The following is a 68872-nucleotide window of genomic DNA, read 5'->3' as shown; positions in this document are numbered from 1 at the left end:
TGATGCCAAAGTAAAGTTGGTCTGAAGTACCTCCCTACAATGATGACAGACAACTAACTGATCAGATATAGACTAATGATACAACTGCCTGCTGAGCTGTGCTTTGTTACTGCTTCCCTCCCTCCAGAAGCCAGGGCAGGATGAGTGGGGCAATGGTCTGGAGGCAATGCAGAGAGCTCTGCAGATGGAGAAGGATGTGAACCAGAGTCTGCTGGATCTGCACAAACTGGCCTCTGGCCACACGGACCCTCATGTGAGTTTTTTCACTTCTAAATGAAGGAAAAGCTCTGGTGTACTCACCTGGACATCCAGTTACCTTCTCCCAGCCCCCTGCAGGCTGTTAAAACAGCCCTTCAAAGGCATTACCCTGAGTGCACCTCCACATGGTGGTGATGGTCACATCTGTTGTGGGAGATCACTTTCAGACATCTCTTTTTGATCCTTTTGGATACTTTTGTCTTCCAGCTGTGTGACTTCCTGGAGAGGCACTACTTGGATGAGCAAGTGAAGATGATCAAGAAGCTGGGAGATCACATCACCAACCTGAAGAGACTGGGAGCCCCTGACAATGGCATGGGAGAGTACCTGTTTGACACTCTCTCACTAGGGGAGAGCGACTGAACTGACTGCAGGGAATGGGTACTTATGGTGTTATTCAGTCAAATGGCTCATGTCTCTCATGGTGGTGACCTTGGCTTTATTGTGAAAAGGGCTTTTTGAACTGAATAAAATGCTCACTACCTGTAGTCTGTATGCTTTCTCGGAATAGTACCATCAATGGGATGGAGAAACTGAGTTGGTGGCTGGAAGGGGAGGAGGTGGGGATGGGTGGAAACTAGAATGTGAAATTGGGGAAGTCCATGTTCTGAATCCTCCATGCAGTAGCGTGCCCAGACAGAAGATAAGGTTGTTCTTCAAATGTGCAACAGAGGAGGCCAAGTCTGGATTGGAGTTTAAATGGGCAGTGACTGGGAGGTTAGGCTGGTTGTTACAGACCAGGTGAAGATCCTCAATGAAACAAAAGGCCAATCTTTGCTCTGTATTACCAGCTTAAACTGGTGTTTTTCACCTCAATTAGGAATTATCACTTCAGTGGAGGTTTGTGTGCTATTAATTTAGTACCACTTCAGATTTATGAAAATCAAGGTTAGCCTATTAACCAGCAATCCAGCACTTATAACATAGTCTAACCTAACTTTAATAGACATGAGTGCCTCACCCAAACTTGTCAACTGTCCCAAAGGACTACCCCCTAAACTCAGGAAACTAGTTTCTCTCCCACCCTGCAGCCGAGGAAAGCACTGACTTCCAACATGTGATGCTGTACACTTTGGAGATGAATAGTTTTCTTCTTTAAAGTTCAAGAAAAACAATTCTGTTCAAAGAAACTGTCTGATTTCTTGCCTAATTCCTGTGCTTGGCCTGTGTCACAATTTTAGCTGTGCATCTCCTTTCCTCCCTACCCACCCCTGATCTGTTACAGCCAGTTCCTTGGCAAATGTCCCTTAGCTGTCAATATTCCAGGCAGGATATTGTTAGCTGGTTACAACCCTAGATGAGAAGTGATTTAATGGGAGCCAGTTTCAGTTCACCTGTCAGTGGAACAGCATTATCCATTGATACCTTTCCTTGATCAAATACTTTTGAAGTGTGAAAGGAGCCATTAATCAGGCTTTCAACTGGAAAGGAAAGTGTCAGAGTTGCAGGTAAGGCAGGGGGCTTCCTTCCCTAAAGCACATCAATTACCTAATGGATTTCTAAGGACAATCGCTAGTGGTTTCACAGTCGTCAGTAGATTTGTAATTCCAGGTTTTTTTTTTGTATTGCATTCAAATCCCACCATCTGCTGTGTTGGGATTTGAACCAACCTGCTCCAATCACCAAATAGCCAATGCTTCATCCAAAGGCTGTGCTATACAGCAGAAAGAGTGTAATTCCATGTTCACTCATAGATTAACCCTTTCATGTACGTTATCTTTTGCAACAATATCAAGTAGGAATCTTCCATTTCCAAATCCTTCTGGATTTCCATTGGCCTCCATCACACCACTAACGATTTAAAGTTTAAATGGTGACAGTTTAAATTTGCCCATTTTAACTCGAGAGGATTCTGAAGGGATGGGGGATCCAGATTGAACAGCGGTTCCAAAAAGTGTTTTGGGGATATAACAAAAAGAAACAAGTGCAGGTACAGAGATAGTAGGAGCTGCAGATGCTGGAGAATCTGAGATAACAGGGTATAGACCTGGAGGAACACAGCTGTCCAAGCAGCATCAGAGGAGCAGGAAGGCTTCGGCTTCGGCTTCGGCTTCGGGCCGAGACCCTCCTTTCTGAAGAAGGGTCTAGGCCCAAAACGTCAGCCTTCCTGCTCCTTTGATGCTGCTTGGGCTGCTGTGTTCATCCAGGTCTACATCTTGTTATCTCAAGTGCAGGTACAGTTACAACATTTTCAAAGACATTTGAACTGCTACATGAATAGGAAAGATTTGCAGGAATATGGGTCAAATGTAAGTAAATGGGTCTAGATTAGTTTTGGAAATCTGGCCAGCATGGACAAGTTGGGCAGAAGGGTCTGATTCTGTGCTGGATGACACCATGACTCAAATGGTAGGGCCATTGGGAAAGAATCTGTGAATTGGGACAAATTGGCCAGTTCTTTTTAAAAAAAACAGTAACAGGTAGGGTAGGCTGAATAGCCTCTTTCTGTGACAATGAATACATGAAAAGCTGCCTACAGTTTTGGTCTCATTGGTCATTCAGTGGCACGGAGGGGGTGCAGAGGAGGTTCACTAGGTTGATTCCAAAATTGAGCGGATTACTTTATGAGGAGTTTTTGAGTAGACTGGGACCATACATATTGGAATTTAGAAGAATGACGCAGGGACTTGTAGAAACACGTGAAATTGTGAAAGGAACACATAAGACAGAAGCATGGAAGCTGGTTACACTGGCTGGTGAAACTAGATCTGTGGGGCGTAGCCTGAAATTAAAGGTGAGCAGATTTAGGACTGAGCTGAGGAGGGACTTCTTCACCCAAAGGGTTGTGAGTCTGTGGAATTCCCTGCCCAGTGAAGCAGTTGAAGCTACCTTGTTTAATGTTTTTAAGGCAAAGATAGACAGGTTTTTGAACAGGAAAGGAACTAAGGGTGATGATAATTGGGTGGGTAAGTGGAGCTGAGTCCATGAAATTATTGGCCATGAATGGCTTAATGGGCTAGATGGCCTAATCCTGCTTCTCTTTCTTATACTCTTCTGATGAGCCAAAGTGTTGAAGTAGCTCTAAATTGATTTCAGTCAGATTCAAATTTTCCTTGGCCACATTTCCAGTCGACCAAAAAAGGTCCCATCGAACAAGCAACATCAACAGGCACGAAGAGACCAGCTGTTCCCAAACTCACTGCAACCACCGGGAGACGAGTCGGTGAGTGACACTGAATTTATTCATGTTCACTCCCTCTCATTCCCACATTCCCATTTCTCCGTCCAATGGCTGCTTTGCAGATTCCCTTAAGGCAGCTCAGATTGTTCAGAGCAGTGTATCTGTTTGGCACCATGAACTTCTTCCTCAGCAAATATGAGGAATTGTCATTAAATCCAAAGTTAAGGTTCCAGAGTGTTATCAGGTGAGGCTACTTCAGACTTGCAAAGCATCATTGAACCTGAAAGCAGTGTGATCAACGAGATGAATTTCCCAAACAGCCTTGTAACCCAGATCTCTGATTGGCTCTGAATCTCAGCTCCTCCTCCACATCCCCATCTCCTTTGTTCATTGGTGCCTGGGTGGATGGGCTATCCCTGATTGGCTGCCAGTATAATTGGTGACACCATTCCCTGGTCGAATGCAAGATATCTCAGCAGTACAAATGCCAGAGGTTGTGGGTGTGAGGTTTAATTTGAGATTAGTCTAGGTTATAGTGAGTTGGAATAGTGAGGATGTCCTCCCAAGTGTGTCAGAACTACCACAAGGACTGTGAGGATGCTGTTAACAAGCAGATCAACCTGGAGCTCTATTCCTCCTATGTTTACCTCTCCATGGTGAGCCTGGTGCTGCATTCTGAAATTTATTTGGGCTGTGTTCTGTTACACTTCAATTGATGCCATTTTGTTAGGAATTGGGAGCTGGTTGTTAGTTGTGTCGTTCATGCTTTTAGTGAGGAATGATGTTGAAGTAACTGTTGGTTACTGCACCTGACCTGCATTAAGACCTGATGTACAAAGCCCTTAACTGGGCTCTTGTCTACTCCTGAGCTAGGAAGCCTGGGTTCAAGTTCTGCCTGTTCCTCAAAAACAATACTTTCCGATCCACTCGTTTGGGAGTTTTATCTGGCCCTAATTCAACTAAGGTCATATAACATAGTGGCAACCAAGTTGAAATTCCTAGACAAACCCATTTAGTCAACAAGTAACTGGTGAAATGTTGGGGATTCCCATGGGCTTGTTAAATCTGTTTGAAAGTTGCTCCTTTTATGTCTATTTACATAGAATGTGCTTCACTTCCCCCAAAGAGCTTTAATGCACCAAGCTGCTTTCTAAATCCCCCAAACCCAGTGAGATCCTGTGCCTGAGCTGTTCAGCAGCCTCTTGCACTGACTTTAAAGTTCCTGGCCACATTTTAATGGTTGAGCAAAGTATTAAATCTGCAGGCTAATGGGCAGATGGTCCTCATCTTATAATAGTTTCAGTTATCTGAATACACAGATTTAAGCTGCTATCTTGACCTGAATGAGATTCAGAAATTGTAGAAGTGAAATTGAACCATCCCTGTCTTTTGGCTGCTTTTTGTCTATATACCTGGAGGAAGTTTCAGATTTCTTTGTTTTCTGGTTCTTATTGATTTTAAAGAACAGTCTCTAACAAGCAAAAAAAAAATCCAAATCTAATTATTAAATAAACGTACTGTCATTGGTCTTTCTCTTTTCCAATAGTTCTCTTACTTTGACCGGGATGATGTTGCCCTGCGTAACTTTGCTGAGTTCTTCAAGGAGCAGTCCCAAGAGGAACAGGAACACGCTGAGAAACTGATGGCATTCCAGAATAAACGTGGAGGTCGTGTCCTCCTGCAGGACATCAAGGTTGGTGTATCCTCCTACATTGTAATGACCTGAACTAGATATGGATTTGAAGCTTGAATTCTGCTGGGGTAATGTTAAATGGCCCACGCTATTCCTAGATACCTTTTTTCAATCTCATTGCTTTGCACTTCCCCTTCATTTTTCACTGAAACATCTGTCTCTTCCCTCCCTCCAGAAGCCAGAGCAGGATGAGTGGGGCAATGGCTTGGAGGCAGTGCAGAGAGCTCTGCAGATGGAGAAGGATGTGAACCAGAGTCTGCTGAATCTGCACAAACTCTCCTCTGATCGCGTGGACCCTCATGTGAGTCAAAAATGCTTGGCTGTGGTCTGAAGTCAGACAGACAGCACAGAAACGGACCCTTCAGTACATGCTGCATGTAAGCCCAAACTAAGCTAGTCCCACCTGCCTGTACTTGGCCCACTTCCCTACCAACTGCCCCTATTCATTGTAGTTTTACAATGTATAAAACGACTTGGTTGCTGTTCCTTCCACATGCAAACCACTCATCAAAAAGATGCTTATGTCCTTTATTTCTGGCTCCTTAAATTGCCACCTAATCCTAGAGAAAAGACACTTGCCATTTAACCCTATCTATACTCATGATCTTGTCACCCCTCAACCACCTATGCTCCAGTTGGAAAAACGTTCCAGCCTTTCTTAACTCCACCTTCTATACCAGACAACATCCCAGTAAATCTCTCCTGAGCCCCCTGCAGCTTAATATCCACTGTCTCTCTGGGTGACTGGAACTGCACACAGTATTACAAAAGGTGATTCACCAGTGCTTTGTCTTCCATCAACACCACATTATTTTCTCATTGGTTTTTCTCTCTATTAAACCATCTCGATACCACTAAATCTCCATTTCCAAAGGATGCGAATCTCCAAATGTTTCGGGAGAAATTCACTTGTTTGTTTTTTTTTTATTCTAGCTGTGTGACTTCCTGGAGAGGCACTACTTGGATGAGCAAGTGAAGATGATTAAGAAGCTGGGAGATCACATCACCAACCTGAAGAGACTGGGAGCCCTTGACAATGGCATGGGAGAGTACCTGTTTGACAGGCTCACCCTGGGGGAGAGTGACTGAACTGACTGCAGGGAGCAAGCTGCTTGTGTTTATTACTGTGAAATGTGTAACTGAGGTATAGGGAGTGTGGTTTGTGATGTGCATCGTGTGACACCTGGTTCTATTGTCAAATGTGCAATAATAAATCTGCTCCATATTGGACTGGATTCTTTCTTTCTCTGGGTGGTCTCCATTTATTGCTTTCCAATCTGGACTGCTGACTTGCCAGAATGCTTTGCCGAGTGATCGATGCTGTGTAGTTAATCTGAAACCTGTAACGTGCAATGATGGCCAACATAAGAAGATGGTGTAACTGCCTGGTTTGTGCCCCTGAGCAAGTGTTGTTACTAATCCCCTCCCTACACAGTACCCTGACCTTAATCCTCCTTGGCCAGATGCTGCTGATCTTGGATGGCAGTCCTCGATTGCGACGGACCCAGCAAGGAAGAGCCCTGTTGCCACGAGTGACTAATTTCTCTCGGGTGGGGAATGTGTGGGTTTTTTTTAGTTTTTAAAACTCTCCTCAAACACAAACTAACTCCTTTTATGAACTGGCTGGAGCCATTTTTGGATGTAGAGACGTGTGCGTGTTTCCCCCTACCTCTGGGTGCTGCTCTAACTTCTCCCTGGGGCTGTCTTGCCCCTTGCCTTGTGTGGGGCTTGGTTCTGTTCTGTTCTGATATTCTGCCCCACTATGAATCCTCTCAAAAGGGGGCAGCAGTTGCAGGAAATCATCCATTTCAGCAAGGCCTTCAGAGTATTGAGGGGGGGGGGCGGGGTTTGTTTTTACTGGTCTACACAAGTTAACTTTTTCTTTACCCACAGTCATGTTCCATTGACACTGAAACACAAACTAAGAAGCACCCTCATCAAAAAAAAACCCCTTGAGTCTGTTGCATCCTTATGCTCAAACGGAATTGTTCTGGCAATACTATTAGGTGGCTGTGGGTCATCTTGATTTGCAATTTCAGCAGCAAGCTTCAATCAGCTGATCTTTAGATGTAGGAGTTTAGTCAAGATACTGCAAATGCACAGTGTTGCAGTCCTCTCACCGAGGCATATAAATATTTTTGGAGGTGCTAAAAGCAAAGTCCTCATGCCTAAAGGACGATTCTCCTCACGAGTGGACAGTTTTCCATTTTCCACTTCCTCGTTGAAAGGGACAATTGATAGATATAGAACAGTAGAGCACAGAACAGGCCCTTCAGCCCACAATGTTGTGCCGACCATTGATCCTCATGTATGCACCCTCAAGTTTCTGTGACCGTATGCATGTCCAGCAGTCTCTTAAATGACCCCAATGACCTTGCTTCCACAACTGCTGCTGGCAACGCATTCCATGCGCTCACAACTCTCTGTGTAAAGAACCTTCCTCTGACATCCCCTCTCTACTTTCCACCGACCAGCTTAAAACTATGACCCCTCGTGCTAGCCATTTCTGCCCTGGGAAATAGTCTCTGGCTATCAACTCTATCTATGCCTCTCATTATCTTGTATACCTCAATTAGGTCCCCTCTCCTCCTCCTTTTCTCCAATGAAAAGAGACCGAGCTCAGTCAACCTCTCTTCATAAGATAAGCCCTCCAGTCCAGGCAGCATCCTGGTAAACCTCCTCTGAACCCTCTCCAAAGCATCCACATCTTTCCTATAATACGGCGCCCAGAACTGGATGCAGTATTCCAAGTGCGGTCAAACCAAAGTTTTATAGAGCTGCAACAAGATCTCACGACTCTTAAACTCAATCCCCCTGTTAATGAAAGCCAAAACACCATATGCTTTCTTAACAACCCTGTCCACTTGGGTGGCCATTTTAAAGGATCTATGTATCTGCACACCAAGATCCCTCTGCTCCTCCACACTGCCAAGAATCCTATCCTTAATCCTGTACTCAGCTTTCAATTTCGACCTTCCAAAATGCATCACCTCGCATTTATCCAGGTTGAACTCCATCTGCCACCTCTCAGCCCATCTCTGCATCCTGTCAATGTCCCGCTGCAGCCTACAACAGCCGTCTATACTGTCAACGACACCTCCGACCTTTGTGTCGTCTGCAAACTTGCTGACCCATCCTTCAATCCCCTCATCCAAGTCATTAATAAAAATTACAAACAGTAGAGGCCCAAGGACAGAGCCCTGTGGAACCCCACTCACCACTGACTTCCAGGCAGAATATTTTCCTTCTACTACCACTCGCTGTCTTCTGTTGGCCAGCCAATTCTGTATCCAAGCAGCTAAGTTCCCTTGTATCCCATTCCTCCTGACCTTCTGAATGAGCCTACCATGGGGAACCTTATCAAATGCCTTACTGAAGTCCATATACACCACATCCACAGCTCGACCCTCATCAACCTTACTAGTCACATCCTCAAAGAACTCAATAAGGTTTGTGAGGCATGACCTACCCCTCACAAAGCCGTGTTGACTGTATTTGATCAAGCCATGCTCTTCCATATGGTCATAAATCCTATCCCTCAGAATTCTTTCTAACACCTTGCAGACAACAGACGTGAGACTTACTGGTCTTTAATTGCCGGGGATTTCCCTATTTCCTTTCTTGAAGAGAGGAATTACATTTGCCTCTCTCCAGTCCTCAGGTACGACTCCAGTGAAGAGCGAGGATGCAAAGATCTTCGCAAGTGGCGAAGCAATTACATTTCTCGCTTCCCAAAGCAGCCGAGGACAAATCTGGTCCGGGCCTGGCGACTTGTCAATTTTAATGTTTGACAGAATTTTCAGCACATCAGCTTCCTCCATCTCTATCCATTCCAGCATGCACACCTGCTCTTCAAAGGTTTCATTCACTACAAACTTTGTTTGATTCGTAAAGACAGAAGCAAAAAACTCATTTAGGGCTTCCCCTACCTCCTCAGACTCCACACACAAGTTCCCTATGCTATCCCTGATCGGCCCGACTCTTTCTTTGACCATTCTCTTATTCCTCACATAAGTGTAAAATGCCTTTGTGTTTTCCCGGATTCCTTCTGCCAAGCCTTTCTCGTGCCCCTTCCTGGCTCTCCTCAGACCATTTTTGAGCTCTTTCCTCGCCTGCCTGTAATCCTCTAGAGCTGAGCTTGACCCTAGCTTCCTCCACCTTATGGAAGCTACCTTCTTCCTTTTGACGAGAAGCTCCACCGCTCTCGTCATCCAAGGTTCCTTTATCTTACCCCTTCTTGCCTGTCTCAGAGGGACATATTTACTCATCACTCACAACAACTGTTCCTTAAACAGTCTCCACATGTCTATAGCTCCCTTACCATGAAACAATTGCTCCCAGTCCATGCTTCCTAACTCATGTCTAATCGCGTCATAGTTTCCTCTTCCCCAATTAAATATCCTCCCATTTTGCCTAATCCTCTCCTTCTCCATAGCTATGTAGAATGTGAGGCAGTTATGGTCACTATCACCAAAATGCTCTCCCACCACAAGATCTGATACCTGCCCCGGCTCGTTTCCGAGCACCAAGTCTAGAATGGCCTCTCCCCTCGTCGGCCTGTCAACGTACTGCGTTAGGAAACCCTCCTGAACACACCTTACAAAAACTGCTCCATTTACGATTTATTTTTCTGCAGAGCCAGTGACCAGAGGCTTTTGAAATCACCAGGCATGGAGCTGGATGAACACAGCAGGTCAAGCAGCATCTTAGGAGCACAAAAGTGTTTTTGTTCCCATTATCTCTGATACAATTTTAACCAGAGGTCTCTGATGTGGGTGACGTTGGGATAGTAAGTCAAACCAAATCAGCTTCCCTATGTCATGATATATAAAACTCAAACATTCTACCACCCTTGTTGCCCAGATGTTATGTCTTAAAGCCTGGTTAGAAGTAAATCAGGTACCAAATCTAAGGCTTAAGCAAGTTACTTCATTAATATTGTAATAGCCGAGCAAAGCTAAGGACAGTGATTTAATGTCTCTGATTTAAACCAATCTTGAGTCCTAACCTATTCTTTCATGAACAGAAACAGTTAAGTTGATCAACTGGTCAGTTAACTTCGGCAGTTTTAAAAGCTTGGTGCAAAACCTTCATGTAATCTTGACTAATGAATCATTCGCCAGATGTACCTTGCTTGAATTCTGCAGCCAATGCAAAAAGATTCTGTTGGAGACTTTTACTACGTGTCTGATAGACTGGGGCTCTTCTTCTCAGAGCTTCCAATAATTTGATAACTGGGTGTAATCTAGAAAGTAACTAAAGCTCCACCCTCTAGCTTTCACTGGCCACTAACAGATACCTGGATCATGTACAACCATGAGTGAGGAACGAGAGGACTGGAGAGTGGCTAACGTTTGCCTTTATTAGTATAAAGGCTGTAAGGAGGAGCCTGACAAATATAGATGCGTTGGTTTGGTGCTAGTGATGGAGAGGTTGTTGGAGGGGTTTGAGAGAGGTTTTATGTGCATTTGAAGATGCAAGAAGAGATTGTGTATGGTCGGCAAAGCTTTGTGTGTGAGATACCATGTCTCTCAAACTTGATGGTCCTTTTTAAGGACATGACCAAAGAGAGAGATGAGGGTAGGGTGGTATATATTGTCTACATGACGTTTGTGAAGCATTTGACATGGTTGCCTGTGATAGACTGATTAGTAAAGTTACATGTCAAGGAGAGCTTGCCAATTGGTTACAAACTTTGTTTGACGGTAAGACTGAGAGCGGGTGGTGGTAAAGGAATGTTTTCATACTGGATGCCTGTGATCAGTGATGTTCCATAGGGCTCGGTGCTGGGTTCACTGTTGATTGTCATTTATATAAAACAATTCGGATTAGAATTTAAGAAGCATGGTCAGCAAGTTTGCAGGTGATTGCAAAATTGGTGGTATATTACATAGTGAAGAAGGTTGCCTAAGACTGCAAAGGGATCTCGATCACTTGGACTGGTGGAGTTTAATTTAAACAAATGTGAGGTGTTGCATTTTGGTCAGACAAACAAGGGCAGAACCTATCCTGTCAATGATAGATAGTGTCCTGGGAAATGTCGCTGGCGAGAGAGGCCCCAGTTTCAGGTACACAGTTCATTGAAAGCAGCACCACATGTAGACAGGGTGGTAAAGACAGCATTTAGTACAAGCACATTCATTCCTCAGACCAGTGAGTGTACGAGTTGGGAAGCCATGATGTGATTCGAGAGGGCGTTGATACGACTAGTTTTGGCATACTCTGTCCAGTTCTGGTCACCGTGTTATAGGAAGGATATTATTAAATTGGAAAGGGGTCTAGAGAAGCTGTGACTTCTTTCACAGGAGTGTAGGAGGTTGAGGGGTGGCCTAATAGACATTAATAAAATCCTGTAGGACATAGATAAAGTGAATAGCACAGGTCCTTTCCCGACAAGGGGGTTGGAGGGCGAGTTCAACACCAGACAACATATTCTTAAGTGAGAGGAGAAAGATTTAAAAGGGGTGACCTTTTCATACAGAGAGTGGTTCGCATGTGGAATGAACTGCCAGAAAATTGTAGATCCATGTACAGTTACAAAATTTAATAGACATTTGGACAAGTACGTCAATAGAAAAGTTTGAGGGATTTGGGCTAAGAGCAGGCAAATGGGGCCAGTTTAGTTTTGTGAAACTTGATCAGCATGGACGAGTTAGACCGAAGGGTCTGTTTCTGAGCTGTACGACTCCATGACGCTGCCTTCTGCCAAACAAAAGCCAGTCAGACCCTGATCAATTTTTGCTTTCTCCTTTCCCCAAAGTTCTCTCTGCTTGAGCAGTCAACACTGTCTCCCCCTTCGATTGCCTTTTTCAACATCCAAGCAGCTGCCAGGCCTTGTGCCCCAAGTGTGTCACCATCCAGACTGCTCTTTACATAGAACATAGAACATAGAACATTACGGCACAGTACAGGCCCTTCGGCCCTCGATGTTGTGCCGACCTGTCATTTTGATCTGAAGCCCAAATCTTTGACCAATCTTCAAACAGCAATCAACTTTCGAGGCTACTTACCATAAAGACATATCAGTTTATCTTTTCTTTCCTATTTGTTTATTAAAACAAGCTGATACTCAAAGTCTGCTGTTTAATTCTTAACTTCAACTCACAGTTTCACCCCAAGATGAGAAACATTAAAAACAGTGACCAATCCAACAGCACTGAGTGACTACGTGATGTCCAGTATTGCGAACATAGCCTTCTATGACGACAGGGCATTCTGTGTCTTTCGGCTCATTTTTGACAGGGATGGGGGAAATTTATGGATATATTTTCTGTTTAGGTGGGTCAATTAGTGGCATCTCTCCCAAGAGGCCAGTGCCTGAATGGGGATTGGTAGCTCCAGGCACCCCTCTCTGTCACTTCCCACTGATCGCAGAGATTAACCCCAAGGCAACAGTTTGCATCCCCACATCCAGGAACTGAATGTCTCTGATTAATCCAGATGTTAACATGGGAGATTTTCATGAGGAACAGTATTGATGCAAAAGAACCACAGGGAGAGCCAGGTTGTTAAGTTCTAGAGTTCATAATCTGAGACAATGGCAGAAGCAGATTAAATAGTAGCTTTCATGAAGATGTCAGATATGCACACGTTATGGATCAGACCAAACCCCCTTAACATATACAAAGAGAATGGTGGAACAGTCACCGAAGGTTGGCATGCAGGTACAGCAGGCAATGAGGAAAGCCAATGGCATGCCAGCCTTCACAGCAAGAGGATTTGAATATCGGAACAAGGGTGACTTGCTGCAGTCACACAGGGCCTTAGTGGGGCCACACCTTGAGTACTGTGTGCAGTTTTGGTTTCCTGGTCTGAGGAAGGAAGTTCTTACTCTTGAAGGAATCCAACAAAGATTCTCCAGTCTGTTTCCTGGGTAGGCAGGACTGACATATGAGGAATGGGCTTGTACTCACTGGGATTTAGAAGACTGAGGGGGATTTCATTGAAACATATAAAATCCTGTTGACACTGGACAGGGTAGATGCAGGAAGAATGTTCCCAATGTTTGAGAGGTCAAGAACGAGGGTTTACAGTCTAAGAATAAAGGAAAGGTCACTCAGGAGTAAAATGAGGAAGAATTTCCTCTCTCAGAGTTGTGAACCTGTGGAATTCACCCCCACAGAAAGCAGTTGGGTTCAGTTTGTTAGATTTCTTCAAAAGGGAGCTGGACAGGGCCCTTAAGGCTAAAGGGATCAAGGGGTATGGAGAGAAAATGGGAACAGGATACTGAGATTGCATGATCAGCCAGGATCACATTGCATCTACTTTCAATGTTTCTATGATAGCCTGGACTCTAGCATTTTCTCATATTAATGGCAAATTCCAGACATTGCGTGCCAGATGCAATTTGATTAGTCAAAATACCAGGCTTGATGTAAAACACACTTTATTCATAAACTGTAGTTAAAATACAACAAAAGAAAGAAGAAGTTGGAAAGCTTACCTGTTGGGAAACTTATCAGAATAATAGAGTATTTAATTGTTAATAATTAACTGTTCCAGTATATAATAGCCCATAAACACGCCCTTGGCAATGGCAGATTCAGTGAATAGATTGTCTCACATGCAATTCTAACGGCCAGAGGAGAACTCCCAGCTTGTAGCTGTAACAGAGAGAGGAAAAGCAGCTTCCACATCTGGCTTCAAGACCCCAGCAGCAACTGCCACTGAAAACTTACTAACTTAAAAACGTTGGCTCTGGGGCAGCTTGAGTCCACCCGTTCAGGCTGCGTCTATTGTTCCAATTTAAAAAGAAAACCATTACCTCACAAGCTGTTTACTTTATTGAACACAAATAGATTACTCAGTACCTCTGCCTTAACATTTCTCTTTAAAACATAAACCCAGGACAAAAATACATTACTTACAGATGTACAATTGTCACATACACGAAAGGAAATATGGTAGAAGTGGGCAAATGGATTGAAACTGCCGAGTTAATTCACAGCTGGCACAGGCACATGGGATAAATGGCCTTATCTGAGTCTATGAATCAATGTTGAGTCAAACAGCTTGAGAAAATTTGCATCCTTTCCAATCAGACTCAAACATTCCTCAGCAATGTTGAAAGTTCACCAGTGAAGGACTAATTAAAAAAAACCAACATTGATGGCAGGAAAAGACCAGCTTCAGCCAATGGGAGATGAGTGTCTGAATGACACAGGATTCAGTCGCGTTCACTCACTCCCATTCTCACATTTTCATTTCTCTATCCAATGGCTGGTTTGCAAATTCAGCTTGAATTCAAGACAACTTCATTCCTTTGAGTGTTGTATCAGCTCCAAATCTCCTCAGGAGAAACAAACTTGACCAGGTTATGTAAAGCTGCTCCAGCAAAAGTAACAAATTATCACCAAATTCAAAGATGTGGTTCCTGATGATTAAACACTTGCAGATTCTGAAACTCCTTCAAAATGAATGAGGTGTCAAAATTCAAAGTTGGGGTTCCAGAATCTGAGACACTTTTAAATCTCAATACAATCAATTGGGCCAAATTCAATGACATGATTGGGATTAAACTTTGAAACCTCTCTGTATTCTGAATCTCTGATTGGCTCTCAAGCTCAGTCCCTTCCCCCAGCCCCTTCAGACTCTCCTTTGTTCATTGGTGCCTAGATTGATGGCGATTCCTCAGTGGCTGTCAGAGATTGTCAATCATCATTGGTGATGTCATTCCCTGTTGAGTGCAGCATGTTCCCAGAAGTATAAATACAAGAGCTCATGGCCTGAAAGCTCAGTTTTGGAGTGGTCTTGGTTATAGTGAAGATGGCTTCCCAAGTGTGTCAGAACTACCACAAGGACTGTGAGGATGCTGTTAACAAGCAGATCAACCTGGAGCTCTATTCCTCCTATGTTTACCTCTCCATGGTGAGGCTTGTGTTCCTTGGAGCTGCCTCTGAAATGTTGTGATTTTAATGAATTGGCTTTAAATTGTATTTCTCTTGATTTCCTATCTGAGGTGTTGGGGCAAGTCTGTACAGTGAAATATAAACTGATGCTGAATAATCTCCTGTTGGTAGGAGCTGCCTTCTGTTGAAGGTTAATGAGGAAATAATTCAACTATCTAGTCTCCCTTCAATAGACTCAGCCAGGAGTGATATGGTGCCTTGTGGTGCCAGGGAGTCAGATTTGATTCCATCCTTGTGACTCTAATCTCAAGTTTGACATTTTTGTGTCCTCTAGGTTCAATGGGAGGAGACCTGAGCAAAAGATGTAACCTGGGGTACATAAGGTTAAAGGGTAGGGGTGGTGGGTCTGGCTGGATTTAAAGCCTTTGCCAGTAGGATGAAGTGTCAAGGTGGCAGGTTCCAACTAGTGTATCCCCTCTGTCTAGCTACATTTTCTATCAGGCTACAGAGATGTATTTGATTCTAGCTAACTTGCTTGACAGAATGTTGTGTTCTTTTCACTATATTGGAACATTCTGATGTGCTTTGTAGCCATCAACTTCTTTATTTGTGTTATGATCCATTTGTGTACAGTATGGTCTTTCTGCTAATGTATGGATCCATTTACCTTTGGTCATGCTGGAGGTGAAAATGGTCCCCCCCCAATATAATAGGAAGAAGCTCCAATTCTGACACACAATCCAAGTCAATGGACAGATTGGTGTTCCCTCCTAAATGAGCTGTAGGAACTGTCTCTGCTTATGTTCTGAGGGTATGCCATACCCCCAATGAAGATTGATGAGGGAAGAAAAAATGTACATGACACTTGTGGCATTTAAGTGTTTTGAAGAAAACCATAAAATAGACATAACCTTCTCTTCCATTTTCTTCCTGCAGGTCTCTTACTTTGACCAGGATGATGTTGCCCTGCGTCACTTTGCTGAGTTCTTCAAGGAGCAGTCCCATGAGGAGCAGGAACATGCTGAGAAACTGATGGCATTCCAGAATAAATGTGGAGGCCGTGTCCTCCTGCAGGACATCAAGGTTGGGTTTAATTCTGTCTTTTATCCTACTAAATTATAAGTAACTCATTCTATATGGATTTGAAGTAATTAACTGTGTTGGGTTATGGCCATTCTAAGCTGATGCCCTGTAGCCCCTCTTTCTCTTGTGTTCTTCCTGGGTTGAACATTCACTAAGAAAGTGACCCCCATTTTCTGTACCACCATCAGAAGCCAGAGCAGGATGAGTGGGGCAATGGCCTGGAGGCAATGCAGAGAGCCCTGCAGATGGAGAAGGATGTGAACCAGAGCCTGCTGGATCTGCACAAACTGGCCTCTGACCACATGGACCCTCATGTGAGTTAGCAATGTTTTAGTGGTATTTTTGTTGGGTCATGACATGTTGTTGACTCCCTGACTTTCACTTAAGGGAGACAAGGAAGATCCCTGTAACTTCTGCAACCGTATGGTATTGGTGTATTTCATTTAGTCATATGGCATGGAAACACATTCCAGCCAATGTCAAACAAAACTAGTTTATACCTGTCTGCTCCTAGGCCATGTTACTCTTCATGTATCCACTTAGTGTTTTAATTGTACCTACATTTTCCACTTCCTCAGGAAGCTTAGGGCACATGAACCACCTGCTGTAAAAATATTTACACCTGTCTAATCTTGCTCTCCTCACCTCTTCAAATGTATATCTGGGTGACCAGAACTCCCCTTCCAAAAGAGGGCTTCATCGATGCCCTATACAACTTCACAATAACATTCCAACTCCATGCACCAAGGACTGAGCAATGACTGCAAGTGTGCAGAACACCTTATGTAGCCACAATGTGAGACATGAGCTTTGGAGAACTGCCTTGACACCTAGGTCCCACTGTTTGACGACACTAGCAAAAGCCCTACCTTTGTACAAAAAGCCAATGCCTTGCATCTATCCAGCTCTGCACTTGACTTTTTTGTCAGGGGGTGGGGGTGAAAAGAGAGAAGCTGAGAAAATGCCTTGTCCAAAAACTTCTGCTTTCCAGCTGTGTGACTTCCTGGAGAGGCACTACTTGGATGAGCAAGTGAAGATGATCAAGAAGCTGGGAGATCACATCACCAACCTGAAGAGACTGGGAGCCCCTGACAATGGCATGGGAGAGTACCTGTTTGACAGGCTCACCCTGGGGGAGAGTGACTGAACTGCCAGCAGGGAGCAAGCTGCTTGTGTTTATTACCGTGAAATGTGTAACTGAGGTATATGGAGTGTGGCTTGTGATGTGCATAGTGACACCTGGTTCTATTGTAAAAATGTGCAATAATAAATCTGCTCCATATTGGACTGGATTCTGTCTCCTGGTTCAATTACTACTTTCTGATCGAAGCATGGTGGCTCAGTGCTTAGCACTACTGCCTCAGTGCCAGGGGCTGGCTTAATTCCATGCTTGGTAACTGTCAATGTGGACTTTGCCCACACACTCTCCATGTCTGTTTAGATTTCCTTGCAGGTGCTCTTGGTTACCTCCCACAGTCTAAAGATGTCCTGTCTAGGCTGGTAAACTGCCCAACTGTGTCCAAGGATGTGCTGAATAGTTGGGTTATAGGGGATGGTGTCTGGGTGGGATACACAGGGTGGTGTGGACTTGGAGTCAAAAGGCCTGTTTCTACACTGTGTAGGGATTCTGATTCAATACTTACAAGCTTTTTAGATGTTTTGTACTTAATTGAACCCAAAGCTTGACTGTACCATGCAATGATCACCAAAATGTGACAATGGTGCAATGTTCTGGTATGGCTCTGAAGCAAGTGTTTTTCTACTACCCTCCATGCATTGTATGTGACCTAAACTCCTCCCCAAAGCTGATTGGTTTGTCCAAATGGTCATGTCACTGCACCTCTTAAATGGCAGCCCTAGACAAGGAGGGAGCTGTTGGAGCCTAGCTGCCTGAACAGTGCAGGGAGGTGACACTATGTCCAATTTGGACAAACATTGGCTTCTTAACCTCTGCCTCTAAGCAGTTTGTTGCACTAGAGGATAGTTTTCAAGTTTAAAAATGGGTGGTGATTTGATGGATGAATTTTCTACCATGCTAAATGGAAATGTATACTGACAAGGAGACATCACTCAACCTGAATGGCTTCTTAACTCCTTTTTGGAATTCTGGTAAGCTCCCAGTGGTAAATGATTGGCAGTGAACCTGTGTCCTGAGAACAATGCCCCCTTTCTCCTTCTCCACCTCACCCACCCCAACCCCACATATCTGGTCTGTACATGGAAATCAGCTGCTGTCTAGATTTAGGAGCTTAGCTAAGATGCTGCCAAAGCATAACATACCAACCCTGTCCAGTCATGGTAAGAACTGATTTTTGCACCTCCAAAACAACAGATATTATTAACATCCTCAGTGAAAGGACAATTCTCCAGTCCAATTCCCTGATCTGGTCCAGTAGAGTAAAGCTTTTTTTTCACCCTTGGGGAAAGGTCAAGCAGTAGATGTTTGGTTTCTTTCTTCTTCTTCCCCCCCGCCCCCCCCCCCCCCCCCCCCCCCAAAAAAGCCAGTAACCCATACCTTCAATGTGGGTGAGCATTGTTATTTTGGGGGGTTGGAATAATAGGTCAAACCAAATCAGCCTCCCTAAACCTGGACTCAACCAATAAAATGAAAACATTCTAAGATCCTCATTTGTCCAAATATTTGGCTTTAAAAAAAGTTTGTAAAACCTGGTTAAAAGAAAATCAGATAATTAGATTAACTTAAATTTTAAATTGGTAAGTTTAATTTTAGCAGAGTAAAGCTAAATATTGCAATCTCTCTAACTAAAGACCAATCTTTGATCGTAATTCACATGCTTAGATATATCTGAGGGATACATTGGAGAGTTAGTCAATCAGTCTGTTTAAGCAGTTTTGACAGATGGTTGCAAGCCTTTCATTCAATCCTTGGATTATGAGTCATCTACAGGCACGCAGGACTGAGGATCTTCCTCAATTCTTATTTCAAAGGAAAGTCTTTCTGTTGGAAAGTTTCACTTAGGGACTGGTGTTCTTCTCAAAGCTTCCACTAGAGAATAACTAAAACTCTATCTAGGAGCTTTTGCTAGCATGCTGGTTCCCTAGCAGAAATATCTGTTATAGGATGCCCTGGGTCATGTAGTTAAACAGAGGCCATGGTTTCAGGTACGTAATTCAGTGAAAGCTGTGTCACAGGTCGATGGCATATTTAAGAAAGCAGTCAGCACACTTGCCTTCGTTGCTCAGATCAACTGAGTATAGGAGTTGGTGCATTGGTGAGGGGGTCTTGGAGTACCCTTAACCGTTCTGGTCGCACTGAGAGTGGAAGGATATTATTAAACTGGAAAGTGTTCAGAAAAGACTTGCTGGGACTGGAAGGTCTGAGTTATGATAGGTTGGGCCTTTTTTTCACTGGAGTAGGGGAAGCTCATAAAATCATGAGGGTCATGAATAAGGTAATAACAAAGGTTTTTTACCCCCCCCCACCCCTGGCCCCAGGGCAGGCAAGCTCAAAAATAAAAGGTATATTTTTAAGGTGGGAGGAGAAAGATTTAAAAGGGATCGGAGGGGCAATTGTTTCACAGAGGGGCTGTTTCGTGTGTGTGGAATGAACTGCCAGAGGGAGTGGCAGATGCAGGTACAGTTGAGATATTCCAAAGACATTTGGACAGGGTCATACGTAGAAAAGGTTTAAAGGGACATGGGCCACACGCAGACAAATGGGATTACTTTAGTTTGGAACACTTTGCCAAGTTAAGCCGAAGGGTCTGTTTCTGTGCTGTATGGCTCCATGGCGCTGCCTTCTGCTGGAAAAAAAGCCATCAGAGCCTGGTCAATCTTTGGTTTCTCAATTTTTTCCAGCATTCCTTCTGCATGGCTGGTTGGCACTGGCCAAACTTTTGTTGTCCTTTTTAACATCCAAGCTCTGCCAGTCCTTGAACATAATGTGCCCCAGGAGTCTAAATGTGTGGACTGCCCTTTGACAGGGATGGTTATAAATTCCGCGATATATTTTCTGTTTGGTGGGTCAGTAGGTGGTATCTCTCCCAAGAGGCCAGTGCCTGGATGAGGATTGGTCACTCAGACGCCCCTCTTTGTTGCATCCCACTGAACCCAGAGTTTAACCTCAAGGGAACAGTTCTCATCCCCTCATCCAGGAATTGAACTGCTACGATTAATCCAGACATTAACATGGGAGATTCATGAGGAACAGTGCTGATACACAAGAACCACAGGTCGAGGCAAGTTGTTAAGTTCTAGAGCTCACAACCTGAACCAACAGCAGAACCAGATTAAATAGTGACTTTCAGGTATATGTTGGACATGTACATAGTATGGACCAGGCCAAACCCCCTTGAAATATGTTAAGACAATGGCCTAAACACTAATATTTCTTATTTTAACAGCAAATGCCCGGCAATGCATTCCAGCTGCAATTTTATCCGTAATGCTACTAGTCTTGAAGCAAAACACTTTATCAATATACTATATTTAAAATACAACAAAAGAAAGAAGAAATTGGAATAACTTAGCTCTACTGGAAAACTTAACAGAAAGAATAGATTATTTAACTGTTTAGAAACAGTAACTGTTTCCATATAGTAAAATCCTGTAAACACATCCTTGGCAAAGACTAATCCAGTGAAATAGATTGTTTCACAGGTACCTCTAGCAGCAGGAAGTGAAACCTCAGCTTTTAGCTGCAACAAAGAGAGGAAAAACAGCTTCCACATTAAGCTCAAGACCCCAGCAGCAACTGCCATGGAAAAAAAATCAGAAACTAAAAACCCTTGTTCTGGGGAGCTTGACCCCACCCATTCAGGCTGCTTCTATTATTTAAATTGGATTCAAGACAACTTCGTTCCTTAGAGTTTTGTAGCATGTCCAAAGCTCCTCAGAAGTGACAAACCTGATCAGGTTATGAAAGCTGCTCCAGCAAAAGTAACAAGTTGTCCAGAAATTCAAAGATGTGGTTTGGCAGGGTTAAACAGGGAGACACTTACAGACTCTGAAAAATAAATTCAACATGAACCAAATGTCAAAATTCAAAGTTATGGTTCCAGAATCTTAGATACTTTTGAATCTCAATATGTTCCATTGAGCTAAATTAGCGGTTATGACTGAGATTAAACTCCCAAATCTCACTGTATTCTTAATCTCTGGCTCCCAGTCCCATCTCCACAGCCATTTTGGACTCTCCTTTATTCATTGGTGACTAGATTGATGGAGATTCCTCATTGGCTATCAGGGATTGTCAGTCATCGTGGCTGTTTTCATTCCCTGGTTGGGTGAAGGATGGCCCCAGGAGTATAAATACAAGAGCTTGTGGGAGAGAGGCTCAGTTTTAGAGTTGTCTTGGTGATAGTGAGCAGGAATAGTGAAGATGGCCTCCCAAGTGTGTCAGAACTACCACAAGGACTGTGAGGATGCTGTTAACAAGCAGATCAACCTGGAGCTCTATTCCTCCTATGTTTACCTCTCCATGATGAGTGTGGTGATCTTTGCTGCTTTCTGAAATGTTGTGATTTCAATGGATTGAAGTTCTCTTGACGCTGTTTCTTGGGATGGGGTGTAAGGGCAAGTCTTTATGGAGTGTTTCTAGAGTGAAATACAGGGTAATAGTAAATAAACTGTACCTGGCAGCAGCTGTCTTCTGTTGAGGCATAATGGAAAAAAACCACTTGTATATCATCTGGATCTCCCGCCCCCCCCCTCCCAATTTGCCCCTAATTGGGGTGATACGGTGGCTCAGGGGTTAGCATTGTTGTCTCTCAGACCCAGGTGCCTGAGTTTGATTCTGAGTTTGGTGTCTGTGTATTTTTTGTATATTACTCCCATACCTGCCTTCATGTCTGTGGATTTCCTCCTGCTCTCCAAAGATGTTCAGATGAGGTGGATTGTCCATGCAACATGCAGGGTTATAGGGTGGGAGATGGGTCTGGGTGGGATGGTCTATGTTCTAACTTTCTCTATTGGGATTAGAAACTTCTCAGTGGGGTGCTGAAGTGAAATGTTGGCAGATTGCTGTTACCTTATTCCTTCTGTCTAACTCCACTCTGTTCTCAGTTCTGACCAATGCTGGCTTTAAAAGCACAAAAGGAATCCACCTCCACTATATTGGAATATCTGAAAGTGCTTTGTGGAACAAATTGCTTTGTGTTGGGTTAATATCCAATTATGCCTGAGTTTCAGACCCTAATTTGTCTGTACTATGGTCTGTATGATGATGCTGTAATCCAGTGACTTTCAGTCACACTGATTTTAAACTTACGCAGACATGTTCCCAATGACTTTCAGCCACACTGATTTTAAACTTACGCAGACATGTTCCCAATGACTTTCAGTCACACTGATTTTAAACTGACGCAGACATGTTCCCAGTGACTTTCAGTCACACTGGTTTTAAACTTATCAGGGCCATGCAAAGAAGCTCCTATTTGCTAACTTTCAATTTGCTTGAATGGACAGATAAACGAACACCAAAGTGATGGCGTCTAGGAGCTTTTGCAAGTGCACATTCTAGGCACGTGGCATAATCCCAGTCTAGATTTGGACTTGCAATGAAGGGTAGGAATGAATGTCAATGTTGTTTGACAGTTAACTTTTTGTATTTCGATGAATTTGCTACGTGGGGGTAAATACAATCTACAAATACATACAGGCTCATCACTTCAATTCTCTTCCCACAGTCCTTCTACTTTGACCGGGATGACGTTGCCCTGCGTCACTTTGCTGAGTTCTTCAAGGAGCAGTCCCATGAGGAACGGGAACATGCTGAGAAACTGATGGCATTCCAGAATAAACGTGGAGGCCGGGTCCTGCTGCAGGACATCAAGGTTGGGCTCAATGGAATGAGTGGCCTTTCTGCCTCGGTTCCTTTTGCTTTCCTCTTATCCTTTTAAGGATTTTGAAATAGGTTTAACTTGGTGATCTTAGCTTTTTTTCCCCTAGCCCTGGACATTAATATGCCTCATTTTTCCTTTTTAAAATCCTCACATGGTTTTATTTTAATCCATGTGTTAATGAACTTCCCTCCTTCCAGAAGCCAGAGCAGGATGAGTAGGGCAATGGTCTGGAGGCAATGCAGACAGCTCTGCAGATGGAGAAGGATGTGAACCAGAGTCTGCTGGATCTGCACAAACTCGCCTCTGGCCACACGGACCCTCATGTGAGTTCTTGTTTGAGATCAGACAGTAGTCTTTTAAATTGAATTCCTGTTTGAGATCCCTTATGGTCATGGGTGACTATCTTGCAATCAAAGCAATTACATTTTCTTGTAAAATGCCTTCAATCACAGATGAGTGTATCTATTGTTCAAAAGTGGCTTCTATTGAAGCTCTTGAGGAAACTTTTATTTTGCTCTTGGTCTCTAATTAGATATCCATCTGTTTTGCTAGCTGGTGACTTCCTGGAGAGGCACTACTTGGATGAGCAAGTGAAGATGATCAAGAAGCTGGGAGATCACATCACCAACCTGAAGAGACTGGGAGCCCCTGATAATGGCATGGGAGAGTACCTGTTTGACAGGCTCACCCTGGGGGAGAGCGACTGAACTGACTACAGGGAGCAAACTGCTGTTGTGTGCAACATGGAGACAATATCCTTGCGTATCAGATCTGGATAGTATTGTGATTTTAATCACACAATGTAAATAAACTCAATATTGGACAAGGTTTGGCCTCCCTGTTTGACTTCATTTGTACGCCATAACATGAGCATTGGATCTGTGCACCAACATTGAGGCACAAGTTAGTGTAACAGCATATCTCCCAGATCTTGACATTCAATGTCAATTCCCAGTTTGAATCCATTCCCTTGGATGTGAACAGTTATTGTTGCTCACTAGCCTTGGCTTCACAAACTGCGCTGTATGGCATAAAAGGGACACAGCACAAACAGTTACAGAATCTCATGGAAGACTGCCAAGCCTAGAATAAGCAGGTTGGCCTCGTGTGGATACAAATTGTTAACAATGCTGATTCACCACTTACTCTGTTTATTTTAAAGCATACTTTCCATGCTCCTTCCCAGGTCCCCTTAGAAAGTTAACTTCTAGTCACTAAATAGGTCTGTTTTTTTTTTCTTGTTCTTCCCCCCCCACTACCCCCCCACCCCACCAATCTGACTTGTTCAGAGTCCCAGCTGCTAGAATGCAATCCCTCGTTGACCAGGAAGAAATTCTACCGCCCTCATGAAAGAAACTTAACTCCCTCCATGGTTAGCGTAGCTGCTTCACAGCCCCAGGGACCTGAGTTTGATTCCAACCTCAAGCGACTGTGCAAACTACACACAGACACATTCTTCCTTTGTGTGGGTTTCCTCCCACAGTCCAAAGACATGCAGGTGAGGCGCATTGGCCGGGTTAAATTGCCCTAAGTATCTAAGGTGGGAAATATAGGGATGGTGTACTGGGTGGGATGCTCCTTGGATGGTTGGTGAGGATGCAGTGAGCTGAATAGCCTGTCTCCTGACTGTAAGGATTCTTCATTTAGAAGTAGTCTTATCGAAGCAGTGAGGTGTTTCAGAGCCCTTCTGACCTCCACTTATCTTGGAGTGCCTGTGGAACTGCAGGCTGGTACCATTCCTTGACAAGGTGGATTGTTTTCTGTAAAGTCCATAGGAAATAACTCCGTTAAATATTTTACCTTGCCTTACCCTAAACACATTCTGTAAAATCAGTCTTTAAACAAGGCAGTAGCAGCAACTGTTTGCCGTGGGCACACTTTATGACTGGATAACTTTACCAAGATGAGAATCGCTCTTTTTCCATGCCATTTTTTTATTTGTATCCATTTATTTCATTCCATCCTCTCGATGCAAAAGTTGGGGTTACAGCTGTAACTAGCCAGTGCCTGAGATCATTTAGGACTTGGTTAAACCTGCAGAATTTCTCAATCTGCCTTTAGCCATATGTCACAAAGTGTTTACACTTCTGAAGTAAGGTTCCGGGGTTCAAGACCTTTTGATTTCATCGTAGGATTAAAAACTTTTGTGGGAGAAAGATGCTTCTTACTAGCTTGTGGTTTTAAACATCTATCACCATTTTTTTTTCTGTGCAAGAAGTTACAGAATTCAACCAGTGTAAAGGATAATCAATAAGTTTCCCAACTCCAGTCCGGTGTCTTTCAGTTTGGACAGTCACTTATGACCACTGGACATTCACTGCACGTTGTCCTTTTCAATCAGATCAAGTAAAATTAAACAGTACACTTTCTGTTCAAGTGGGTCAACTATACATAGTGGTGGTATCTCTCCTCACAGCATCATATCTAGGTTAATTGACTCAAGATATAATGACATGTCCCCAGTCTTGCCAATCCAAATTGTGTGAAGTATTGGTTCAAGCTGTCAATTCAGGGCAAATTTCAAGAGGGAGGAAATCTACACTTAATGTTAAAGCACTTCAGACCTGCTAAAAGAAATGCAGAGGCTAGAAAGAACCTACTTATAGCAAAGAGCAAAAATAATATTACGAGAAAGTTTTAAGTTTGATAGGCCAAATCGAATATAGAATTCAAACTTCCAAGCTAGATACTAAATCAAAAGCTGAAAAATAAATTCTCATTTACATTCATTGGCCTACATTATTCTGTTGGGCTGTAATCTGTGAGGACAGATTTCTGGTGAAATTCTATGAGATTTCAGTATTGACCTTCACCTTAAAACTAGTTTAGAAAGTCTTCAAAGAAGAAAATTGAACAGATGAGATCAACGTTTGGCGAATCCATAGATAATCTCATTATTGATCCCGACACATGAATTGAAAAGTTAAATTTCCATTTACAAGTGGCAGAATTTTTATTGGAATTACTGATTAACCTTTGTCGGACTTATTACAGTCCAAAAATTTGATATTGGGGAAAGCCATTCAGGTGATGAGTGGGGCATAATCCCAGAACACCACAAGGGGGAGGAGATCAACTTATGTTATGAGATTTGCAGAATCTATGCACTCAAGGTAGAAGATACACGTGAGAAGACATTTCAAAGAATAGTTTACATAGCAGATACTAAGAGTTTGTTATTGTTGTGAAGGTAAGAAACCTCATGGGCACAAGTAGTGACCAGCTATTTAAATAAAAAAACATATGCCTGTAAAACGATAGTTATTTCCAGAAGATGTACAGCATCATTAGATACACAGCAGCAAAGGTCAAAGATATTTCATGACCTACAGTCCACAGCAACTAGCAATTGAAGAAACATCCAATACATTCCCAGTTGGAATTGATGATCCAACCAATACATTTTGGTGAGTGGCAATTCATTTCAATGGATAAGCCAGCAAGTGTGACCATATCAGAGTTAATGTTAAGATCGGGATTATCAGATCATATACTATGGGTGAAAAATAGTATTTGCAACCTGCAACAGTGCACCTACTTGGTCCAGGAGGCATACCACTTAAGTTGAAGGGCAACTCTGTAAAAGAAATAAAGAAGAAAATGTACACACATTTCACAATTGAATTCTCACTCTTTACTGTGAATGAAGGTCTTGACTTAAACATTACTCAAATAGTAAAGGAATTGCAATTGATAGTGAACAGATTGAATGACAGTCAATTATGCCAAGCATCTTTGAAGAAAGGCTACAACAGATCAAGGAGCAGCCTGTTATGGAATCTCAGGTCAAGGAAATGTTAATCATTGAATAAGAAACTGCTGGACATCCAGTACAAGAAGTCATTCAGCTTTCTGGGCTCATTACGGAATTCCAAAAATAGAGAAACTACTGGGATTAATAAGGTTAATTATCAGAGAATTGTTTCATACTGTCACTACGATAGGGATTTGTGACTATGTCGCATTCGCAGTATTATGGACCAGACCAGACCCATCAAAATGCTTTTAGAAAGTAGTCTCAGCCCTAACTTTTTCTGATTGTAAAGGTAAATGTCAGTTGCTGTGTTTCAAATGTAATTTGTTTGGCCAAACTACTTGATGTTAAGCAAAACAGTTTATTCATACAATGTAGTTAAAATAAAACAAAAGAAAAAAATGAAGAAGAGAACTAGCTTTGATCAAACTCTGTTAGAATAGAACATAGAACATAGAACAGTACAGCACAGAACAGGCCCTTCAGCCCACAATGTTGTGCCGACCATTGATCCTCATGTATGCACCCTCAAATTTCTGTGACCATATACATGTCCAGCAGTCTCTTAAATGACCCCAATGACCTTGCTTCCACAACTGCTGCTGGCAACGCATTCCATGCTCTCACAACTCTCTGCGTAAAGAACCTGCCTCTGACATCCCCTCTATACTTTCCACCAACCTGCTTAAAACTATGACCCCTCGTGCTAGCCATTTCTGCCCTGGGAAATAGTCTCTGGCTATCAACTCTATCTATGCCTCTCATTATCTTGTATACCTCAATTAGGTCCCCTCTCCTCCTCCTTTTCTCCAATGAAAAGAGACCGAGCTCAGTCAACCTCTCTTCATAAGATAAGCCCTCCAGTCCAGGCAGCATCCTGGTAAACCTCCTCTGAACCCTCTCCAAAGCATCCACATCTTTCCTATAATAGGGCGCCCAGAACTGGACGCAGTATTCCAAGTGCGGTCTAACCAAAGTTTTATAGAGCTGCAACAAGATCTCACGACTCTTAAACTCAATCCCCCTGTTAATGAAAGCCAAAACACCATATGCTTTCTTAACAACCCTGTCCACTTGGGTGGCCATTTTAAGGGATCTATGTATCTGCACACCAAGATCCCTCTGTTCCTCCACGCTGCCAAGAATCCTATCCTTAATCCTGTACTCAGCTTTCAAATTCGACCTTCCAAAATGCATCACCTCGCATTTATCCAGGTTGAACTCCATCTGCCACCTCTCAGCCCATCTCTGCATCCTGTCAATGTCCCGCTGCAGCCTACAACAGCCCTCTACACTGTCAACGACACCTCCGACCTTTGTGTCGTCTGCAAACTTGCTGACCCATCCTTCAATTCCCTCGTCCAAGTCATTAATAAAAATTACAAACAGTAGAGGCCCAAGGACAGAGCCCTGTGGAACTCCACTCACCACTGACTTCCAGGCAGAATATTTTCCTTCTACTACCACTCGCTGTCTTCTGTTGGCCAGCCAATTCTGTATCCAAGCAGCTAAGTTCCCCTGTATCCCATTCCTCCTGACCTTCTGAATGAGCCTACCATGGGGAACCTTATCAAATGCCTTACTGAAGTCCATATACACCACATCCACAGCTCGACCCTCATCAACTTTTCTAGTCACATCCTTAAAAAACTCGATAAGGTTTGTAAGGCATGACCTACCCCTCACAAATGCTTCAGAAAATAATAGATATAGTTACTATTATTAAATAACCCTATCCAATATAGCAACATCCCATAAACACACACTTGGCAAAAGGAAAATTCATGACCTTGATTGTCTCACATGCAGTTCTCCGATCCATGAGGAAAGAACATCAAAAGACAATTCTGAGAGAGAGAGAGAGAGAGAGAGAGAGAGAGAGAGAGAGAGAGAGAGAGAGAGAGAGAGAGAGAGAACTCCAGTGTTTAACTGCTGCAAAGAGAGATGTGACAGCTTTTCACAATGCTTACTGTTTCTCACCTTGATGAGCCTGTTACAGCAACTGCTGCAAAAATCCCTGGTCCTTTGGGCAAGAGCTTGACCATATCTGTTCAGTTGTTCTATTGTTTCAACTTTAAAACAAACACTTAAAGCTTCACAGAGAGAGAGTAAGAACTGCTGATGCTGGAGTCAGTGATAACACAGCTGGAGGAGCACTTTACCAGTTTACCAAAAGGACTGTGCCAGTTTCAAAATCTCCTCACCCCCTCCCTAATTCCATGACCAATCCTCCCTCTCATCCCCGCCTCCTTGACCTGACACAACCTGTCCACCTTTTCTCCAACCTATCTGCTCCTCCCACCTCACTGACCAATCCCCACCACTCCCTAACTATGCTCACCTATCACCATCCCACCTTCCTTCCCCTGCCCCATCCCTCCTCTCTCTCTATTTGTTTCCAGCTCCCTTCCTCCCCATTTCAGACGAAGGGTCCTGGCCCAAAATGTTGACTTTCCTGCTCCTCTGATGCTGCCTGGCCTGCTGTGCTCCTCCAGCTCCACATTGCGTTACCTAAAACTTCAAGAGTTGTTTATCTACTCATAGACTGCTCATCCCCTGTTCCCCAATGTCTCTTTAAGAGGAACCAGGACAAAACACACCAGTTAAAGCCACAGCAGCATCTTAGCAGCAATGTTTTCCAATCCTATCAACACTAAAGATAGTTTAGATGACAAAAATCTGCAAAGGGATAAAAAGGTCCTCGGTGGAAGGAGACCGCAGGCACCATTCAGGGCCATGATCAGAATCAAGGTCAGCAGTCCTCAAGCCAAAGTCCTGCTCATCCTCCACATTGGAGGAGATTGCTTTCTGAAAGCTAAATGAAAGTTCCAGATTGCCTGGGTTTGTGAAGAGAGATATTGAGAAGAGATGGAGTCATGTTCATTGTTATTATATTTGAGAATGCATAACGGTACGTTATGGGATAAAATCTTGGAAGGAGATGTTGTAGACAGTAATGGTTCTGAAAGATTAAATGCTGAACCCCACATTAAGCTCTATCTAATCTAACGATGTCACAGGATTTGTGCGGGGAATGGCTGAACAGTCCTGTATCGTGAAGGGGACAGCCTTGTCTTCTTCACTGAAACAATTTTTGTTGTTATGCAATAAGCTACATCTTATTTAAAACTCTTCTTATTTAAAATGAGGATCTTCTCATTAGCCTTCCGGTGATGTTCCACCACAACACTAGACAAAGATTCGATACCAACCTAAATGGAGCATACTGTTGTGTCATGGCTCACAGTCAGTACACCTTGAAGAGACATGCTTAAGACGTCACCATTGTATCATGGAACATGACCCGAGGGTATAAAGGTCTCAGAGTCCAGCTTACTGAGGATCACCTCAAGCATGACGCTCTACTTGAAGCAATTCTGTGCTATGTAGCCCAGATACTTCTGTGCTTCTAAATGTCATGTTTACATAAAATAGCGAGCTGTTGGATTTACTTAATACCACAACAACTGCGTTGAGGTCATTCTGTTACAGGATGGACAAGCATATGGACGTACATGGAATAGTGTAGGTTAGGTGGTCTTCAGATTGGTACGACAGGTCGGCACAACATCGAGGGCCGAAGGGCCTGTACTGTGCTGTAATGTTCTATGTTCTATGTTAGGACATACCATAAGCATTGCTACATCAGGTAAAACACTTTGCCAGGATCAAGCCTCACATCGGACAATGGCTGTAAACTGACCACATATCGTCCAATATTGTTTGCCCAAAGATTGAGTACAGCTGCATCCAACCAACAAACAGAACTTTGATGCAAGGGGACAAATTGCATCAGCTCATCCAGGACTTAACCACTTTGACTTTGATCTATGGGCTCAGAGAGGTCACAGCCACATGAGGCAAAAGAACCAAATTAGGTCAAATTAGGAAAAAACAGTGTCATTGGAATAATTTTTTTTTCGCTCTAATCATTCCTATCTCTCTATCTAAAAGCAAAAAAAGAACAGCTAGTTTAGGGCATGTACAGGATCAATTATGCCAAAATGTCTCTTTGTTCCAAATCTCTGAATGGCTCTGGGTCTCAGCTCCACCCCACGGCCCCTTCTCCTTTGTTCATTGGTGCCTGGATTCATGGAGATTCCTGATTGGCTGTCAGAGATTGTCAATTGTCATTGATGATGTCATTCTCTGATTGAGTGCAGATTGTTCCCAGGAGTATAAATGCAAGACCTTATGAGAAAAAGGGTCTGTTCCAGAGTTGTCTAGCTAATACTGAATAGAAAAAGTGAAGATGGCCTCCCAAGTGTGCCAGAACTACCACAAGGACTGTGAGGATGCTGTTAACAAGCAGATCAACCTGGAGCTCTATTCCTCCTATGTTTACCTCTCCATGGTGAGGCTGGTGGTGTTGTTGTGTTTTTTTTGTGCTTTTTCACACCAAGAAAATGGTTTTGGCCTGGTTTTTGCCCCTTGGAGCTCTGAATGTTTGTGGAGTGAGAGGTTTTTCACTTCCTAGAAAATTTCACTGGATTGAATGGACTATACTTTGTTGCAGCTGTGCTGTAATTGAGAAGCTTCATACTTTAAAAGCTTTAGCTTCTGCATAGAATTTCCTTATTGGGCAATGTTACTCAATAGGGGGCTGTGCCTGGTGTGCAACTCCTTCCTGATCTTCCTTTTTTTAGGAGGTCCTGCTGAGAATGTTGCTACTGAGTCCTTGTTTTCACCAATGTGAAACTGGTGTACTTCAGTGTCTGTCTATGGTTGTCTCTAACACTTAATGCTTCCCTCAAGTGCATCAATGCATTGTACAAATTGGCTAGCACATTCCAAACTAACTTCCTGCCAAGTGAAATGATCACCATCTTGTGATTCCTGAAGTATGGGTGTTTTTTCCTTGGCAAGAAAATTGTCCATACTTCAGTGCAATTAAAGCTTGTCTCCAGGACAGATGGGTGCAATAGTGGTCTTCATGAAAGTAGATGCCAGGCTTTGTTAATTCATTTGACACATATTGAATGTGTCAACTGGCTGACACCACCAGGGCTGCTGCTGGTTTCAACCAGGAAACACCCAACTAATGGAACTGCAGATGCTGGTGAATCTGAGTCAGTGTGGAGCTGGATGAGCACAAGCTGGCTTTTGGGCCTAGAAAAACTAATAAATTTGTCTCACTCCTGATGCAATTTGTGAGTGACATCCTTTTCTATTGAGACTAAGTGACCTAAGGTGTTCTGCTCTTCCCATAGTTCTCTTACTTTGACCGGGATGATGTTGCTCTGCATCACTTTGCTGAGTTCTTCAAGGAGCAGTCCCATGAGGAACAGGAACATGCTGAGAAACTGATCACATTCCAGAATAAACGTGGTGGTAGAGTCCTCCTGCAGGACATCAAGGTTGGTTTTTTAGTGTCTAACTTTGCTAGATTAGTGCACTTGTTTTCTTTAATTCACAATCTGCCTCTTTTCCCACCACCCACCCCAAACCTCCAGAAGCCAGAGCAGGATGAGTGGGGCAATGGTCTGGAGGCAATGCAGAGAGCTCTGCAGATGGAGAAGGATGTGAACCAGAGTCTGCTGGACCTGCACAAACTGGCCTCTGGCCACACAGACCCTCATGTGAGTTCTCTTCCTTCACTGCTCCCTACCAGTGTAATTCCTGAAATATCAGCCTAGTCTGAAGGCCTCGGCTCTTACTTTGGCTGAAGTGAGGGTTTTCCTCTGTGTGGCAAATAGCCTAGTGATGCTGAAATATAGTAGCAATCCCCACTGCAGACTCTGTATACAGCCCTGAGGCTTATTTTGGACAAATGTTTCAATTACTTCCCTTTCACAGCTGTGTGACTTCCTGGAGAGGCACTTCTTGGATGAGCAAGTGAAGATGATCAAGAAGCTGGGAGATCACATCACCAACCTGAAGAGACTGGGAGTCCCTGACAATGGCATGGGAGAGTACCTGTTTGACAGGCTCACCCTAGGGGAAGAATGACTGAACTGCCTTAATCTCAATTGGCAAAATAATCTGTAGGATTTGACAAGTATGACTGTAATAAAATGCTTAATGTTGACTGGATTCTGGCCTTCAATTTGGAGTATGCAACACTGCTGCTAAAACTTTTTTTCTGATTAACATAGTGGTCTCAATCTGCTGCCTCAGGGTCACAAGTGAAGGCCTAGTTTCAATCCCTTCTGGGGAGGGGCTAGGTACAAGGGAAGAGCATGAGTTGAAACAGGCCTTTTCTGTGAGCTGCCTTGATATAGTAAAATCTTTTTGTAGTCTGGGGTGGGTGGAAGTGTCACTTTGGCCTCTAAGATTTTAACAAAAGGATAGCTGATCATCCCATTTGACTTTCTTTCATTTTTTTTCAGTTTCCTGGTAAAAACTTTCCTCCAAGGGGTAGTGATTACAGCCTCAACAATTTCAGTGACAGGGGAAATCTGTGAATTTTACTAGGCAACTGCCAATGTTCTTATCTCCTAAAATGGCCCATTTCATCCTCATCAACAGACATCTGGGATATGCCTCCTGTTACCAGGACAACACTTGCCACAGCATAGGCAATGTCAATGCTGACCATAACCACACTTTCCCTGGGCTTGGCCCATAGGCCTCAGGAAATTACCCAAACATCTCTTTAAACATTTGTACCTGTGTCCATCACTTCCAGGGACAGTTCAGACAGCACATGGATTTTTTTTTGAATGAACAAACTTGTCTTAATCTTATTATAACAAAATGCCCCACCCCACCATGTCTTAATTTTCTCCCCTACCTATGGAGAGGGTACCTGCCGCTCACTTAACCTACACGCTGCTCACTTAATCTACACCCCTCTGACCTTTGGTGGCTCATTCCTCCAGGAGAGGCCTCTCCCATCTCATATACAACCTCAATGGGATGTTCCAACTCCTACACTGAAAGGACTGAGCAATGAGGGCATGCAAGCTACATGCATGAACAGCTATGGCTGACACAAACTTCTAAGCATTATGTATCCTAAGCCCTCAATCTTGTTCTACAACACTCTCCAAGGATCTACTTTTCATAGCATAAGTTATGCCCTTTCTATGTTCTTCTGGAGAACTGCAATCAGCAAAATGACATTTCAAGTCCCTGCATTCTTTTTAAGTCTGCAGTTGTATTTCATCTTTGCCATTGTATCTAAATTCATCATTCAGAATTTATGCTTCTTACCACTTTGATTTTATTTTATAATCCACTCTCACAAGTATGTGCTGATTGACCCTTCCCACAGGAGCTGCTTCCGATCAGTAGTTAGCCCTCGAGCCAGTACAGCCACAGGTCTTCACCAAAGTTTGTAGGGTCCATGGAGTGACCATGTGTATCTGTCAGTTTGGTCAAAGCTTGTTGTGACCACTGAACATTTACGACAGCTTCAAATTTTTTTTCAACTAGATCAGGTGTTGATATCTGAATGCATTTTCAGTTTGTGTGGATCAACTGTGTCTGTTGGTGGTATCTCTCCTTAAAAGCTTTTGCCTGTCAAATAACCAGCAGTTCCAGATGTGAATCACTGTCAGTCTGCCTAGTGCATCTGAATCAAAAGCTAATCCAAGGGACCACACTCTTCTGTAATGAAACTCGATGGCAAAACATGGTGTCTCCGTGATAGTCACTTGAAGCAAAATAACCAGATCAGATTATAGAAAAGCTCTTCAAAAGTATTTAAAAAAACATTTCATTTTTAATCCACCTGCAACCAACCAGCTGGGTGCAAGCTTGTTGAGATTTATTAATCTGAAAGCAGTGACCTCATCAAGACTAATCTCCCAAATCTTTATATTCCCAATTTCTGATTGGCTCTGTGTCTTGGCCATGCCTCCACTACCTCTTCCCCTTTCTTCATTGGTGCCTGGGTTGATGGGAGATTCTGTTTGGCTGTCGAGAAGTGTCAATCAATATTGGTGATGTCACCACTATTTGAGTGCAGCCATGTCCCAGGAGTATAAATACAAGAGCTTATGGTCAAGCTGCTCAGTTGTAGAGTTGTCTTGGTGATAGTGATAATGGCCTCCCAAGTGCGTCAGAATTACCACAAGGACTGTGAGGCTGCTGTTAACAAGCAGATCAACCTGGAGCTCTATTCCTCCTATGTTTACCTCTCCATGGTGAGCCTTGTGTTCCTGTGGCTGTCTTCTGGGAAAAAGTTGGAATTGTTCTATTTTAAAGTAACCTGAAACTTTTGTTTATTTTTCTTACCCCATCTCCAGCCCCCCTCCCCACATTGTTCCTGGCACAGGTGACTTTTTGAGTAGTCAGGCACTTCAAAGACATGGTTAATAACGTGGACTGAAGTGGTTGTTGCTTTTTGTAACTACACTGAATGCAAAAATTTCAAGCTGAAGCTATCTTGGCACCTGTTTTCAATGTTGTAATGAACACAAACATGGCTGAAGCATGTTTGTTTTTGTCTTATTGACACGGGCAAAGTTTGCTTTGTACAAATGGCAACTAGCACAATGCCTTTTTTAAAATCTTTTATGCTGCAGGTGATGTACTGATTCAGTGTCAGCTCTAATCACTATTTAGTAACTGTCATACAAATTTAGCATCTCGAACTGTCTTGTCGTTTTCTTCTTGTTCCAGTTCCAAGCTAACTTTCATGCAACTGAAGTGGCTTGCATTGAGATATTCATTTGAAATGTAGGGAACTCTATGCCTTGCTTCTCAGTAAAGTCAACTGAAAAGGATTCTCCGAGAGAGAAAATTGTGTGAATTTTGTCCCAGGATCTGGGGCATGTTCTCTGTTCTCTTAAAAATAAAGCTGAGAAGCTCTAAGTTTCCAAGAGATAATATATTAATACAGTGGAGTTCAATTTGTATTTCACATGGGAATAGACTTTGATAGGTCACTAAGTTAAATAATCCAACACTCTCTCTAAATGGATGGCATCTGAGTGTTTTTATGTCTCACTTGTCTGTCTTGGCCTCCACAGGCTTTGCATACAAGCTTTCTAATTCTACTAACTTTGAAAATTAGATTCATAGGTGACCTTGCTTGTGGTAGATAATGGGAGGAAAACGTCATGAGTTTCCTTTCTTGATGGGGCAAGAAAGTTCAGTTATGAACAGTTCTTAATTTAGCCCCCTTAACAAGTAAGGGGTTTATGGAGCAGTGATATCACTACTTGGTGAGGAGGCTTGGGTTCAACTCCCACCTGCTTCAGATGTAATAACATCTCTGAACAAGTGACTTTTTTTTATGTAGACACACTCTAGATAGTTGGGCTTTGAATCTAGAGGCGTGGGCAGATTCTTAGGGGACATTGGGTGTGAACAGAATCTTGGTTATTCAATCAAATGGAGTTCAAGTCAGTCTACCTATTAATCAGGGAACAATTAATGGCCTTCTGGTGCCATGGTAATGTCCCTACTTCTGAATCAGGAGGCCTAGGGCTCACAAACAGAAGTTGCTGGAAAAGCTCCTCAGGCCTGGCAGTGTCTAGGGAGAAAGTCAGTTAATGTTTCAGGCCCCTTGACCGTTCCTCAGCCGAGGGCTCAAGTCATACTTGCTCCGGGACTGTGACATCTCAACTAATTTAAACAATGATTTATTTGGCAAGAGTGTAACAAAAGAATGTTGTTGCATGCTGTAATTTCATGAAGAAAGTTGTTTCGCTGTGCACAGGTCTCTTACTTTGACCGGGATGATGTTGCCCTGCATCACTTTGCTGAGTTCTTCAAGGAGCAGTCCCACGAGGAACGGGAACACGCTGAGAAACTTCTGGAATTCCAGAATAAACGTGGAGGCCGAGTCCTCCTGCAGGACATCAAGGTTAGATTTGAATGATCTCTCCTAGACTGAACGTTTGGAAGTTGACTTGGTATTGTGTTAAATATAGATTGGAAACCATTTTTATTCCATTTAGTCATAAAACTATATGACACTAGTTTCCATTTTAATGGATGAAGCATCTTGTGAGAAACTGAAGCATCTACCCGTTCCCTCCCTCCCTCCAGAAGCCAGAGCAGGATGAGTGGAGCAATGGTCTGGAGGCAATGCAGAGAGCTCTGCAGATGGAGAAGGATGTGAACCAGAGTCTGCTGGATCTGCACAAACTGGCCTCTGGCAACACAGACCCTCATGTGAGTTTCTAATGTGGGCTTTGAGAAGAAACTGAGCCTATTCAACAGCTTTGGATGAAAACGTTTTACTTTGGTTTTGTTTGGCTATCAAATCACATGAGGTTAGTTTACTGTGAATGGTAACAATTCTAGTCTCGATGATTTGAGATTTAGTCTGTCTAGTGGAGCAATTTAGCTGCACTAAATCGCATCAACTGTACTTCCTCCTTCCAGGTCAAGAAGGCGTAAAACCCAAACTAGAAAAAGGAAAACCTTTTAATCTAACATCCTTTCCCTTTCCAGCTGTGTGACTTCCTGGAGAGGCACTACCTGGATGAGCAAGTGAAGATGATCAAGAAGCTGGGAGATCACATCACCAACCTGAAGAGACTGGGAGCCCCTGACAATGGCATGGGAGAGTACCTGTTTGACAGGCTCACCCTGGGGGAGAGCGACTGAACTGACTGCAGGGAGCGAGCTTGTGCACAATCTGCAGGGACTGTGGCTTCAAATACATTACAGCCCTTGGCTGCATTGTAATTTATTAAATGACTAAACTGTTCATGGACTAATTTTTGCCTCACTTGTTTAATTGCACAACTTGATCAATCTTCCAAGTATGGAGTAAGATTGCTCCTCAATCCAACAGTTCAGGGCCCACTTATAAAATTCTGTGAAAATAGATTGTCTTAGCAGCACATCCTGCAAGTCTGAGATTGTTATGAGAAAATGGACTTGGGTTGTTTCAAAACTCCATGATGTCTAGCTCGTGGGAAAATCTATGGCCACAACTGTTGAGAGCAGTTTTCCCATAAATTTCAGACTTTGTTTTGCCCTAGTCCATGTTGGTTTTCATGTGGGGTGTGGTTTAGCTGCTTGGGTGCCCATGAGGAGGACAAATACCACTGTTCCTTAGCCATGTCTACACTTAAATTCTCTTGCTCCCATCCCTCTGTTCGAACCAAAAGCAAAGTGCTATCGGCGTCACTGGGGAAGTGGTGTTTTTTTTAAACTCCAGCATTGGCCTGTTTCCTTGTAGGATCAAGCCTAGTCCATGTCTGTCACTTGACCATTTTTAAAAAGCCTACACCACAGTCCACCAACGAACTAGGCAAGAGATTGATGTCTCCAACAGTGCACCGTGGGAGGTTCCCTCATGTCAAAGATACTGACTTTGACTTTGGCTTAAAATCAAGCCATGATTGCTGCCACTTGATTTAAGGAGGAATCAATATTTTGTTCCCCCCCTCTCCCTCCCCAGTTCGTAATGCAACATTCTCCAAGTCGGGCCTCCTTCCACAATTGGAGGGAGGATTAGTCTATAGGTGGCTGAGGGCAGGAATCCCTCAGGATAAGGGAATGTGTAACTGAAAGATTGGGATAGGTGGCTCCACTTTTAAACCTGCTTTTTCAATCAGTTTCACGAGAGGTAACTGCTCACCGAACAATTTGTATGGGTGAGTTACCCAGTTGTAGTCTTTTTAATTGAATTGGCAATGAAACTTCCGACATCCTTTATCTTTATTTGTTCCATTAATGCAATTGGAGGGCTTCAAATGTTAATGTTTCTGCTGCAAGCGTCCTGTGTCTTAAGAGTTTTGAGGAATGCGACAAGTTTAATGAGATTTCAGTCTTCGTTCAATGTTAATGCCTTTGCATCTTCCACCCCCCTGACCCCTCCCAAAAAAAAGGGTTTCAGTTACCTTTTACTTTTGCTATTGAATCGGCATTCGTTAAATTACATCACTTCAACTGGCGTTGAATTGTCACCATCCCTGACTCTCGCAGGTACTGATACTGAGTTCAAATCATCCCTGTGTAAACATCTATCGTTTGTTTCTGTTGCTATGGAGCAGTGTCCAGACAGTCCTGTACTTGTAAGAAGCTGCATGATATCGTGTGACTATCCTGCTGTCGCTCTCATGTTTTCTCTCTCAGGCCGTTTAGTCAGTCTGTTGTGTGAAATAGACAGTTACATTAAGGCACACAAACCAGACTAAATGTGTTCATTGTGTAAACTACAAATTGAATCATGGGAGCATCCCACAAACATTGACACAGAGAATGCTGTTAGCCTGCAAACCAGTGTAGATACACAAACTGAAGTACAGTGAGAGTCCATATGAGAGGCTGCCTATCTACATTCCAAGAAATAGAATTTTAAATGGTCCTGAAAGGACAGTTCAAAGAACTCCTTGAAGAAAATATATCTTAAAAACATTAAAAAATTTGGTTTCTAATTTGAAAAAAAAATTACCTGTGTCTAAATGTCAGCCATTTATCATTACCTATTTCCAAATTGATGGGATAATTTTAAAACAATACCCTCATGCTGCTGTGAGATCGGAATCCCCTCTGACTGCGCTTAATGCAATACGGTCAGATGAAATACCAAACCTTGTGGATGTGTATGCTGTGAATAAAAGCCAAGCCTTAACATAAAACACTGAAATATGTGCTATTTGAGGGGTTAATTTCAGACATTCCAATGTCAGGATACAACTGATGATATTAAAAAGGCTGGAAGTTGGGATATGATGATAACAATGACACAGAATAACGACTATCATGATATTTGAAGCGTGGAAGAGGCCATTGAAGGACCAAGTGGTGCGAGACAATGCCATTCGTAGCACTGGATAGTGGGAAATAACAGCATTGTGTTGTTCTGTCTGGATCAAAGAGGCTGCTCAGCATTGACCATTCAGCAGAATGGCCTCAGTAACTGTGCTGATGTTATTCCCGTGAAGATCATCACAAGAGAAAAAACTGGCACTGCAGATGGAAGATGGGACAGCATTGGTCGGCCTGACTGAAGCCTGCATTCAACAGAGGATGGAGCCGTGGTGCTGGGGATTTTGGGGATTGTCAGTGTTCCAGCTGAATTGGAGTGATCACAGTCTGGGAGGTGTCTGCAGCAGATGAAGGGTCCAAATCAGTAAAGCTGGTTCGTGGACTCATCGTTCTCACTGGAAACTGAGTGCGGGGTTGTATGTCATCAGCCGAATCTGAGGGGTATGAGGGCTGAGAACTTTTTACGAGATTTTTTATTATCTTGGGGGACATTAGTGTGACTAGCTGATATTTTTTGCCACTCCCTTTTTGCAGTTGAGAAGCTAGGGGTGACCTGCCACCCATGTGCTGTAGGTAGACCCATAATGCCATTAGGGAGGAAACTCCAGGCGTTTGACGAGAGACACTGAAGGAATGGTGAGGTATTTCCAAGTCAGGGTAATGAGTGGCTTGGAGGGGAACTGGCAGCTGGTGGCAGCTGGTGGCGTTCCCATGGACTTGCTGCCCTCGTCCTTCCAAATCTAAGTTGCCATGGGTTCCAAAGGATCTTTGGTAAACTTTTGCAGTGCATCTTCTTGAGAGTACGCACTGCTGCTGTTGAGTGTTATTGGTGGAAGGATTGGATATTTGTGGAGTGGCACTAATCAAATGGGCTGCTTTGCCCTGGATAACACCAAGCTTCTTGAGTGTTGTTGGGGCTGCACACATCCAGGCGAGTGGGGTGTATTCCATCACACCCCTGACTTGTAGATGGTGACAGGCTTTGGGGACTCAGGAGGTGGGTTACTCACCACAGCATTCCTAGCCTCTGACCTGCTCTGCTAAACATTGTGTTTAAGTGGTGAGTCCAGCCAAGTTTCTGGTCAATGATAACTCCCAGGATGTCGACAGCAGGGTATTCAGTGACTGTATGGACATTGAATGTCAAGGCACAGTGGTTAGATTTTATTACTGATGGTCATTGCCTGGCATTTGTGTGGTGTAAACTTTCCTCGCCACTTCTCAACCCAAGACTGGATATGGTCCAGCTCTTGTTGCATTTACATGTGAAATGTTGCAGTATCTGAGGAGTGGTGAACGGTGCTGAACGTTATGCAATCACCGGCAAGCAGCCTCGCTTCTGACCTTATGACGGAGACAAACGGAAAGTAGTTTAAGAGTAATGACTAAAACCAGGCATTTTGTGTTTGAATTGAGTTTGATTCAGACAGAAACATAAGGTTTTGCAAGTGGAATTTTGGTTTTATTTAAATACATCATGCTGCCTGGTGCCGGTTTTGGGTGAGTGTCAGTGTTAAATCAGGGTGAGATTTAAATTGGACAGGTGTTGTATCATTTAGACCAGCTGAGAGGCGTTGTGTCAGGGCACCAGGAGGCTTATTCTATCAAGCAAATTTGTGGTTGGTCCAAACGCTGTGTCTGTGTGATAGTGTTCTTTATGAAATTCTACATTCCAAGGCCCGCTGTAAGGAGGGGACCAAGAACAGAAGCCGTTAGGATATGTTTACCCCTTTCTGGGCCTGGATGCCCAAAGGGCTGCTCTCCTTAAAAGGGCAGTGACATACAACTAACTAAAAGAGGGAATGGGTAAACAAAAATATAGAAAATCATGATACAATACCAGCTAAAGACCACAAAAATGGAAAGTAAAATTTAGCTTGGCATACCATTGATATTTTGTTAGAGCTCCAGTTACTTTAATTAAGAATCAGTCTTACTTTATTCTAACAAACAAGTTTGTGGTTGAACCAAATGCTCTGTCTGTGTGACAGTGTTCTTTGTGAAATTCGACATTCCAAGGACCATTGTAAGGGGGGGGAAACAAGAACAGGAGCTGTTATGATATATTTACCCCTTTCTGGGCCTGGATACCCTCTACGGTAAAAAAGACCCTGCACCTACAAGGCTGCCAGTCTTAAAAGGGCAGTGACATACGACGAACTAACACATCTCATCACCTAATTCAAGACTGAAACACTTTGAGAATGAAAGCAGATGGAAACACTTGGTGTATCAGAGAACAGTTGATACAAAAGAACCAAAATTTCATTAGATGATTACCCAGAGGTAACATTTTTTAAATTACTTTGTTCCTATCTAATTGTAGATGTTTTCTGAGCAGCCAGGGGGATCTGAACGTGCTGTCCTTCAGAATTAAGGGTATGGACACTATAAGTAACCCACTAGTTTGGGATCTGTTGAGGACCTATTACTCCAAAAGCACTTGCACAATCAAGACTCTTTCCCAAACCTCTCTGTATACCAAATCTCTGATTGGCCCTGGGTCTCAGCCCTATCCCCACAGTGCCCTCTCTTTTTTTCATTGATGCCTGCATTGATAGAAGATTCCTGATTGGCTATCAGGGGCTATCAATCATCATTGGTGACCTTGGTCCTTGTTTCAGTGCCGGATATTCCCAGGAGTATAAATACAAGAGCTTGGGGGTGTGATACAGTTCTAGAGTTGGCCTAGTGGTAGTGAGCAGGAGTAGTGAAGATGGCTTCCCAAGTGTGTCAGATCTACCACAAGGACTGTGAGGATGCTATTAACAAGCAGATCAACCTGGAGCTCTATTCCTCCTATGTTTACCTCTCCATGGTGAGACTTGTTCCGAAAAAGTTGGATTTTTTGTTAGCTTTTGAGTTGGCCTAAATTAAATTGTGTTTTTTTTGCCTTACTGGTAGAAGGTAGACCCTGTGTGGGAAATTTGTTAATTCCATTTGTGGCTCCACTTGTGGAGTGAATGGAATGTGTTGTAACAGTTGATAACAATTGATGTTTGACATGGCTTGAGCTGTTCCTGTTCCTGAAGTGAGCCCTACAAGCTGATTGGGAAATAGGAAAGTAACTGCCTGGTGACTTAATGGTAGTACATAACTAGTTTTAAACAACTAGCCTAACTTGCTAATGGGCTGAAGGCTCTTAGCTTGTGTTACACAAAAAGCTGGCTTCTATCTCCTGAGAAGGTGAAGGTTTGTCCCACTTGCTTGAGTTGGATGTACCATCTCTAAATGGGCTGATGAGACAATAGCTCAAAAGCAGCTGTGGAGGTTGACTCGTGGTGTAGTGGTAGTGCCCCTTCCTTTTCTAGAAGAGGAAGGTCCTGTTTAATGTCCCACCCTTCCCGAAGCTGGTGTAGGATTTGCAACTTGCTGCTCAGTCCTCCTGGTGCATGGTGGTATCAACATCTGACAGTCTAGTTATAAACAGCTGTCCCAGAGGTGCTTGGTAACACTCCTATGAAGGAGGTTGCGAGCTATTGCTGAACTGCTGCTTGTCAGTTCAAATGAGAACATTCTTCCAGGTTATGGTGTGAGTAAGGATGGTCACCTTCATTGATGGTACGTGCTACTGTTGGTGTGTCTCTGTGTGTCTCTTTGCGCCCCCCCCCCCCTCCCACCCCACCGCCACCCTGTGAAGAATTGACCCTTCTGGGTTTAAGGGTGTTTGCAACGCATTAATTCTCCATTAGGCAAGGACTCAGATAACCACCTGTTACCTGAAGGCTGGGTGTTTTCCTGGATGTTGTTGGGAGCCTGTCTGTTCCGAGAAATGGTGCTGAGTATTCTGTGTCCTAAATAGCTAGGAGTGCATAGTTTAAACCCTGAGAATGTACTCCAAACCAAGCCCTAGGAAATTTATGGTATGCCACAAATATTATATTGAATGGCAATGGAATTGACTGGCATAATTTGAGTTGGTGCTCTTTTATGCTCATGAAACCAGTGAGCTCCCTTAGGGTTTGACAGTAACATCAGCTTTATCAAAAGTGAATCTCCTGAAATTGTAAACTGTGATTTGAAATTGAATGTTGCTCTTTCTCCCACAGTTCTTACTTTGACCAGGATGATGTTGCCCTGCGTCACTTTGCTGACTTCTTCGAGGAGCAGTCTCATGAGGAACGGGAACACGCTGAGAAACTGTTGGCATTCCAGAATAAACGTGGAGGCCGAGTCCTCCTGCAGGACATCAAGGTTGGGTTTAATTTGTACCCCAACCAGCTTGACTCAAACTAAATGTTTGACTTAAATGATGTTGGCCCATTGAACCAATGCATTAACCATTTTTGGCACATTAGTTCATCCTTGTGTAAAAAAAAGCCTGTTTTTCTTACACTCTTGTCCAATCTCTGAAACATTTCTCTTCCCTCCCTCCAGAAGCCAGAGCAGGATGAGTGGGGTAATGGTCTGGTGGCAATGCAGAGAGCTCTGCGGATGGAGAAGGATGTGAACCAGAGTCTGCTGGATCTGCACAAACTTGCCTCTGGCCACACAGACCCTCATGTGAGTTACTGATATGGGCTTTTGGTGAAGTTGTATGGTGGCACCTTGAGCTTATTTGATGGTTTGCCTCTGCTCTTTTCCTTTTGGAGTAAAAGTCTTGTTTATATCTGTTGCTCTGGCAACTGAATTCCAGCAAGTAATATGCCAGTGCTGGTATATTCAGGCCATGAGTAGCAATTCTCTGGCAGGGACACTTGGAGCAACATTCTGCCCTTCTTCCAGTTGGAGGAAGATTAAAACTTTCCCTGTTGCGGCAAACTGTGGCTTTCTTTTACTGTCTCAACTTAATTCCCTTCTATTGCCTTTGCAGCTGTGTGACTTCCTGGAGAGGCACTACTTGGATGAGCAAGTGAAGATGATCAAGAAGCTGGGAGATCACATCACCAACCTGAAGAGACTGGGAGCCCCTGACAATGGCGTGGGAGAGTACCTGTTTAACAGGCTCACTCTGGGGGAAGAGTGACTGAACTGACTGCAGGGAGCAGGTTTGTTGACACCTGTCTGAACAGGAGACCTGTAGAGACTTCTCGTTTTGTAGAAGCAGCTCATTGTCCTGCACCAAGTGTAAATAAACTGATCACATGGGACCATGTCTTGCCTCCCTTTCTTGGTTAATCCTTGCTGTGAGCTGTAGCTTGATCCTGTTTGGCTCTGCTCTTGCTGATGAGAACACTCTCTCCCTACTAGGCTGTGGGTTTCACTGTCTGGCCCAGACAATTGCCTAGAACAAGTCATCTTTGTGGTGAGCTTCTGCCTTGAACCCCAGGGCCATGGTCCAGAGACTTTCCCCTTCCTCTCAAAGGAATTGGCATACTTTGGCCCAGTGTATTTCCACCCAGATAAGTGGCTTGAACCAGAACTTGGTGGTGGTATTCCTGTTACTGACTTCTCTTCAGTGGAAGTGGTCAGAGGTTTGGATGGTCCTAGGCAGGGAGCCTCAGTGAGTTTCTGCTGTGCGCAACACTCAGCATCATTTGGTGCAATGATAACAGCAGTGGCAGTGACTTTGGTTTCAGGGTCATATACCAAATTCTATTCAAAGTTACTTCCAAATCAGTGAAGCCTCACAGAGCCCTATTGACTGTACATTGACAATCATGCTTACAAGAAGACTGACCAAAATCTCTTAAATTGACTTTTTATTTACCAGGTCTGGCAGTCAGTCAGCAGAATTCAAGAGTAATGGGGTTATCCCTGATAGGTCTGTTTTCAATTCTGTGTAAAAACCCCACCCTTTTCTCGAACAGAAACACCTTTGCAGGTGCTAAGGGCTCCAACAGTGGCTCAGTGAGTAGCAGGATCACAGTGTGCTCAATGGCTATCGTAGAACATCGTCAAATTCTGAGGCTGCAACACTTCAGCGATTGCCATGCTTTTTCCAGGGTCAGTATGCAGTTACCCACTTTGAGCAAAGCTGATTTTATTTTTAAGCCTAGTTTGGGAAATGGAGTTTTTGCTGTCACCACCTGCCACAAAGACATTGTGCTCTAAATTTGTTGCTAATTCCTGATTTAGAGCCCAGTCCTAACACGTCAGGGTGATGTATCCCTGGGAAACTGTGCCTCAATCCACTGGGACTTGGGTGAATTTTTCTACAACATAGCTCAAAGGCTGGCATCAAGTTCCGCTTCTACCATTCTGTCTCTGGGCCAAAATGGTTCTCTAACTTTAAAACAGTAGCGATTGCTCCTATCAGTTTGTATGTTACTGAATTATACAGTGGTTTTTTTAAAAATTCAAACCAATTTGTTGACTGACTTTTTCACATCTTAAACTATTTCCATTTGTTGAATGCATCTTCCTTGCCCCCTCTTTCCCCCCCCCCACCCCATGAATGGATATAAATGTTAATGGTGCAGCTGTAATTATCCAGTGTTTTCAGGAATTTGATAGAAAATGCAAAAGTGAACAAAATCTGTTTATCCGCTGTTAATGCCTTGCATATCTGAAAGAAATTTTCAGGCACCTTTTTCACATTTGCTATTGAATCAATAATCATAAAAGACATTTCACACTTGGAGTTTAATTATCACCATTCCTGATCCTAACAGGTGTTGCTACTGAAGTTAAATAATTTTACCCTTGGGGGGGATAAAAAATCTATCATGTGTTCCTGTTATAATACAGCAGAGTTTTCAGGCAGTCCTGTACTTGTAAGACAGCTGCACAATATCACAATGTATGACTTTCCAGTATAAAAATATCTGCTTTGCTGTCAATCACACGCACGTTTGTCAGTCAGTTGTGTGGAATAGATATAGAAAGCAGACTAAATGTGTTTATAGGGTAAATCGCAGAGAGTGCCGTTAGCCTGCAAATCTGTGTAGATACACAAACTGAAGTACAGTGAGAGGCTGCTAATCTAAATTTCAAGAAATGGAATTTTAACTGGTGCTGAAAAGACAACCCAAAGGATTCCTTGAAGAAAATATGCATTAAAAGCGCCAAAACATGTGCTTTTTTTTCCCATTTAAAAAGGATTTACCTGTGTCCAGATGTCAGCCATTTCTATCATTTTCTACTTCCAAACTGTGAAATCGTTAAAGAAACATTCTGTTGTGAGACCGAAGTCCCTTCCATCTGGGTTTATGGAATAAAGTGCAATTAAATAATAAATCTTATGGATATGAATAGTGTGAATAAAAGCCAAGACTCAACACAAAACATGGAGAGGAATGCTACATTTGAGCAGTAAATCTCAAACATTCCAACATCAGATCAGAACTGATGATGGTAAAAGGGCTGGAAGTTGGGATATGATCACAACAATACAGTGGCACAGGATAACCAGCATCATGGCATCTAACTAAGGAAAGGAGTAGGTCATTGAAGAACCATGCGATGCCAGACAAATGCCATTCATAGCGCTGGATGGTGATAAAATAACATCATTGAGCTGGTCTGTCCAGATCAAAGAGACTGCTAAGCACTGACCATTCAGCAGAATGGCCTCAGTAAATGTGCTGATATCATTTCTGTGAAGATCATCATAAGAGAAAGAACTGGCATTGCAGATGGAAAGTGGGAAAGGATTGGTCAGCCTGACTCAAGCCTGTATTCAACCGAGGATGGAGCCGTGCTGTTGGGGATTTTGGGGATTGTTAGTGTTTGGGCCGAATTAGAGTGATCACAGTCTAGGAGGTGTCTGCAGCCAGGAGGAGAGTCCAGATCAGCCAAGCCGGTTTGTGAACCCATCGTTCTCACTGGAAAGACCAAACTGAGCGCAGGGTTGTACATCGTCAGCCATACCTGAGGGGTAATGGGTCTGAGAGGTTTTCACAATTTTTAATCTCTCGTGGGACGTTGATGTTGCTGACTGAGACAGTATTTATTAGCTACCCCTAGTTGCCCTTCAGAAGGTGGTGATCTGCATTCTTGATCCGTTGTAGTTGATGTTCTGTAGGTTGACGCACAATGCTGTTCGGGAGGGGATTGCAGGATTTTCACTCGGCGACACTGAAGGAACGGTACTATATTTCCAGTCAGAATGGTGAGTGACTTGTCGGGGAATTTGCCAGGGTTGACGTTCCACGCATATCTGTTGGCTGTCCTAGTGGGTGTGCGTTTGGAAGGTGCTATCGAAACACTTTGGTGAATTCCTGCAGCGCATCCTCTGGAAGGTACACACGGCTGCTACTGAGCGTCATTCTACATTCCAAGGCCCGTTGTAAGGAGGGGAACAAGAACAGGAGCCGTTATGATATGTTTACCCCTCTTTGGGCCTGGATGCCCAAAGGGCTGCTCTCCTTAAAAGGGCAGTGACATACAACTAACTAAAAGAGGGGGAAGGTCAACAAAAATATAGAAAATCATGATACAATACCAGCTAAAGACCACAAAAATGGAAAGTAAAATTTGGCTTGGAACACCATTGACATTTTGTTCGAGCTCCAGTTATTTCAATTAAGAATCAGTCTTACTTTATGCGTCAGAAGAACTGCTGATGTTTGGACAAAGTCCTTTGTATCACTGGACACACACTGCATCTCCACTTTGACCAGGACATGTGCCAAGCTCCAAATACATCTTCTGTTGGGGAGGTCAACTGTGCCCATTGGTGGGGTCTGTCCCAAAAGGATTGTGCATGAAAGGTAATTGCTGGTTCCCAAAGTCAATCACAGGCCTCCCCCCCAAACATCTGGCCCATCTGAGCCAGAGTTTCATCCAAGGAGACACTTCTCATCACCTAATCCTGGGCTGAAGCCTTTTGAGAATGAAACCAGATGGAAACACCTGGGATATCAGAGAAGCAGTTGTAGTTAAAGGGGTCAATTTGCACTGATCATGGAAAAGTTGCTTCCCTCGAGGTAACATTTTTTAATTACTTCATTCCTATACCACTGTAGATATTTTCTGAGCAACATATTGTGGAGACATTGGAACCAGAACCCAGAGGTTTCAGATCTAGAGGAGTGGGTACTACATATCCATTTACAAACAACCAGCTAGTTTGGGAGGTGTTGAGAATCCACCACTTTAAAAGCACTTATAGAGTCAAAGCTAATTGCCGGGTCACCAAACCTGAAACATTAACTCTGTTTTCTCCTCCACAGATGCTGTCAGACCTGCTGAGCTTTTCCAGCAATTTTGGTTTTGTTCCTGATTCACAGCAGCTGCAGTTCTTTAGGTTTTTATGAAGATCTGGACAATATCCAGGCTTGTGCTGACAAGCGGCAAGTGACATTCCCGCCACGCAAATGCCAGGCTAAGACCATCACCAATAAGAGACAATCTAACCACCAGCCCTTGGCAGTCAATGGTGTTACTATCACTGAAGATCCCACGATCAAAATCCTGGGTGTTATCCTTGACCAGAAACTGAGTTGGACTCACCACATTAACACAATGGATACAAGAGCAGGCCAGAAGCTGGGATTACTGCAGCGAGTCCCTCACCCCCTGACCCCTCAAATCCTGTCCACCATCTCCAAGGCACAAGTCAGGAGTGGGATGGAATACTCCCCACTTGCCTGGATGGGTGTCGACATAACAACACTCAAGATGCTTGACACCATCCAGGATAAAGCAACCGCTTGATTGGGACCATATCCATCAGCATCTACTCCTTCCACCATTGCTGCTCGGTAGCAGCAGTGTGTACTAACTACAAGATGCTCTGCAGAAATTCACCAAAGATCCTCAGACAGCACCTTCCAAACCCACAACCACTTCCACCTTGAAGGACAAGGGCATCAGACATATGGGAACACCTGACGTGGAAACATACCACCATTCTTTCATTGTCGCTGGCTCAAAATAGAACATAGAACATAGAACATTACAGCACAGTACAGGCCCTTCAGCCCTCGATATTGTGCCAACCTGAGATACCGATCTGAAGCCCATCTAACCTACACTATTCCATGTATGTCCATATGCTTGTCCAAAAATCCTGAAATTCCCTTCTTATTAGCATTGTGGGACAACCCACAGCAGGGGGACTGCAGCTGGTCCAGAAGGTGGCTCACCCACACCTTCTCTAGGGACGGGCAAGACATACTGGGCCCAGCCAGTGACACCCACATCCTAGAAATGCATTTACTACCTGGGCCAGCATTTATTACTCATTCCTTGTTGCCCTTGAAGGCGTTGGTGAGCTGCCACCGTGAAATGCTGTGAGTGCATCCACATTGCCCAAAGGGAAGGAATTCCAGGAGTTTTGACCTAGCAACATGTAATTCTAAATCAGGTTGGTGGAAGTGGTTTGGAGGGGACCTTGTAACGGGTAGTGTTCTCATCTATCTGCTGCCCTTGTCCTTCCAGATGAAGTGGTCATGGGTTTGGAAGTTGTTGTCTGAGGAGCTTTGGTGAATCTCTCCAGTGCATCTGGCAGCTAGTACGCACTGCTGTGACTGCGCCTGTTGTAGAGAGAGTGGATGTGGTGCCCATCAAGTGGCTGCAGTGTCCTGGATAGTGTCAAGCTTCTTGAGTGTTGTTGGAGCTGCACTCACGGGCTTGAGATCGGTATGACAGGTCGACACAACATCGAGGGCCGAAGAGCCTGGACTGTGCTGTAATGTTCTATGTTCATCCAAGCAAGTGGGGACTGTTCCATCGCACTCCTGACTTGTATCTTATAGATGGTACGCAGGGCTCGGGGAGTCAGGAGGTGAGTTACTCACCGCAGGATTCCCTGCCTCTGACGTCTGTTCACTTGTTAAGTGCGTGAGCTGTGTCTGGGCTTCAAATCAACTCTCCCACCCCTTCCTGTATCCTTGAATTACCAAGTAACCAAAGCGTCTGTTCATCCAAGCTTTGCATACACCCATCAGCTACATAACCGCACATCTCCAGTAGAGGGAATTTCAAACACACCCAATCCTTTCAGCAAAATACTTTATGCTCCTCTCCATCCCAGTTAGCAAAGGACACTTTAGCTCTCACACCCATTACCAACACCACACCCTCCCATATGCCATGACCCTGAATTCAGATTAACATTGATGTGAGAATACAATATTTAGGATATTATGCACTAAATCTAGATCACCAACTTTGTGGAGGAAGATTCAATTGAGTTATTCAAGAGGGAATTCAGTTATTTCAATGGGAATAAGGTACAGAGTCAAAGAAAAGGCTGGAGAATGCTGCAAAGTCAAAATGGTTATTCAGGAAGCTGGTGCGATCATGATGGCCCAAATGGTACTGTTACGTTTTTGCGATTATCTGCACGAGTGTCTAGAAAGAGTCAAGAGGCCAGCCTTAGCCTGGCAATAAAGAGCTGACCTCCAGTGATGGGCAGGAGGAGAGATGGCCATTTTACTAACTTGGTACCTGTCCAATACTCATTGGGTGCAAGGATTCAAACTGACGGTTGATGTAAGCCACCCAAAGGGTCCATGGTCTTATGTGGTACTGTGGTACTGTCCCTATCTCTGAGCCAGGTTCAAGGCTCACCTCTCCAGAGGTCTGTCATAGCACCTCCAAACTGGTTGATAAGAAAAAATATCTGAGACTAACTTGAGGTGGTAATCAGCGTATGGACATGGTGATCGCTGGTTCCACAGATCACTGCTGAACTGGAATCACAGAGGTACTTGCAGTGGCAGGAAACATCAGAGGGAATATAGATTGCAGCCAGCAAAGGAAGGACATGTCAATGGCACAGTCTCAGGATAAAAGGGCCATAGTCAAAGACTGATATGAGGAGGAATTCCTTCCCTCAGAGGGTTGAGAGTCTTTGGAACTCCTTGCTACAGTAAGTTGTGGGGTGCCTTGTGAATTCTTAAAGCTGAAATAGACAGATTCCCGATGAGTTGGAGAATAAAGACTTACAGAGAAGGGGCAAGTAGGTGGCTGGGAGGAACGCTGGCTCAGCCATGATCCTATAGAATAGTGGAGGAGGTTGAAGGGGCTAAATGGCCTACTCCTGCTCCTAGACCTAATGGTTTTGTGGTCTATTGTCTATGGATGAGGGGTGAGAGAAGTTAAGAATTTGCCCAGGGAGGGGAACAGAACTTTCCTGGTGTCTCAGCTGACCTGGGAATGAAAGAAATAAAGAAGAGAAAGATCATTCCTGTCAGCAAATGCTGAAGGACTGTCAGTCCTATTATCTCACGCTGTAGAGATTCGCTGCATCCATTTATCCACGCTCTGGGATCGATAAAACTCTCAATTGTCTCATATTTAAACTGTGGCAATAAACTTAATAAACTTTCTTAAAGCTACTTAAAAAATCCTTAAGTGATTACCTAAGGTAACAGTACTCCCTGAATACAAAATCTTACAAATATATAGTTCCCACTGAGACTGTCAGATGCTGCTGGGGATGTCACTTCTCAGGCATCACCTCAGCAAGGACAATCGACCGACACCACTAAAAGATAATGGTGAAATGTTGCCCCACCATCCGTGTCAAAGGGTAACTGGGGATCTCTGACAGTGGGAGATTGAAACTCCCTGTTACAAATGGAGGGCCCACACAATGGAACAGCTGCTGAGTTTGTGGGTGAGATCATAGGAACTGCAGATGATGGAGAATCTATTAACTTCATCCCACCGCCTTGACCTGTCTGTTCTCCCTGGACTGACCTATCTCTTCCCTACCTCCCCACTTACACCCACCTTTACTGGCTCCATCCCCACCTCTTTGACCTGTCTGTCTCCTTCCACCTATCTTATCCTCTATGCATCTTCTATCCGACTCCCCCTCTCTCCCTATTTATTTCAGAGCTCCCTTCTCCTCCCCCATTTCTGAAGAAGGGTCTAGGCCCAAAATGTCAGCCTTCCTGCTCCTCTGATGCTGCTTGTCCTGCTGGGTTCATCCAGCTCTACACCTTGTTATCTGAGTTTGTGGGCGACACTGAATTCAGTTACATTCACTGACTCTCATTCACTCATTTCCATTTCTCTGTCCAGTGGCTGTTTTTGAAAATTTCCACAAAACGACTGAATTTGTTTTGTGTACTATATCAGCTTCGCAGCTCCTCAATCATACCAAATTTGGCCAGGTTATGAAAAGCTGCTTCAGCAAAAGTAACACGTTATTGCTAACAACAAGAACAAAGAAAACTGGAGAAACCCACAGGCCTGGCAGCATCTGCGAGGAGAGAAAGAGAGTTAATGTTTCGGGTCCAGTGACCTTTGTCAGATATTCTATTCTGATGAAGGCTCTCTGGACTTGAAAGGTTAACTCCGTTTAACTCTTCACAGATGCTTCCAGATCTGCTGAGTTTCTCCAGCGATTTCTGTTTCTTTTTCTCAGATTTCCACCATCCACAGTTCTTAATTTTATTTTAGTGTTTATCACTAAGTTCAAACAAGAATGTTAAATACTGAGGTACTTTCAGATTTGAAACAAGAACCCAAGAGCAGTAACACCATTGAGGATAAGGCCCTAAAACTGTTTCTATCACAAACCTCTGATTGGCTCTGGTCATATCCTTATTAATTGATGACTGAATGCATGATTCCTGATTGGTTGTCAGGAATCGTCAATCATCATTGGTGATGTTATTCCCTGTTTCAGTGCAGGGTGTTCCCAGGAGTATAAATGCAGGAACAAGAGTCAGTTCTAGAGTAGTCTAGGTGATAGTGAGCAGGAATAGTGAAGATGGTTTCCCGAGTGTGTCAGAACTACCACAAGGACTGTGAGGATGCTGTCAACAAGCAGATCAACCTGGAGCTCTATTCCTCCTATGTTTACCTCTCCATGGTGAGGCTTCTGTTCCTGAGACTGTATTCTGAACTCCAAACTTTTAAGTAAACTGTCTTTTTATTGTTGAAGCTTAGTGTGGGGCTAAATCATTAAACAGTGAGTGTTCTGAAGTGTGTGTGGTAAGTGACTGGGCCTTGTTATAGCATTTGCTTTGTCCATATTGAACATGGAGAATAAATCAACAGATATCTATAGTTGTAGACTATGCCTCTGGAGTAGTGACTCCTGATGCAGGCAAACAATACCCAGATCCTGACTTGAAAAATATCTTCCATGAACTTTAACTCAAATCTCTCTCTCCTAAGTTTGCAGATCATGAGCATGAGCCTAGTCACTTATGGTAACTCTTACTTGGGTTGGCTGATGGGAAATATAACATTCTGGTAAATTTATGCACAATCCAAAATAAAACATCAAGAATTGTTAATTCAATCTTTATTCCTGTCTCTAGTATGAGACTCTCTAAAGCAGCACAGTTCAAGGAGATTGTCCCTTGATATCCAACCATGTGGCTGAGAGTAGAGCAGTGGATGTGGTATACATGGATTTTTAAAGTAATGTGCTTGATAAGGTTCCCCATGGTAGGCTCATGCAGGAGGTAAGGAGGCATGGGATATGGGGGAAATGTGGCAGATAAGGTTCAGAACTGGCTGACCCTTAGAAGACAAAGGATGGTAGTAGACAGAAAATATTCAATTTGGTGCTCGGTTATCAGTGGTGTACCATGAGGATCTGTCCTAGGTTGCCATCTATTTGTGATGTTTATAAATTCCTTGGATGAAGGAGTAGAATGGTGGATTAGCAAGTTTGTGGACAACATCAAGGTTGGTAGTGCTGTGAATAGTGCAGAGGGCTGTTCTAGGTTACAAAAGGACTTTGATAAGATGCTGGGCTGAGAAGTGGCAGATGGGTTTTAACCCAAAAAGTTCCTTTCCTTTTGGAAGGACAAACTTGAGCAGAACATAGGGTTAATAGATTTTCTGCAGTGTGAAGGGGCAGAGGGACCTTGGGGTTCATGTCCACAGTTCCCTGAAAGCTGCACCCCCCTGCTGCAGGTGGCTAGAGTGAAGGTGTATGATGTTAGCTCTCTCTACTAGAGGGCTTGAGTTTAAGAGCTGTCAAGCTGTGCTCCAGCTGAACAAAAGTCTGGTTTAACAACATCTGGAGTATTGTGTATTTCTGGTCACCTCATGACAGGAAAGATGAGGCAGCCTCAAAAGGTGCAGAGGAGATTTTCCAGGATCCTACCTGGAATTGTAGGAAGCTCTCAGAAGGGAAGTTTGAGAGCTAGGGCTTTTCCTTTAGATGTCATGTGATTTGATCGGTGTACAAAATGATCAGAGGTATAGATACAGTAGACAGCCAGAGACCTTTTTTCTTTAGGTTAGAGGTAGTTATTATGAGGGGGGCCATAGTTTTAATGAGTGGAGGTAGATAAAGGAGTTGTCAGAGGTACGTTCTTCTGTGGTCAGTGCATGGAATGCATTGCTGGAGAGGGTAGTGGAATCGGCCTCATTAGGCACTTAAGCAGCTATTCGACAGGCATGTGGATGATAGTATAAGGTAGGGATGGAGGTTAGATAGACCTTGGGATCAGAGTAAAAGTTCAGCACAACGTTGTGGGCCGAAGGGCCTGTTCTGTCAAGTTAGATCATGGCCTAGTGGTATTATTGCTGGCCCATTAATCCAGATATCCAAGTGATAGTCTAGTCTAGGACTGGAGGTTGAATTCTACCATGGCAGAGGGCAGAATTAAAATCCAGCATTAAGAATCAAATGATTGAACAAAACCATCTTGTTCCCTAATATCCTTTTTTAGGGAAGGAAACTGCCATGTTGGCCTGATCTGGCCTACATATGACACCAGGCTCATGGCAATGTGGCTGGCTCTTAACTGCGCTCTGAATAATTGGGATGGGCAATAAATACTAGTCTAGCCAGTGATGTCATGTTCTGTGACTTGTAAAAACAAATTGCTTTTCCTTGTGGACTCCTTAGCAATGAGTTTCCCAAAGTGTGCACAGCAAGGATTGTTGGACTAGGATAATGGTCTCTGTTTGGCTCTTGTGTTGACTGACTAAATCTCCAAAATAAAAGTGGAGCTCCTGTTCTGGAAATTTCCCCTTCCTGAGGATAAATTTTAGCTGTCAGTGTATACCATTTTTTCCTAATTCACTTAATGGGTCTAAGGGGTTTGAATTGTACACTTCTCAACATTTGCTCTCTTACTCTAACATAAGTGAAGTGAAAGGGCATTGATTCTTGATTCTCTCTGCAGTTCTCTTACTTTGACCGGGATGACGTTTCCCTGCATCACTTTGCTGAGTTCTTCAAGGAGCAGTCTCATGAGGAACAGGAACACGCAGAGAAACTGATGGCATTTCAGAATAAACGTGGGGGCCGAGTTATCCTGCAGGATGTCCAGGTAACTTGTACCATCTAAAGAATGAGCTTCCATTAATGATGACTGACAGCTGAAATAAATGGGATTGGATTTGAGAACAGTCAGTTTGAAGAGTTGGAGTCAATGATCTATTCTGTTTACAATCCTGTCTTCTCCAGGTGTAGGCAAATCTTTGATCTAGCTCCCATTAACTGGGCAATCAGTAATTGCCATGAATTGTTAGTCCCTATGCATTGCCTCCCACCTTGCAGACATTGCTTTGACAGGAATCCCCCATGGTTGTTGTCTTGTATTTGAACATCTTTGTCTCTCCAGAAGCCAGAGCAGGATGAGTGGGGCAATGGTCTGGAGGCAATGCAGAGAGCTCTGCAGATGGAGAAGGATGTGAACCAGAGTCTGCTGGATCTGCACAAACTCTCCTCTGGCCACGCTGACCCTCATGTGAGTTTCTTGTTAATTTGGGAAATTGCAATGCATAAGGCTTAGTTCAGAATTTCTGCATCTAAATAACATTCACTTGAGTGGGTGTGGAGAACAGTTGTTCTTTGATTTGGTGGTTAAAGCTTTGTAACTACTTCAGCCATTGCTGACTACAATCCAGTTTCTTAACACTGGTTTTTTTTTTAAATACTTGTGCCTTTCTCCAGCTGTGTGACTTCCTGGAGAGGCACTACTTGGATGAGCAAGTGAAGATGATCAAGAAGCTGGGAGATCACATCACCAACCTGAAGAGACTGGGAGCCCCTGACAATGGCATGGGAGAGTACCTGTTTGACAGGCTCACCCTGGGGGAGAGTGACTGAACTGCCAGCAGGGAATGAATTTGTAATGTACTTGTGTAGCTAGGAAACTTGTAACTAGTGAGGCCAAGCTTGTCAAAACATTAAATAAAGTGCCTATGGGCTAGATCCTCGTGGTCTGTTAATGTACCTGAAATCAGGCGTCTCATGTACCAGACCAGCCAAGATGTTGATGAGATTATCACTCCCATGTCATTTTTGGCATGACACAGGACAAGATCTGGTCTTATATGATCTTCATGCAATGCACTATAGAGTTTAGAGCTGCTCTAACAACAGTTAGAATTTAGTATGATATTTTTCTTGCCCATCTAAAGCTGATGTGGGGGTAGCAGGTGGGTCAAAGGAATATCAAGAATGAACTAAACTTTCTTGAATCTTTTCAAGGGCTCAGTCTTCAGGAGCAGGGCCTCTGGGCTGAGGAAGGAACACTACCACAGGAGCCTCTATAAACAAATGACAGCCTCTTAAAAGTGGGACATCAGATCAAAGGGTGTGACTCCATGTTAACCCCATAAACACTTTACAAACCCTGCTGGACCTACTTGGTTACTTTTAAAACATTTTCATTTTCTTTTGAATCTCTAGCATCTAGGTTTCTACCTAGTTGACCTGCTCCTCAAAGGGGAGTGCTGGTCAAAACAGTAGCTTGTGGGAACTTAGTTCAATACGTGGGTAGAAACACTGTTTCCAAACTCCTCTGTTCTAATGGAGCCCTTATTTGCAATAGTTTAAACAATTGTTTTATAATCCAAAAGCAGATACCATGAGAAATTAACTTGCGTAGTTTTGCTCACTTAAAACTTACGCATATTCCCTTTTAACATTTTCTGGTAACACTTGAACAAAGTTGTAAATGACAAGTAGTACTGGAGACCTGTGAGCTCCTCTTTATTGAACAAGCTCTTGGCAGTTCCTTGCAAACAGAAGGTTAATACAAAAGTATGCTTTTATTTTTTGAAGTTGAAGAATAAATTAAAGCTGGTTCTATGAATCTGAGCTTTAAACCTTTCAGGCCTGATCCATCAGTTAATAAAACTCAAATGAAGCTGCTCCTTCATTAAACTTGTCAGCTTGTTGTTAAATTTGAAGGAAATACCCATTTCCAATCCTGTTTGTTCACTATACATCTACATCTCCTTCACGTTAATGGTTTAACCTTGTTGCCATGACCACAATTCTGAGGTTTGGTAGTTCATTTTTGGAACTTAGTTGAGGTCTGGTTGATACAAGAAAATTATTCGTCTGTCACTTGAATCACAATCTTTGAATCTCAGATGGAAAGAATGAGTTTATTTCCAAACCCAAACCCAAACCCAAACCATCCCTTCGCCCTGCTGGCAGATACTGAAGTCTTGTGGTTCCTGGGAAAAGGATTTGTCAGTAGTTATACCAACAATCTGTAACCGCAGGCCTTCCATCAATGGATCTTGTGTCCTGTGTCCATCTGCATGGCTATTGAGTGACCATATTATGTCTATCCGCTTGGACAAAGCCCTTTATGAGGACTGAACATTCCCTGCATCTCAGCCTTTTCAATAAGGACAGGTTTTGGTGCCCGGTATAGCTTCTGTTCAGCTGAGTCAACTGTACCCATTTAGTGGTATCTCTTCGCAAGAAGATTTTGTCTATAGTGTCAGCAATGGTCCTGAGTGTGAATCTCAGACAGCCTCGTTTTTGTATCTAGACCAGCGTTTACTCCAAGGAAGCCACATGTTCACCTATTCCAGGATTGAACCACTTCTCTAATAAACTGTGACATCAACGCTTGGGATCTTAGAGGATGCTAGGATTCCTAACAGACCAGAAAGAGGTCATTCAGCCCATTGAGTCTGCACCAACCCTCCAAAGAGCACCACACCCAGACTAACCATTTGCCTCCCATCCCTGTCCCTGCAACCACACATTTTCCATGGTTAGCCCACTTGCCTGCACATCCCTGGACAGTAGGGGAAATTTGGCACAATCAACCCACCTCGCCTACAACATCTTTAGATTTAAGGAGGAAACTGTAACACTTGGAAGAGGCCCACGCAGACATGGGGAGAATGTGTAAACTCCACGCAGATGGTCGCCTCATGCCAGGATCGAACCCAGGTCCCTGGTGCTGTGAGGCAGCAGTGCTAGCCGTTGTGACACAAAACAAGGCCAGAGGGAAAGACTAAAATTATTTTTAAATAGTGAGTTGTTACAATTGAGAACGCACTGATAGGGCAAGGTAAGAGAAGCAGATGCCTCAATGATTTCAAAGAGAGATTTGGAGACATATAACGACAATGAAATGAATGGCAGCACTATTGGGAAATCAGAGGACTGGGACTAATTTGAAAGTTCTTTCAAAGAGCCAGCACAAACTTTCGGTACTAAATGGTCTCCATTTGTGTCTGAATCAAAGAGTTGGAAAATATTCGAGTCTAAACATTTCAAATAGATTCAAGTCACATCAGTCAAGTTGAAAGTCACCCTCTGAACAAATAACATTGACCACAGGAAAAGATGAGCTGCTCCACTGAGTGTGTTCTCAAATCTCTGCAGTCGAGACCAGTGTGTGGGTGACATTAGATTCAGCCGCATTAACTTGCTCTCACATTTCCATTTCTCTGTCCTGTGGTTGGTTTGCAAATTCCCTCAAGATGATCTGACTTGCTGAGGAAAAAAAATAGCAAAATAACTGCGGATGCTGGAAATCAGAAACAAAATCAGAAATTGCTAGAAAAGCTCAGCAGGTCTGGCTGCATGTGTAGAACAGTTCTGAGGCAGGGTCACTGGGCCCAAACGTTAACTCTGGTTTCCCTTCACAACTGCTGCCAGACCTTCTGAGCTTTTCTCGATCTGCAAAAGGTACTGTATCAGCTTCACAGCTCCTCGTACGTATCAAACTTGACCAGGTTATGAAAAGCTGCTTCAGCAACAGAGTAAGATATAGTTCCAGCGAATAAAACTTCAAGGGATTTTCAGAATTGAGGAATGTCAATGGAATCAAAAAACTAGTGACAACACCAAGACAATTCGGTCAAACGGGACACTATTTTCCAAATCTCTGATTGGCTCTGGGTCTCAGTCCATTCCCGACAGGCCCCTCTCCTGAGTTCACTGGTGCCTGAATTCATGGAGATTCCTGATTGGCTATCAGTGATTGTCAATCTTCATTGGTCACATCATTCCCTGGTTGAACGCAGGATGATACGAGGAATATAAATACAAGAGCTTGTGGTAGAGAAACTCAGTTCTAGAGTTGTTGAGGTGATAGTGAAGATGGCGTCTCAAGTGTGTCAGAACTACCACAAGGACTGTGAGGATGCTGTTAACAAGCAGATCAACCTGGAGCTCTATTCCTCCTATGTTTACCTCTCCATGGTGAGGCTTGTGGTATTGAGAGTTCATGCTTTCTCCTTTACTTGTTACCCTTACTGGCTTGACCCCACCCTTCTGTACACCTCCCAACAACCTGGAGCAACTAAGTGTATGTAATATATCAATGTTGTCTATTCTCCTGTGTTTTATAGCTGCCTGTCTTTTATAACTGTCTGGTGAGAGCTAATGAAATGTTTGTTTTCATGTTTCTTTCCCCTACCAAACCGCACCCTCTTATCTTTCCCCCCCCCCCATCCACTTAAGGGGTCCCTTTTGCATTAAGGGACTAACTGCTTTGCATGATGTCACTATTAGGTTTTATTTCAGTATCTTATTGGGGTTCAAGATTCCTTGTAGCTTCTTGGATGATTTTCAGGACACAAAACTGATCAATTTCCATTCCACTTTCACTTTAAAGTGAATGGGGTGACTCACTGTTGAAGCAGTCACTATGTATGAGCCACCTTCATGTCTATGAAGGAGTATAACCCTGATGTGTTGGTTTCATACTGGTACTTCCAAAATGATGTCTTATGTTATTGCCTCAATGTCAAGGGATCTTTTTCTTGTCTCAACTAATAGTAGTGGATTGTTAATTTTTGGGCTTTTAGTGGAAGAGTCTGATTCATTTGGATCAAGTACTGAAATAACCCCAGGCTCCCTATGCAAGTAGGAATTTTCTGAAAGGGGTGTTTGGTCTCTTGACTGTCCTTTTGAGATCTGGGGGAAATAATGGCTGTTGAGGTGCTTGAGTTCTGACTCATTAGCTCCTATGCCAATGAATGTGAGTCTGACCAGTTGTGATCACTTTCCATGTTAAAATGGTGGTGGGATGGGTGGGTCTATAGCTGGAGAAGACCTTTTCTCCAAGGAGAAGTGAACTCTGGTCACAGTGATAGAAAACATGACCTGTAGCTGTGATCACTATTTGTAGTAAGATCATGGTCATTTGGTGTACATTCTACAGTAATCTTCTAGCTAACCAGTAACTCTGCCTCAATATCCACTTCCTTAACTATTCCACATTTCCCCAACACCCAAATCTTTCAGTTGCACAAGCAATTGAAGCTGCTTGTCAGTCAAATGACATAGACATTCGTACACTTGTCTCTAGTACTGCACTCTGTATACCCAGTCTAATATGGTCCTATATTGTCTGTATAGACAGGATTTGAATGCTTCATTCTTTGTCTTTTTAAAAGAAAAACTACACAAGCTCTTGCTGAAGCTCTGGCTGGATGAGATCTGGAGCTTTGCTGACTTGGCCGCTTTGTCCTCTTCTCCCCACAGTTCTCTTACTTTGACCGGGATGATGTTGCCCTGCGTCACTTTGCTGAGTTCTTCAAGGAGCAGTCCCAAGAGGAATGGGAACATGCTGAGAAACTGATGGCATTCCAGAATAAACGTGGGGGCCGAGTCCTCCTGCAGGACATCAAGGTTGGTCTATCCGCCTACATTGTAATGACCTGAACTAGACATGGATTTGAAGCTTGAATTCTACTGGGATAATGCTATATGGCACATTAGTTCCTAGTTGCCTTTCCAACTCACTGCATTGCACTTCCCTTCACTTTTCACATGAGTGAAGCATCTGTCTCTTCCCTCCCTCCAGAAGCCAGAGCAGGATGAGTGGGGCAATGGCCTGGAGGCAATGCAGAGAGCTCTGCAGATGGAGAAGGATGTGAACCAGAGTCTGCTCGATCTGCACAAACTCTCCTCTGGCCATATGGACCCTCATGTGAGTTACTGATGATCAATCATCAGGGTATTGAAGGTGATAGTGGAATCTGCCCTGCCCTGCATATTGACCAATGTCCATGCAAGCTTGTTTTGGTGCAAAAAGCACTTGTGCTAATTGTCTGTGACTAATTTGATGTAGTATTCAGTGTGTAAGCTATTATAGGGATTATGGCCAATTAAATGAATTAGCTTGGCAAATGTGGACAAGTCAGCTTTGCTCTGCCTTCTGTAACACCTGTAGCTCAGGAGGCTGTTTCTAGCCTGTTCTTGGAGATCGCCAGTTGCTGTAGCTATCCATAATAGTAACACCAAGGAAGGCCAATCCAAACATGTCTGTCTGAACTAATTACTCTTGTTTCCTCCAGCTGTGTGACTTCCTGGAGAGGCACTACCTGGATGAGCAAGTGAGGATGATCAAGAAGCTGGGAGAGCACATCACCAACCTGAAGAGACTGGGAGCCCCTGACAATGGCATGGGAGAGTACCTGTTTGACAGGCTCACACTCAGCTGAGCTTTGGCACCGTTTTCTACTTTGTGTAGAATGCTAACATAAGCCTGTTCTTCTTTCTCTCTGGGTATGGAAATAAATTTCAGTGAAACTGACATGCTGCTGTGTTGCTCATTCCATGCACAGCAATCCAGACAAAAGATTGCTAGCTGTTTGAACTGATGGTGGGTAAACTTTAATATTGGCATTCCTTCTGGCTCCCTAAATGTTATCCAGTGCTAGGCTACCTCTCCAGGCTACAGTTGAGCTGCATGAGGCTTTTGGTGTTGGGTTGAGAATGCAGGATGAAAATTGGCTACTCCGTTTACTGCATTAAGGGACTTCTTCCATTTCAACGGCATGTATTTACAATCATGACCTAGTTCAACACTGTGCAGCAGAGATTGACAAATTCTTGATCTCAAAAGGAATAAAGGGCTGCAGGGAAGTGGTGTTGAAATGCCCATCAGCCATGGTTTAAATGGCTGAGTGGACTTGATGGGCCGAATGGCCTTACTTCTGCTCAGTCTTATGGTCTGATATGTCATTTGGAAACATCATTGAGCTAGATCACAGAACTAGAAAAGGGTGAAAATGCTGTCTTTTAGCAAGAGGAAAAGCCGGTTAGGCCCCTGCTGTCAAACACTCCCAGGCCAATGACATTGCAGGGCAGGAGGCGTGGTAGAGCTACTTAAAAGAAAAGAAGTCTTGATGCTTTCAGCTTCAAAGTAAAGCATCTTTGATACTCTTCTCAAATCGTGTCAGGACATGGTTTTTTTTCTTGGCCTGAAGAATGATCCCACTCCCACCAGGGGGAGAAGTTAATGCCCTGTTGTGTGCATTGGAGTACAAGGTATGTTTGAGTTGAGCAGAGCTGGAGTTTAAGATTCATTTATCTCCTCTCCAAGAAATTACAATCATGGCATTCCCAAATCCCTACAGTGTGGGAAAAGGGCCCTTTGGCCCAACAATTCCATGCTGACCCATTCCCTTATAACCCACCTATCTTGCAAAATACTTGAACACTTAGCAATTTCTCACAGCCAATCCAGCCAGTGTGCACCTCTTTGGGTGGTGAGAGGAAGCTAGAGGATACCCACACCACTACTGCATAAGGGGTTCAGATAAGGCCTTTTGCAGACAAGTTGGGGAGGGGCTTCGTGTTGATGAGGTGCAGGACAAACTTTTATCTGCTAATCCTTGTTGAGCAACAGGGACTTGACTGATGGTTGTGGGGAGGACACCCCTTTTTGGGAGAGCTTAGAGCAACTGGTCACCCATTTAAAATGAAATCTTGCTTTGCACTGGTAGGTTGAGGAGTTGAAAGTATCCGTTAAAGTGATTCTGAACATTACTGAGAGATTCTTCATGAGCAGAGGTGAAATTTTGACCCATGTTGGTGGGGTTCTGCTGATTGTTTGCAGGAACCAGAAATGGAACAATCTCTTCAATTCCACCAAATTATTGAAAGTGTTTCTTGCAGTTCTCCATGTGTCTGATGGGCTGACGTGCTCTTGCTCAGGAAATAAGTCCAGCCCCTGGATCTAAATGCTTCACAATCATTCCCTATGTTCAATGCATTCCAAACACTTTCCCCCACCATCAATGACAGAAACAGAAATTGCTGGAAAAGCACAGCAGGTCTGTCACTGTCAGCATCTGTGAAGTAAATTTCGGAGCTAACATTTCAGGTCCGGTAACCCTTCCTCAGAATAAATGGCTGCTTGGAAAATGTCAGTTCATATGCAGAAGATAGGGATGGGGATGGGGTAGGGATTAAAAGGTTGGATAAAGGATAGAACACACAAGAGCAGATGGACAGACAAAGGAGTTGATAACAATGTGGCTAAGAGGGTGAATAGCTGTTAATGAGGATTGTTAGCGACTAATAACAGGTAGTGTGTGAAGGCAGGCCATCATTAAACTTGTTCTGAGGCGTAAATGGTCACAGAGAGCTGAAAGCAGAAGTATATCTGTGACAGCACCAACACCCCGATGGCCATTGTTGCCTCTGAACTCATGATTCCCTCTATTTCGGCTCTGCTCTGGCAAGTCCTCTCCTGGTTAGTTACAAATAGTACCGTAGTTGTGATCACATTCGACATGGTCTTGTTTCAGTTCTCAAACAGCTGGCTGGTTACGTTCCAAATTCTACAGCTCACAAAACAGTGAAAGGATGTTTTGTTTTCACCCGTTCATGTGACTGTGCATTGACCACTTTGAGATGACCCCCTTGACAGATGCCAACTGTTGGGAACTATTGTCTGTACCCGCACTGTCCGATGGGCATACAACACGCTGCATGAATAAAAGCAGAAAGGCTCAAGTTACATCCCAAGGCTCTCCAAGTATCAAATGTTAAATCTTGTCTCACAAATACCTCTCATTTTAAAGTCAACATTTGCAGAAGGAAAAGAACATTTAGACTGAGTGATGTTTGTCATCAACTGTTGTGATTATTATCAGGATCACTGACCTCTTATGAACCTGATGAGCGATGTGTCAATTCATCAAGAGATGGGCGAATACAGGAGCAATTGTACACAATAGCATCTCCAGGGTTGAATTTCCTGAGATGTATTGGGAAACTCTGATTTCGAGAATTCTATCAGTTTCAACTTGAGGAAAGTCACACAACCAATCTCCATTACAGACAAGTGTCCATGACATAACAGTAAGAAAGTCAAGCATGTGGAGAAATAGATAATAAAATGTGAGGCTGGATGAACACAGCAGGCCCAGCAGCATCTCAGGAGCACAAAAGCTGATGTTTCGGGCCCAAGCCCGTCATCAGAGAGGGGGATGGGGTGAGGGTTCTTGAATAAATAGGGAGAGAGGGGGAGGCGGACCGAAGATGGAGAGAAAAGAAGATAGGTGGAGAGGAGAGTATAGGTGGGGAGGAAGGGAAGGGATTGGTCAGTCCAGGGAAGACAGACAGGTGAAGGAGGTGGGAAGGGGTTAGTAGGTAGGAGATGGAGGTGTAGCTTGGGGTGGGAGGAAGGGATGGGTGAGAGGAAGAACAGGTTAGGGAAGCAGAGACAGGTTGGACTGGTTTTGGGATGCAGTGGGTGGAAGGGAAGAGGTGGGCTGGTTGTGTGGCGCAGTGGGGGGAGGGGACGAACTGGGCTAGTTTTGGGATGCGGTGGGGGAAGAGGAGATTTTGAAGCTGGTGAAGTCCACATTGATCCCATTGGGCTGCAGGGTTTCCAAGCGGAATATCAGTTGCTGTTCCTGCAACCTTCGGGTGGCATCATTGTGGCAGTGCAGGAGGCCCATGATGGACATGTCATCAAGAGAATGGGAGGGGGAGTGGAAATGGTTTGCGACTGGGAGGTGCAGTTGTTTAATGCGAACCGAGCGGAGGTGTTCTGCAAAGCGGTCCCCAAGCCTCCGCTTGGTTTCCCCAATGTAGAGGAAGCCACAACAGGTGCAGTGGATGCAGTATACCACATTGGCAGATGTGCAGGTGAACCTCTGCTTAATATGGAAAGTATTCTTGGGGCCTGGGATAGGGGTGAGGGAGGAGGTGTGGGGGCAAGTGTAGCATTTCCTGTGGTTGCAGGGGAAGGTGCCGGGTGTGGTGGGGTTGGAGGGCAGTGTGGAGTGAACAAGGAGTCACGGAGAGAGTGGTCTCTCCGGAAAGCAGACAGGGGTGGGGATGGAAAAATGACTTGGATGGTGGGGTCGGATTGTAGGTGGCGGAAGTGTCGGAGGATGATGCGTTGTCTCCGGAGGTTGGTGGGGTGGTGTGTGAGAACGAGGGGGATCCTCTTGGGGCGGTTGTGGTGGGGGCGGTGCAAAAATTCCATCCCCTATTCCCAATTCCTCCGCCTCCGCCGCATCTGCTCCCACGATGAGGCATTCCACTCCCGCACATCCCAGATGTCCAAGTTCTTCAAGGACTGCAACTTTCCCCCCACAGTGGTAGAGAACGCCCTTGACCGCGTCTCCCGCATTTCCCGCAACACATCCCTGACACCCCGCCCCCCACCACAACCGCCCAATTTATTGTACAACAATCTGTATGCATCACATCAATCCTTTATTGCCCTTTCCCAGAAGGGGGGAAATGTCTGTAAGTATATCTTAAATTCACTTACCCACTTCCAGCTGTGTGACTTCCTGGAGAGGCACTACTTGGATGAGCAAGTGAAGATGATCAAGAAGCTGGGAGATCACATCACCAACCTGAAGAGACTGGGAGCCCCTGACAATGGCATGGGAGAGTACCTGTTTGACAGGCTCACCCTGGGGGAGAGTGACTGAACTGCCTGCAGGGAGTGAGCTTGTTGTCATGTGTCTGAATGGGAGACCTGTAGAGACTTATCCTTTTTGTAGAAGCAGCTCATTGCTCTGTACAAAGTGTAAATAAATTGCTCAATAGTGGACCATGTCTTGCCTCCCTTTCTCATTTTAATCTTTGCTGTGAATTGTTCTGTACTTAGTTCCTGTTTGGTTCTGCTGCTGCTGATGGGAACTCGTTTCCCAATGGGCTGTGGGTTTCACTATGTGGACCAGACAATAGTCTGCAGCGAGTTACCTTGGACAGGGGGAGCTGCTGCCCTGAGCCTTCCTGCATCCTGTAGTGGTTGACCCACCATATCCTCTGTAGGAAGGAATTAGAACTGATTCAGGAACAGTGAAGTGTGAGGAATGGCTCATGGACCTACCCTTCTTGGCAAAAGGGCCAACTGAGCAGAAGGTTCTAAGCCATCAGGGAAACGTTGGTGGGGCGAGTGGGGGGGTTGTTATTGGGAAAACTGGTATTCCAGTAAGTTAAGCACAGCCCACAATTCAAGACACTTGTGGGTATGGAAAGAATAAACTTCAGGTTGTGCCTATGGAATTTTGCTTTCAATGCTACTTTAGTTGGCTTCATCAAGCTGTTTAGTATTACACTCTAATGGAGTGGTTGGGACTTGAAACCACCCCTCCAAGACGAGGGGTAGGGATGCTGCCATTGCACCAGCTAGAGTTAAGCAAATAATACATGCTAAGTGTGCATATGGGGTGAGTCCAACTCTCAAATCAGAGTGAGATGTAAATTTCTTGACTTGTCAAGTTTATCAGTCCTTGTTAGACTCCTGGGGAGCACTTTCAAATAAAGGCCTAGGGTGCAGGTATTAAGTTCCTTGAAGGTGGGAAAGAAAATATTTGGGATGCTTCCCTGCATTGTCAGGGCATGGGGTACAGTATTTAGAATGTCACCCTACAGCTGAATCGGGCAGTGGTGAGGTTACTTTAGGAATACTGCATTTATTGCTGGGTTTCCTCCTAAAGATATCCTAAAAGCTAAAGATTCAGGAAAAACATCAGCAAAGAGGCTGAGTAAACTGGCTCTAGCCTCATTTGAGTGCCAGAAGCCAAGAGGAGACATTCGATTTGTAATATCGAGGGACGTGGATGGAATAAATAGTCAAGGCCTTTCTTCCCAGGCTTGAAGAGAGCATAGATGAAAAGTGAGAGGCAAGATTAAAAAGGGTTCCTGGGGCAGCTGCCCTGTAGGGTGTGGTGCATTTGGAATGAGCTGCGAGAGGAACTGGTGGAGGCTGGTACAGTTAACAACAGGAGATGGTACTTGGCTGTGTCTCTGAAGAGTAAGTGTTCAGAATAATATGGGCAAATACTCATGAATGGGACCAGACTGGTTTTGTATATCTGGTGGACACTGTTGAATGGGACTAAATAGTGAGTTTCCATAATGACTATTCGTCCAACTGAGGAATGGAGTGCGCATCTGAGGGTTTACTCTAACAAGCTGGTGGCTGAGCCCCAACATTACATTTTCTTCATAAAGTTTGAGGACTAAAGGAGGGGAACAGGAACTTCACAAAAGAAACACTATTTTCCATCTACCTGTCGCCTGCAGGAATGAAAGCCCACCTTAAGGGGCTCTGTTAGACATATGACAAAACAGGAGAGATCCCAACAGAAAGTTTTAGAGTCCCTTCCAAACAAAAGGATGGAAAACAACAAAAAAACAATTATCAGTCGACGACTGCCACTGTGTCAGGATCAGGTCTTGAAAAGTAGGAATTTATTTTATTTCAGAGGCTCAGCTTCTACATGAGCAGGAATGGCAGGGAGCTAACCTCCTTCTCACTCTGGGGCCTGCAGAATTTGTAAGAATAACATCCTCTGGCATTTCTGATGATGGTAAGGGTTGTGCTGACATTGAGATGTCCAATTGTGGGAGATATAGCTTGAGTTCATGTCATGCAGCCAATAGCCAGGGGAAGTGTTTGATCGGTGCAAAGGGAGATGTTGCAGGGAAGGTATGAAAAGTGAATTCACTGAAGCCAATCTATGTGGAAAAGTTTGAACTCAGTGTTATCTGTACATCCATCGTTTCCTCATAAAGGATCCTCTTGAACAAACACAAAGAATTGATGGCCAGCTGGGTAAAAGAAGCAACTGTAAAACAATGACGACAAGCCAGTAGCATCTGCCAGTGCTTGACTGTGGAACAATTATTCCAATCCTTGAGTCAGATGTGGCTCATCTCACCCACCAAAGCACAGTCCATTCTTTCAAAATACATCCAGGTTGTGTTGTACGGGAGCAGATTGAGTTCAAATCTGTCAAAGTCCAATCGCCCAGCAAAGCCCAAATTGTCACAACCCCGTGCGAAGAAGGGCCAAGGAGGAAACAATGCCAAATGAGCTTGGAACAGTGTGTCAGGCAGGATCGATTCCAACAACAGAAGGATAGCTTCAGTGAGAAACTGCCAATATATTTACATCTTGTAGATACCATTCGCAGAACAAATACACTTTAGCAAAACGAAAATCTTCTTCAACTGATGACAGTAGCAAGGAATTATGGTCTTGTTTTCAACCGTATAAAAGATCAAATAAATTTGAGCCAAATCAATTTATTTTGTTGAATCTCCTGATCAGATGATATTGAACTTCATTCTGCAAAATAAAACATAAATGAGATGCCGATGTCAGATAGAAATTACTGACAGAGGTGTCTCAATTTCTTAAGCTTTCTCTACCCACATGCTCGGAACCTTGCACCCGCTCAGGAGTTCTCTACAAAAACATGAGATAAGGCGATTAACCAGTCAGTGTGTCCTTCAACATTGTATTATGAACTTCCTGCAGTGTATTTATTTGGATATCAACTTGAGAAGAACGTGGCTATCTGTGGTTGATGTTACACAGACAACCAGGGAGTAAGCCAGGAACACCACCTATTCCCACAGAGCCAGGCACCACAGTCATTCATCAAAGTCTCTGG

The 68872-nt window shown here is 43.8% G+C and overlaps 8 protein-coding genes and 1 pseudogene across 8 annotated transcripts in view; all 9 read left to right on the top strand.

The window, feature by feature from the left end:
- Nucleotides 1–691, top strand: part of LOC132206532 (ferritin heavy chain, oocyte isoform-like) — a 904-nt gene extending 213 nt beyond the window's left edge. Inside the window, exons 2-3 of the mRNA XM_059640726.1 lie at nucleotides 134–253; nucleotides 466–691. Of these exons, the coding sequence (XP_059496709.1) occupies nucleotides 134–253; nucleotides 466–621 (276 nt within the window). The 3' untranslated portion in view covers nucleotides 622–691. The remainder of the gene's footprint in view (nucleotides 1–133; nucleotides 254–465) is intronic.
- Nucleotides 692–3933: 3242 nt separating this feature from the next.
- LOC132206594 (ferritin, higher subunit-like) lies at nucleotides 3934–6210 on the top strand. The gene is made up of 4 exons (XM_059640848.1): nucleotides 3934–4035; nucleotides 4926–5072; nucleotides 5248–5373; nucleotides 6006–6210. Exons 1-4 carry the CDS (start codon nucleotides 3934–3936, stop codon nucleotides 6159–6161), a joined length of 531 nt encoding a protein of 176 aa, XP_059496831.1. The 3' UTR covers nucleotides 6162–6210.
- An 8627-nt stretch (nucleotides 6211–14837) lies between these two features.
- LOC125450542 (ferritin heavy chain A-like) lies at nucleotides 14838–17165 on the top strand. Its single transcript, XM_059640851.1, has 4 exons — nucleotides 14838–14939; nucleotides 15857–16003; nucleotides 16192–16317; nucleotides 16995–17165. The coding sequence occupies exons 1-4, from the start codon at nucleotides 14838–14840 to the stop codon at nucleotides 17148–17150; spliced, it is 531 nt and encodes a 176-aa protein (XP_059496834.1). The 3' UTR covers nucleotides 17151–17165.
- A 4179-nt stretch (nucleotides 17166–21344) lies between these two features.
- On the top strand, nucleotides 21345–23521 carry LOC132206595 (ferritin heavy chain A-like; annotated as a pseudogene).
- Nucleotides 23522–30812: 7291 nt separating this feature from the next.
- On the top strand, nucleotides 30813–32509 carry LOC132206598 (ferritin heavy chain A-like). The gene is made up of 4 exons (XM_059640853.1): nucleotides 30813–30914; nucleotides 31771–31917; nucleotides 32014–32139; nucleotides 32357–32509. Exons 1-4 carry the CDS (start codon nucleotides 30813–30815, stop codon nucleotides 32507–32509), a joined length of 528 nt encoding a protein of 175 aa, XP_059496836.1.
- A 1968-nt stretch (nucleotides 32510–34477) lies between these two features.
- Nucleotides 34478–37169, top strand: LOC125447295 (ferritin heavy chain B-like). Its single transcript, XM_059640847.1, has 4 exons — nucleotides 34478–34650; nucleotides 36171–36317; nucleotides 36503–36628; nucleotides 36911–37169. Exons 1-4 carry the CDS (start codon nucleotides 34504–34506, stop codon nucleotides 37064–37066), a joined length of 576 nt encoding a protein of 191 aa, XP_059496830.1. The 5' UTR covers nucleotides 34478–34503; the 3' UTR covers nucleotides 37067–37169.
- A 4728-nt stretch (nucleotides 37170–41897) lies between these two features.
- On the top strand, nucleotides 41898–44147 carry LOC132206599 (ferritin heavy chain A-like). The gene is made up of 4 exons (XM_059640854.1): nucleotides 41898–42000; nucleotides 43230–43375; nucleotides 43559–43684; nucleotides 43995–44147. The coding sequence occupies exons 1-4, from the start codon at nucleotides 41898–41900 to the stop codon at nucleotides 44145–44147; spliced, it is 528 nt and encodes a 175-aa protein (XP_059496837.1).
- An 8586-nt stretch (nucleotides 44148–52733) lies between these two features.
- Nucleotides 52734–56055, top strand: LOC132206600 (ferritin heavy chain A-like). The gene is made up of 4 exons (XM_059640856.1): nucleotides 52734–52838; nucleotides 55120–55266; nucleotides 55561–55686; nucleotides 55893–56055. The coding sequence occupies exons 1-4, from the start codon at nucleotides 52737–52739 to the stop codon at nucleotides 56046–56048; spliced, it is 531 nt and encodes a 176-aa protein (XP_059496839.1). The 5' UTR covers nucleotides 52734–52736; the 3' UTR covers nucleotides 56049–56055.
- Nucleotides 56056–59300: 3245 nt separating this feature from the next.
- Nucleotides 59301–65893, top strand: LOC132206572 (ferritin heavy chain A-like). Its single transcript, XM_059640804.1, has 4 exons — nucleotides 59301–59402; nucleotides 60690–60836; nucleotides 61012–61137; nucleotides 65738–65893. The coding sequence occupies exons 1-4, from the start codon at nucleotides 59301–59303 to the stop codon at nucleotides 65891–65893; spliced, it is 531 nt and encodes a 176-aa protein (XP_059496787.1).
- Nucleotides 65894–68872: the final 2979 nt, after the last annotated feature.

This window comes from Stegostoma tigrinum, chromosome 38 (assembly GCF_030684315.1).
Source record: "Stegostoma tigrinum isolate sSteTig4 chromosome 38, sSteTig4.hap1, whole genome shotgun sequence".
In the NCBI taxonomy this organism is placed as follows: Eukaryota; Metazoa; Chordata; class Chondrichthyes; order Orectolobiformes; family Stegostomatidae; genus Stegostoma; species Stegostoma tigrinum.
This window is presented reverse-complemented; position numbering and strand designations above follow the sequence as displayed.

Coding starts and splice junctions, on each gene's coding strand:
- LOC132206594 (XM_059640848.1), top strand. CDS start 3,934: ATGTCCTCCCAAGTGTGTCAGAACTACCACAAGGACTGTGAGGATGCT. Junction 4,036..4,925: donor CCTATGTTTACCTCTCCATG/GTGAGCCTGGTG, acceptor CTTTTCCAATAG/TTCTCTTACTTTGACCGGGA. Junction 5,073..5,247: donor TCCTCCTGCAGGACATCAAG/GTTGGTGTATCC, acceptor CCCTCCCTCCAG/AAGCCAGAGCAGGATGAGTG.
- LOC125450542 (XM_059640851.1), top strand. CDS start 14,838: ATGGCTTCCCAAGTGTGTCAGAACTACCACAAGGACTGTGAGGATGCT. Junction 14,940..15,856: donor CCTATGTTTACCTCTCCATG/GTGAGGCTTGTG, acceptor TTCTTCCTGCAG/GTCTCTTACTTTGACCAGGA. Junction 16,318..16,994: donor CTGACCACATGGACCCTCAT/GTGAGTTAGCAA, acceptor TCTGCTTTCCAG/CTGTGTGACTTCCTGGAGAG.
- LOC132206598 (XM_059640853.1), top strand. CDS start 30,813: ATGGCCTCCCAAGTGTGCCAGAACTACCACAAGGACTGTGAGGATGCT. Junction 30,915..31,770: donor CCTATGTTTACCTCTCCATG/GTGAGGCTGGTG, acceptor CTCTTCCCATAG/TTCTCTTACTTTGACCGGGA. Junction 32,140..32,356: donor CTGGCCACACAGACCCTCAT/GTGAGTTCTCTT, acceptor TCCCTTTCACAG/CTGTGTGACTTCCTGGAGAG.
- LOC125447295 (XM_059640847.1), top strand. CDS start 34,504: ATGGTCAAGCTGCTCAGTTGTAGAGTTGTCTTGGTGATAGTGATAATG. Junction 34,651..36,170: donor CCTATGTTTACCTCTCCATG/GTGAGCCTTGTG, acceptor CGCTGTGCACAG/GTCTCTTACTTTGACCGGGA. Junction 36,629..36,910: donor CTGGCAACACAGACCCTCAT/GTGAGTTTCTAA, acceptor TTCCCTTTCCAG/CTGTGTGACTTCCTGGAGAG.
- LOC132206599 (XM_059640854.1), top strand. CDS start 41,898: ATGGCTTCCCAAGTGTGTCAGATCTACCACAAGGACTGTGAGGATGCT. Junction 42,001..43,229: donor CTATGTTTACCTCTCCATGG/TGAGACTTGTTC, acceptor CTTTCTCCCACA/GTTCTTACTTTGACCAGGAT. Junction 43,376..43,558: donor TCCTCCTGCAGGACATCAAG/GTTGGGTTTAAT, acceptor CCCTCCCTCCAG/AAGCCAGAGCAGGATGAGTG.
- LOC132206600 (XM_059640856.1), top strand. CDS start 52,737: ATGGTTTCCCGAGTGTGTCAGAACTACCACAAGGACTGTGAGGATGCT. Junction 52,839..55,119: donor CCTATGTTTACCTCTCCATG/GTGAGGCTTCTG, acceptor TTCTCTCTGCAG/TTCTCTTACTTTGACCGGGA. Junction 55,687..55,892: donor CTGGCCACGCTGACCCTCAT/GTGAGTTTCTTG, acceptor GCCTTTCTCCAG/CTGTGTGACTTCCTGGAGAG.
- LOC132206572 (XM_059640804.1), top strand. CDS start 59,301: ATGGCGTCTCAAGTGTGTCAGAACTACCACAAGGACTGTGAGGATGCT. Junction 59,403..60,689: donor CCTATGTTTACCTCTCCATG/GTGAGGCTTGTG, acceptor TTCTCCCCACAG/TTCTCTTACTTTGACCGGGA. Junction 61,138..65,737: donor CTGGCCATATGGACCCTCAT/GTGAGTTACTGA, acceptor ACCCACTTCCAG/CTGTGTGACTTCCTGGAGAG.